Source organism: Schistocerca piceifrons, chromosome 6, assembly GCF_021461385.2.
Source record: "Schistocerca piceifrons isolate TAMUIC-IGC-003096 chromosome 6, iqSchPice1.1, whole genome shotgun sequence".
NCBI lineage: Eukaryota > Metazoa > Arthropoda > Insecta > Orthoptera > Acrididae > Schistocerca > Schistocerca piceifrons.
Window position 1 is genome coordinate 434,514,750 of NC_060143.1, and position 72,089 is coordinate 434,586,838.

Below are 72,089 nucleotides of genomic sequence, written 5' to 3' on the forward strand. Positions count from 1 at the left end.
AGTGAGACTGAAATTTTCAAATTTCTAGCTGGTCAGACAGGTAGTAAGCTGTCGTGCAAAGCCTTTCTTCAGGATCTTTGCTTATTTTCATCGCTTATGACGTATGGTATTATATTCTGGGGTAACTCTTCCCATTCTCAAAGGGTATTTTTGGCTCAGAAGCAGGCGATTTTACTATGCCAATAAGTAGTGTTAAGTTGGCGAACCTCTTGTTGATCTCTGTTCACTAGTCTGGGTATTCTGACTTTGGCCTCTCCATATGCATATTCTTCAATGTTTCTTGTTAACAACATAAGTTAATTCCCAAGAATTAGCAACTTTCACTCAATTAATACCAGGCAGCAATTCAATCTGCATTTGGACAGCACCATCCTGACTCTTCTGCAGAAAGGCGTGCAATATTCCGCTAAGTCCATTTTCAGTAAGTTACCACAAGAACTCAAAAATCTTAGCGTAATCCACGCGCTTTCAAATCCAAACTGAAGAATTTCCTCATGAGTCACTCCTTCTTTCCTGTCGAGGAATTCCTCGAAAAGTTAAGCTGATTCCTGGGTTATATTGCTGACTGCATTTGCATAAACTTGCAGCTTCACGTCTGTTTAGGACTGATAAACATTTTACTTTATCTGTTATTACTTTTCTGTTGTAATTTCATGTACTGACGCGTTCCATGACCATAGAGATTTTCTCCTCAATTTGGTCCTACGGAACTAGACGTATAAAATAAAAAATATAATAAAATCGGCAGTCGTCCTGTCGTTCCTACTACCAAGCATGGATGAAATGAAGTTAAACAGGAAGCGTCACAGGATGACGTGCTGGAGGACTAAACATTACAGCCAGGAAAGAGAATATTGAAGATACGTTTTGATACCTGGGAGGCCCAATAGCAAACGTGAAAGGTCCACGCATAGCACAGTAGCAAAGACAAGGCCAAAAGGGCATTTTTAAGAAGGAGTAGCTGCTAATCTCCGAGAATGTAAGAAGCATTCCTAGTTTGAATGCATTACCGGCTCAATCTTTATGAAATTTGTAAGGAAACGCGTGAAACGAACAACAACCGGATTCAGAAAATACGTATAAAGCACATGGATACGCTCGTAATCAGTTCCTTTCGAACTTAAACCCATCAGGTGACAATGCATTTAGGATTCTGGATGATAATATCATGAATCTGCTATTGTGAGCGGTATACATTACATTTAACGAAGATTTTATTGTTAAATGTTGACACTAACATGAGACAGGACATTAATTGCATTACTTCAATTAAATTTTAAATTCCTATTGGGAAAAAACCACCGTCACCTTTAGTTACTGGGAAATGTTGAAGTATCGGCGTTAAAAATAGAAAGTTCTCAGTTTCTTTCTTCTCTTACTACATCCTCTCCGCTTGGAGCGTTTGCAGCACTTCATCTGTCAAAAGGTTGCATTTTTCTGCTCTGTTGTGTTTCACGATTGTCTGTCGTAGACTGTGGTACTGTTGTTGTCGCGCTGCTATCTATTGCAGAGTTCGAGTCCTGCGCTCATTTGTTTTTCAGGCCCCTCACTCTATTACTCCGTGTAACGCATATTCTCTCAGCGTTTTGCAGCTCTGGTGGAGATGACCGGCGATATTCTCATACAAGCTGATTCTTACAGCGAAGCCACTGTTTATAATGCTGTTTATTATTTAAATAGCGCCGTTACCGGTTTCGAACCGACAAGCTCATCATCAGACGGCTTGTTCACATTAAAATACAACACCATCTGATGATGAAGCTGTCGGTTCTAAACCGGTAACGGTGCTATTTAAATAAATAAATAGCATTAAAAACAGTGGCTGGATGCTATTAACTTCTCTGCAAGAATCAACCTGTATTTTGTACACAGCTACGGGCTCAGAATGTCAGTTTTCGACAAAATAGCGGGATCCGAATAAACAGAATGCCGGATCCCAAGGTTTGTTTAAAATTAAGTGTCCTTACTGGTCTACAAGGTTTTGAAACGTCTTTATCTGGTTATTGCAGGAGCTGGAAAACGCCGAGAGAATGCGAGATTCACAGAACGACAGTGTACTGCCTGAGTGGAGTGCTGACAGCGAGTGCGTGTAATAACGAAGCTCGCAGACCGATGAAATTACCCCCTTCGTTGGTAATTACTCCTCTTCTTGTCGATGATTGTTGTTTCGTCATTAATAAAATTATTATAATCAGATGCGTGGAATTCAATAAACACAATGAATTGAAATGTCACTATGTGTTTATTATTTTCTTTGCCGAAAGCAATTATTGAATTATAGTAACAGAATCGTACAGTGAGATCCGAATAAAACTTCAACTTACATTAACGGTTCAATCTTGGACGACATTCCCTACTTGTGAATTACTGTTCAGTATTCTTCCAACCCACAACTTTAAAATTCAGTCCAGTACTTGGCTTTCTTTCTAATACTCGCCCGACCCGGAGTTCGCGACCAAACCGGCTGCACATTAATTACCGACGCGCTGGCGCGCGGTCAAAGCAAGCAACCGAAAAACTAATTGTTGAGCCCAGAGATGATTATCTGTCTGTTGTAGAAGCTGTTCTCGTATTGATCGAAATGCAGCAACGATGACCTCTCAGTGTAAAGATTACTGGGTCAGTCGTTGAAACATCGAACATAAAAATCTAACAAATGCGAGTAAGGGTCGTGATTCGAGGATTCCGAACAAACTTAATTACATATATAAATAGCTCATCTATCCCGAGAAGCGAAAAAATAGCTCATCTATCCCGAGAAGCGAAAATTTTGACGATTTTGCCCTGTTATCGACGCCGGTACTGTCAATAAATCTGTCCACGTAATTCCAAGACTTTCGAGACCCTATTAATTTTGGGTTTCGAGTTTAAATTTTTTGTGTGATTTCTCATTCGCTTTTGTAGTTTTTCGTTTATTTTATTAATTTTGGAATTACATTAACATGCTTTGCTAACTGGCAATTGCAAATGTTTTGATTTCGTCTGCTCTCGTCCCTCTTGCTATTACTAGTAAGATTTGCGGAAGTCTCCACAGAAGACAATGGTATAGGCGGACGTAGGGCAATTGTTGTTACACAAATGTCGAATTGTTCTGTGGAACACTTCAATGGTTATTTGATTGGATACTGGAACCTCATCGCAAACAGTGGAAGTGTAATCGTGCAGTTTTGAAACATTATATTTGTCGGTAGCTGTTGGTCCCAAGGTGGGGGGGGGGGGGGCGGTAGAGGGGGGGGGGGAGGGAGGAGGGAGCGGATTGCTAACCTAAGGGGCCACGGTTCGATGCCAGACTGGGTCGAAGATTTCTCCGCTCGTGGCTGGGTGTTATGGTAGCCTTACGTTCTTACCGTCGTAGTTGACATTCCACTCTTGAGATGACTGTATGAACACGTCCCTGAAAAAAGAAGGGAGGCACTACAGGCGCTGCATGTGTCGTATCGAGCGGCATTACGCCTGTTGTTGCTATATGGCAAATGCATCGTTTTCACAGCGGCGGGGGAATTCACTTCGTCGTAGCTCAGCCAATTAGGAAAATTGTAAATTATACGCACAAAGCTTCCTTCTACTTACAACTCAAACCAGATCAAAATTCCTATGGTACTTCCTGAGATATTTGACTGACTATGAATGCAGTGTAAGCTTGCAAAAGAAGAAAAAAAAAAACAGAAACAAAAAAGGAAAAAGTGATATACTTACAGATTAACCGTTTTCTGATTTTTTTTATGTCTGTTCTGTGAAAACGTGCATTTTGCCAAATTTCATGATTCTAGGTGAACCTATAAGTTTTACTAAGTGAGTTTGCGAGTATGAGAAATAGCTGTATCTATTTACTGCATTCAGTTATGAGCTTTAATTTTTGACACTGCCAAAGGATCGTAGACCTTAGTAGAAAAAGGGTCTTAACAGTGGGACGGACAGACGGACAAAGAAGTGAAGATACAAACGTTTCGTTTTTACCGTCTGTGGTACGGAACCCTAACAATGGTGTAAACAACTCGCATGAAAGCCCGAAAGCACGCCAGAAATATATCACACTGAAAATATCTGAGAAATGACTTACCGTTCTTCTACTTGCCGATCGAAGCGCCGGACTTGTAAGACAGTAGACACACGTCCGGGAAGACGACGGTTCAAGTCCCCGCTCGGACATACAGACTTACGGTGCTTCTCTTACATCACATAAGGCGAATGCTGGGATGCTTCCTTTGAAAATGACATGCCCGATTTCCTTAATCATCTTCTTCCAGTTCGAGTTTTTAACTGAAAAGGAGTAGGTCTTACGTTTGATAAAAATAATGGATGGTGATTTTGCGCCAACAGAGTGACTTCCGATTACTTTTAATCGAGACGGTACACCGGGATTCTGCTGTAGTGAACTGCCTCTGTCGTACAGAGAAGTAATCGACAGTAACGAAAAATAGCTGATGACTTACAGTGTTTATTATGCGCTAGATTGCACTTACAGCTGCACATAATATTTAATGGAAAAAGCGGCAACTGACCACACAATTGCTTTGAACAACTTGTTTTGAGAAACAGCAGTCCCATGATGTTCGTTTTCGATAAATTAGTATTGTTATTAGTTTTCGAATTGTATTACAGACCTTTTTAAAATCAAGGATTAAAATCTATCCCTTCAGTCAGTGCCATGGTTCTTGCACCCAAAACACCCTTGGGTGGGCTGTGACGCAGTAAATAGTGTTGATCGTACAAGCCATTTCAGAGAGACTCAAGGGTCTGTCGAATGTTATCAGATTCAGCTTTGACCAGGCGGGATTGAAGCAAGAATAAAATAAATAGTACGACATTGACATTGTGACGCCGAAAACAAATGTTAATGTTATAAGCCAAATTGAACCACAACACAAAGCTACAATCTCTTTTTACGTTTGTACCATTTCCCCTTCAGCCTCAGTCTGAATCTGACTATAGCAGCTCGCTAGACGATAACAGAGCAGGCCACTGGCGCCAGCAAAATGTTAGAGAATGAAAAGCACACATGTTGCAGTAAAACCTCAAAAATTACCCTGCGGATAGTATGTCGTTAATACGCGATAGAATGGTAATATTCGAGACGGAAGCTGGCGATGATTCTGCTAAAGGAGACGCTATGATGGTTGGTGAAATGCCTTGGATCTTATTGCATGCAAAGGTGATGAAAACTATGAGATCGTAATACAACATAAATGACGGAAGCCCTCTCTTTAGCGGTTTAGATAGATGAGAGTGATGTCAGACTGAGGTCTCCAGAGATTATAACGTGTACGAGTTATGTAAATAACGTAAGTTTCCAAGAAGATCTGAAAGGAAATGCACAAGATCTTGCGCACAGAGAATGCAGACACTCGTTCACAAGGGTGGAGGGACAGCGAAATGAAACCTTTAGGCGATATCTACGAAATGGGTGTAAGTTTTAGAAAACAGTTTTTTTCAGGGTTCCCCAGTCCATCATTCATTAACGTGTAACGCTGAGCTCCAGGCATATATTCTTATAAATCTCTCCATCAAATTAAGGCCTGTTTGATACTAGCAGAATTCTTATGCCCAGGAATGCCTTCTCTACCTGTGCTAGTCTGCTTTTTATGGCATTTTTGCTTCGTTCGTCATCTGTATTTCTGCTTCCAAGCTAGCGGAATTCCTTAACTTCGGCCACATCGTGCTGACCAATGTTGATGAGTTTACCGTCAACCTCATTTCTCCTATATCTCATTAGTTTCTTTTCTCGATTTGTCCTCAAGCCATATTCTGTACCCATTTGACTACGCGTACCATTCGTCCTATAATTCTTCCTCACTTTCGCTGAGAATTCCAATGTCATCGGGAATCTTATAGTAGATTTTCTTTAAGTCTGAACTTTAATCCCACTGTTTTTTATTTCCGACTTTGCTTCTTCATGTAGAGATTGAACAGTGGGAACGAAAGATTTCCTACCTATCTTACATCCTTTTTAATCCGAGCACTTCTTACTCGATCTTCCGTTCTTACTGTTCTCAATTGATTCTTGTACGAATTTTACATTACCTGTGTTCTCTTATAGCTCACTCCTATTTTTCTCAGAATTTTGGAACTCTTGCACCATTTTATGTTTTCTATGCTTTTCTATGTCAGCGACTCTAATGAACATGTCTTTATTTTTCTTAACTCTGGCTTCCCTTACCAAGTGCAACGCCTGAACTGCCTCCCTTGGTACCTTTCTGAAAGTCAAACTGATTGTCACCTGTCTGATCCTCGATTTTTCCATTTTTCAACGAAGTACTCTTGTTAGTTATTTTAATGCATCAGACTTTAAGCTGATTGTGTGATACTTTTCGCATTATCTGCCCTTGCTATCTTCGGAGTTCTGTGGATGATATTTAATCAGTGGTGGAATGTTTCCACCCCAGGGCCCGCACACCAACTTGAAATGTCGATGGTTGACACTTTCCCCCAACGATCTGAGAAATTCCCTTCCACCCTAACTGATCGCAAATCTTCAAATGCTCTGCTAAACTCTCATACTGGACAATATTTTTTGCATCTCGACTCCCATTTCTTCTGTTACGTCACCAGACAAGTTCTCTACCTCGCAATGGCCTCCAGTTTACTCTGTCCATCTATCCGCTCTGTCCTTTGCGTTTAATAGTGGAATTCTCATTACACGATTCGTGTTGACGCCCTTGATTTTAATTTCAGTTATAAGAAGATTACAGAACGTGGGAATATATTGTAAGATCCCTGCCAGTTTTTTACATTATTTTCAGGCGAGCAGACAGGATAGCCGTTCATGGAATGAGAAATCCCATAGAACCATTTGCAGAGTTGGTGAGGTTGTGTTATTGATGCCTACGATATGGGCAGCTTAGCAAACAATGGAAGAGTGAACTCTACTGTCCAGGTCCGTACTATATCTAAACATGCGCGATTGTTGGTCCGTCGAGGTGTGTATACCTCTCAGTACTATGTATGATTGCTTGCAAATGATGCCCGGCGTTTCTGAAGTACCTTGACTGGAAGTTTAAACAAGTTTTGAACAAGTTCCACTCTGATTTTCACACCAAATTTTCGGATACGGAACCATGGATAAACCGATTCGCATCGCAAAATTGATTACTCACATGATAGAGCCTCGCAAGCCCAACAGGGGTTTTTGTAAAACATTTTTATCTAGCACAGATTGAAAATTTCCTATACAAGCTACCTACACAAAGACCAGATATGTAATGAACTCAGCCTTATAGATCAGTGTGTTCTGGCCATTTGTGGTTGTCATTAGCTTACAACGGCGTATCAGTATTTCTTCTTATGCTAGTAATGTTTCTTTTACCAAATACAATGAATTAATTATGCTCTGAGGCATTAATAACAAAGAAATGGGTCTCTCTTACAAAATATGAATCAATTGTGTTTCAAACTCTGGAGGAAGGGGGATAAATTAAAATACCTTTGTGACGTGGTTTCTAACTTTTTTCTGTCTTTCTTCGTTGCCTTTCCTCGCCCTGACATAGATATTTTAGGATATATGTATCGTTTAAACTCATATAAGTGCAAATAATTATTTATTTTGTTTAAATAATGACTCTTGTTTTATTTGTTCTTAACATCAATCTGCTTAATGTGTTTTTGACAGGATCCCAAGGGGAAACGTGAGGAAGTTATGTTGCATGAGCGCGAATAACCGGCTTGGGCGATATCTGTTTAGCTGTCACTGCGGCCATCAAACCGAGATAAATTGGTTAGAACCTCCACATCATTTGATTAAAAAAGGTCCGAATGCCCAGCTCCTACCAAATTAATGAACTTGAGATAATCCGTATAACCACGGTCAGGAAAATACGAAGCCAAGCCAGTTATTCCGAGAGAATAATATTTTGTGTCTCACAAATTTTAATCCGTAAATCTTTCGCCAATTTAAACTCGCCTGGTCCTAATTATGATGAATTAAAAGATGTCTCTTATAGTTATCACTTGAAAAATTACTAAACTCTGAGCTGTGGTGGCTCTGAAAATTATCATATTACCACTCCAAAGAACTAAGTCACTGCATCCTTAACTGCTTGCTGGCTAATGGTACCAAAGACAATGCAAGCCATTTATGTTCACAGATGGAATAGTTATAACTAAATACCGCCAAACACTTGTGTACGTGGATTCGAACGGATCACAAAAGGATAACGAATTCCAGATGCAGATGGTCAAATACGGTGTACGAGAAGTTATTCTGATTAAAGGTTGTTTGAAGATATTTCTAAAATACAATAATGGTGAACGGAGACGTAAGGATAGTGAACGGTGCGCTAATGAATTACACTGCTAGAACCTACAACAGGCAGCAATCTGCCCAGTGGATCCATATAACAAGCCGAAACACCGAGACACCGCCATATTTCTCCACATCGTCTAAAGCAGGCCTGTTCGCCGATGCAAGTAAAGGGAGAGGAGCAATCGCAGCAAGGCAGCTCGACACATGAGACTAGTCCGCACTACGGCTGCTAACAGTTCTATGGAGATGTATCGCTTTACGGTGGCTAATTAATGCCTTTCGTGACAAACTTGTTCCCTAAAACTGTTGCACTGATGAAAAATGACAATGAAATGAAACATACGTCTATTTAAATTGATGAGGCAAAGAACATAGGTCATCTAAGTACGAAACATAATATTTATTACGATTCATGCAATCTTGTAATGAATGTCGTTTTCGGACGTAGTTCAAATTGTCACCAACATATATTTCGCAACTATTTTATTCACAGGTTGAAATTGAAGTACTTCATGTCACTGAATACTAATTGTTCAAAAAATGTATGTGGGAATTCCAGAGGGACCAAACTGCTTAGATCATCGGTCCCTAGACTTACACACTACTTAAACTAAGTTATACTATAAACAACACACACATCCGTGACCGAGAAAGGACTCGAACCTCCGACGGGAGGGGCCGCGCAATCCGTGACATGACGCCTCTAACCGTGCGGCCACTCCGTGCGGCCGAATACTAATTATTTTGCTTTTCACTAAAGCTCAAATGTCCTGTATCACTTTCTAATCACTGCATATTCATGATAAGCTTTTAAATTGAAGTTTTTCAGTGAGGTTCTGCCGGTAGATTTCGTTCTCTTCACTGCGGAAAAAGTTGTTCTCAGGAATATGCAGGTTCACACATATCGACATAATTGTGGCTGCAAACGGGTGAAGTTCTGGAAATTAATGTTGAAGAAAATTTTTATACGAGTCCACAAGACTGATTTTATTATGAAACTTATCACTCAGGTGCCTATCACGTGTCTATAAGTTCTAACTGTAGCTAGTCATCCTGCACTGACGTGTTATAAAATGATGACGGTGTGTCTGACCATCGCTTTAAAGTCATTAGGCCACTTTTCGTCGATTTAAGCACTGTACCATTAAGTATATTCGCTTACATTTAAAACTACGGTGAAAATTACATATTGTCACTCCTCTCAAGATAGTGTACAGTTTGAACTTCCCCTGCGCTACCGAGGCTCACGAAAATTGCAGCCCCTCCCCCCCCCCCCCCTCCCCCGCAACGAACTTGTGACGTCACACCAGTTGGCTTGTCCGCCACGTAACGCGAAGTCTCGGCTCTGTGGAAGGTCCACTGGAAATCAGTATGAAATTGAAAAGGTACCCACCAAAGGTCCTGTCGTGCGCTATCGGGAGCTTGCATATATTTAAATGTGCAGTCAGCAGTTATTAAATTCTCTGAAATAGTTACTCGCTCCCCGCCGGTGACGGCTGCTGGCACTCGTAAAGCCTGTAGTGACACGTGCTGCACACCACCGTTTGTCTTTCTCGTGGGCCTAGCTCCACTACATAACGACGTCTGACAGTCACATTTTACCGCGAGAACTCACTACCCAGGCGGCGAGCGAGCGTGAACGATCGTGCTTCCCTAGTGCGCTTCTGAACAGGCCCGGCCTAAACCACACCAAAGCACGACCCAGAAGCAAGTGTAAAAGCTTTCTCGTTCAGGCCACGTCAATACAACTCAATTTTCGTTGCCTGCGTTCTCACTGGCTCGTGGTGGTCAGAGTTCATCTGTACATTTACACTCTGCAAACCACTGTGAAGTGCATGGCAGAGGTTACGTCCCACTGTACCAGTTGTTAAGGCTTCTTCACGTATGGAAGAAGGATTGCTTAAATGATTCTGTGTGTGCTGGAATTAATCTAATATTGTCCTCACGATTCCTAAGGGAGCGGTATGTAGAGGGTAGTTTCTAAACTCATCAATTAAGGCCGGTTCTTGAAACTTGTTGGTCGGGATAGTTTCTATCTATCTTCAATAGCCTGCTAGTTCAGTTCTTTAAACATCTCTGTGACACTCTCCCGCAAGTCGTACAAACTTGTGACCGTTCGTACTACCCGTACTAATGAACGTAGGTTCGTTAGGGCGGGGCTCACATACTTGAGAAACATTCTAGGATGGCTCTCACAAGTGATTTCTAAGCAGTTTCCTTTGTGGATTGATTGTATTTTTCTAATGATCTATCAGAGATATGACACACGAAGCAAAAGGTATTTGCTTTGGCTTATCGACTCATTAGGCATGTGAGACTTGCTGACAAATGTCTCGTGCTGGGCACCTTTGCGCGGGATATGGGAAATTATGAAACAGAATGGAGCACACGGTGCCGACATATTTCGCCATGTGTCGGAGAAAGAACACACAAGACAGAATTTCTAAACATAATTTTTCCGTAACACAAATATGTCCACTTGGTACCGGAAGCGAACAGGATACCACTACTGTTGTTAAAACCACCGCCCGTAGTCTGCAACAGAACTTCCGATCACTTTCATTGACCAGCGACCTCTACAATCTGAACCTACTGATGCATCAGCAATCAATGAGAAAGACCGAATTTGCTAATCAATGCTTAGCTGAAAATGTATACGGCTTTGCTATGGGGATTTCGAAAGCAATATCACAAAACCCTCCCGTGAGAACAACTATGTTGCCTGATATAGTGAATGTTGTGAATGCTATGACTACTGTACCCTCCTCCTACAATGACAGTCAGTAGTATATTACAGTAGAATGTAAGCGCTATATAATCTAGCCAACCGGTGTGGCCGTGCGGTTCTAGGCGCTTCAGTATGGAACCGCGTGACCGCTACGGTCGCAGGTTCGAATCCTGCCTCGGGCATGGATGTGTGTGATGTCCTTAGGTTAGTTAGGTTTAAGTAGTTCTAAGTTCTAGGGGACTGATGACAATAGAGGTTAAGTTCCATAGTGCTCAGAGCCTATATCTAATAAGAAGAGTTTTATTTACCTTACTTATTCAAAGCATTTTTCAGTGGATGGAGTTAATGAAGCATGGTTACAGCCCACACATGTGTTCACGAAAGAGGGGGAGAAAGGATATGGTGGCGCAGCAACGTTTCTAAAGCATGGAATGAAACATAATAATGGAAACATAATAACCTCATGCACCTCACTCAGGCAGTGGCATCATCAACGTAACGAAACAGAGATGCCTATACTGAACATATATCGTCAACGAAATGTAAATGTAAAGAAAGACACTGCCTGCACGCCTCCAGATACCGTCTCGTCAAAGGAAGCCACAAAATGGTCGCCTTGCTGGGAGTCCATGGTGCCACAGACCTCGTTGTGCTGCCTGCGTTGATACGGGAGGTGAACAAAAATATCGAAACGACAGAAACTGTAGCTATTCAAAACAGCATCCAGTCGTCTTGGAGTGGATAAATACCAGGGAATCTTATACAGTAGTGTCACGTTTATGTTACAATAATGGAGGTGGATATCGATCACGCAACGTTCTTTCCAAAGTATACCACAAAGGCTTGGTAATCTTGAGATCTGGTGATTGTGGTGGCCAGTTCATCCTCGCGCTCGTATAAAATTCATCTTGGACGGTGTGAGCTGCGGGAACAGGACCCTTGCCGTCTTGTAACGCAGCATCAGTGGTCGCGAACAGTGTGCCATGGGATGGATCCGATAAGCCGAAATGGTCACACAATTATTGGCAGTATGCGATCTTGCAGAGTTACCACGGGGCCCCTGGAATATCACGATGTCTGCTCAAAACATAAAGTTACACTTCTGGGACGTAAACGTGGCCAGAAGTTGGAAAAAATACTCAACAAGAATATGACCAAATGACTCTCGTCTATTGCTTCAAACTCCTGGTTTTATGGCTACAGCATCATGTTTTCCTGTTACCGGCTTTTGAATCAATGATGAGTGGTTTTGGAATTCCGTTTTGTCCTACAATTCCTTGCTTCTGGAGCTCCCTCCGTGTTGTTTTAGTATTGACAGGGTTTACGAGTACGAAATTCGTTTCTGCAATGACTTTTTCAGCTGTCGTCATATTGTTTTTCGTCACAATCGTCTTACTGACCGTTTGTCACGATAACTCAATACACACCTTCGTCCGCGTTGTGACTCAGTGGATGTTCTTCCGCTTTCCCTGTATACGGTGTAATAACACTAACACAATGCACTCACACCTACTCAGAACACTGTTCTGACCACGAGTGATACTTGCAACGTACTGAGAACACTGCACAAGTGACGTCCGTGGTTAAATACGAGGGCTATTTGGAAAGTAAGGTCTGATAGGTCGACAAATGGAAGCCACTGTGAAAATAAAAAATGTTTTATTTGTATCAGCTAGCTAACCTTCCATCCACTTCTCTACATAATCACCTCTCCAACTTAGATATCTGTCGTAGCGTTGCGCCAACTTTCCAATACCTTCGTCATAGAAGGCAGCCGCATGTGCTCGCCGCCAATTCTCTACGCTGGTCAGTATCTCGCTATCTGTATACAGTCTTGTTTCCGTAGCCAACGGTTCATGTGAGCAGAGATGAAACGCAACGGGAGTCAGCTACGGGCTACATTGTTGGTGATCAAATGTATCCTATCTAAAACGCTTCAAGAGCATCTTCATTGCCCCAGCAGTGTGTGGCCGAGATATGTCATGGAGAAGGAAACGCATGACAGCTGTGTTATGTGGGCTGCATAAAATGAGGCGAAATATCTCACCTTGCCCTTGTACTTGGCGGGAGACACTATTTATCCAGGCATCTTCACGTGCTCGCTATGCACTCAGAACTGAAAAGAGTGATGTGATTCAATCGATGGGCGTACTTGAGACACTGCCCAACACATCTGTGTAAAAGTGTCATCTGATTTTCACTGTGGTTTCCATTTCGCGAACGATCGAACATTTTCCGAATAGCTATCGTACGACAGTGCAACTTACGTGCTTGGCTTCTAGCATGTGCAGTTATATTCAAGCATGCACTTCTCGTGGTGTTTCCACGTTTTTGCCCAACCCCTCCGATTGTCTTGCTGTACACAGGACCATTTCTTGACAAATGAACGTTATATCTGAACATTCCGCAAGTCCTAGCGAATAATATTGTCTGTCCTCAGGCGCATTAGACGTTTGGGGCTGCTGAGATCCTGCATGGCGTTTAATATGGCACTCCTGAACCCTTCAGTTCCGGTCTCACTGTTGTCTTGGGATCCCGGCCATCGCGAGCAGCAATCTCACGGTCGATAAACCGTGGTCCTGACTGGCGACCATCCTGCCACAATCGAGTGGCGAGACGCTGGTAGGCTTTCCCACATCACAGATATTTATGGAAATGGAAATGCCGTGTGGCTAGGGCCTCCCGTCGGGTAGACCATTCGCCTGGTGCAAGTCTTTCGAGTGGACGCACTTCGGAGAATTGCGAGTCGGTGAGGATGAAATGATAATGATAAGGACAACACAACAGCCAGTTCCTGAGCGGAGAAAATCTCCGACTCACCCGGGAATCGAACCCGGGCCGTTAGGTATGACAATCCGTCGCGCTGACCACTCAGGGGCGGACACAGATCTTAATGCAACAAAGCAACATTCATATAAGATGTATGTGTGGGATCCCCGCGACTTAATCTTATATAAAGATTATAAATTGTTTTACTCCCATCTACTTAATGCGGTTAAGCTGGAATGCTAATCATCTGGATATGCATGAATGTGGTACACTTCATGCTGATTTAATGTTTGTCACAGGCAAAGTTCATTACACAGTTTTAATGGCCTGCCGTATAAATTTATACGTTTACATGATTATTCTGCTGTTCATAATTAACTGCTTGTCAGAGGGTTCATCGAACCACCTTCAAGCTATTTCTCTACCGGTCCACTCTCGAACAGCGCACGGGGAAAACGAACACTCAAAATCTTTCTCTGTTAGCTCAGTTCCCTCTTATGGTATTATGATGAGCTTTCTTTCCTACGTAGGTGGGCACCAAAAACAGATTTTCACGCTCTGAGACGAAAGTTGGTGACTAATGACTAATATGCAGATTCACGTATCATAATACGTGGCACTCTCTCCCATATTTCGTGATAATACAAAACGAGCTGCCCCTCTCTGGACTTTTTCGATGCCCACCGTCAGTCCCATCTGATGCGTATACCACACCGCACAGCAGTACTCCAGAAGAGGGTGGATAAGTGTCGTGTAAGCAGTCTCTTTAGTAGACCTGTTGCAGTTTCTAAGTGTTCTACCAATAAATCGTAGTATTTGGTGTAGTATCCCCATAAAATTATCTATGTGATCTTTCCAAAAAAGGCTATTCGAAACAGTAATCCCTAAGTATTCAGTTGAGTTTACAGCCTTTAGATTTGTGTAATTTATTGTGTAACTGAAATTCAGCGGATTTCTTTTAGTACTGATGTGAATGACTTCACAGGATTTGCACTCTACAGATACCTTGTCTAAATCGTTTTTCAAACTCGTTTTCATCTCCTGATGACTTTACAATACAGCACATGACAGCATCCTCAGCAAACAATCTAAAAGACTTCTTAATTTGTCTCCTAAATCGTGTATGTAGATCAGGAAGAGCAGAGGGCTTATAATACTTCCCCGCGGAAAGCTGGATATCGTTTCTGTTTACTCGATGACTTTCCGTCCATAACTACGTACTATGACTTTTCTGACAGGGAATCACGCATCCTGTCGTACAATTGACACGGTACTCCATAGCCACGCAGTTTGATCAAAAGTCGCTTGTGAGGATCGATGTCAATAGCCTTCTAGAAATCTAAAAGTATGGAATCAAGTTGACATCCCCATCTACAGCACTCATCCGTGTTGGCTGTTAGTCGATAGTTTTCTTCGAGGTAACTCATAATGTTCGAACGCAGTGTATGTTCCAAAATTCTAGTGCAAATCGACGTTAGTGATATGAGTCTGTAATTCAGCAGATTACTCATATTCCCTTTCTTGGGTATTGGTATGATTTGTACAACTTTCCAGTGTTCAGGTACTGATCTTTCCACGAGCGAGCGGTTATAAATGGCTGCTAAATATGGAGCTATTATATTAGCATATTTTGAACAGATCCTGTTTGGTATACGATCTGGACAGTAGGCCTTGCCATTATTAAGTGATTTGAGCTGCTTCGCTGCACAGAGGGTATCTATTTCAAAATTACTCCGATTAGCAATTATTCCAGATACAAATTCTGGAATATCTACTTCATCTCCTTTGGTGAAGGAATTTCGGAAACTGTTTAGTAACTCTGTTTTAGTGACACTGTCATCTGTGACATTACCATAGCTATTGCGCAGTGAAGCTATTTAAATACTCTAACAAGGACATTTCAAACTTCATCTCAAAAAATAACTTTAAAGTGACTAAAAGGCGTGTTTCTCTCGTATAGTCTTACATAACTGCTGATGTTACTAACTAGGCAGTATCTGATGCATCGCTAACAGTCAGAATCATACTAAAAGTGCGTAAGATGTATCCGAAGAAGCTTTCAATGTTGAAGATAACACCCGACAAATAACAACTTTACATCGGTTTGCTTCTTAAAAACTTCAATTAAATGTATCATGTAGGAACACTACATATGTTTCACATTTTAGCAGCAACTAATGACAGTGATACACGGCAGAACATCTGTCCTGCTACTCTTGACGCAAAGTGTTGATCTTCTCATCTCATGTGTGAGAAACAGTTGCTACGTCACATATTCGGTGTAGAACCTAACAGACACTTCCAGATCCGATGATTTCCTCCTTTAGAGCAATTTTGGTTCTCTTCTGGTTGCCCATTGAGATGTCACTATATTCGTTATTTTTACTTTCATGAGACGAATTTTAGGTAAAAATGTAACGCTGTGCTCTTGACTGAAATGACTTCAAAACGCAAAATATATTATTTTGGCCAGTTTTCTGTCGATGCTAAAAGAAGAAACGATCTACTGAATACATCGCCAGGTCTTTGCCAAGTGAATTCGGGAAGTACACTCAGGAATATTGAAAGTAGCCAACCAGAGGGAAGAAAGAAAAAAACTCGAAACTTCGCAAATACAGGGTGGGACAAATGGAACGCATGGATGTGAGTTGCGCAGTAGAAGTGGAGAAGAGCGGTCACTTACCTCGAATATCTGTTACTCTGTCGGGTAGAGTGTCCAGTTTCAGTAACAATAGCGCATTGGACCGTTTAGCATTGTGTTTTCACAGTTTACTATAATTTCAAAAGTAATGAATCTGTTATCACCGTTGAACTGCTTTCCCGTGCACAGTTCAGTTTTAAGCGTAATGGTTTGATACCTGATCGCAACGCAGTGCTTCGTTGGTTTCACTCTTTTCGCACAACTGTATTCATTATGAAGAAAAAGTTGACTGGTCGTCCTCGTACGGGGCGAATTCCAGAGGGTGTCGACAGAGTAAGAGCCTCTCTTCCTCGAAGTCATCGTTGCTCCACTAAGCGACATGCTCCGACCTTTTTTGGATATGTCTCGTCGCTCGTTACGGCGCAGCTTGAACTGTGAGTTACAATTCCATCCTTATGATTTATGATCATTCAGAAGCTTCACGAATTGATTATTTCACAACCAAGACTGGTCTGTGACAGGGTGCTTCATATTCCTGCCTCTAATGATGTTTTGTTAATAATGAGTGGTGAAGGTCACTTTCACTGGACTGTTTGGTAAATAAGCAAAACTGTATCATAAATCACTGTACAGTAGGGTAAAGTGACCGTGTGGTGTCGAGTTTCCAAAGTGGGGATAGTTAGGTCTTATTTATTTATTGCTTAGTTTATTTAAGGACGCAACGCTAGTGTAACAATAAGTCCTGGGCTTTAAGTTACAACGATGCGCAATTTTTTGCTGGCACACTGAGAGACTTTGGAAATCAATACACCCCACACGACCAATACATCCCTGGAAGTTGTTCGTGAAATGTTGCCTCAACACTTGAGTTCACATTTCTTGTATCTCCAATAGACTAAACGATCGCCAGACTCCTTCTCATGGGATGGATTGAAATGTAATTCAACGATATGAATGTTGCTGCTCTTTCACAGGATGCTTTGGCAACAGTTATGCAGAAGGACTTTTCATGTGTGCGCACGAGGAAGTACGCCATCTTATCTTGAATACATGTTTGCAATTCTTAAAGTGGGTTACTTACAGGTTGTGCTGATGCAAATACACTGGTGTCCAAAATTAAAGCAACAAAGTGCTATTTCTCACTCCTGTGTCTAATTCACGATATAATCGTATGGATTGTTAACAGAAGTCCGCACCATCGTATTCTGCACTGAAGATGGCATTCCAGTCCACGGAAAACCACGTCAACGATGACGTCTGGGCACCAATCGAACGGGAAAGTGTTTGCCGGGTAGTCCTATATCCACAAACTCTGTGTGTACAGTCATAGACGGTGCAGTATGGCACAGAGAAGACGCCTACGAGAGGGCCATAGCAATAATGGAAGCAGGACACTTGGAAACTGATATGGCCCATAGGCTTAAAGTGAATCGTTCTATTATTTCTCGGATGTGGCAACAGCTTAGACAGACCGAAACTGTATGCCGAAGATGAGTGTATGGCCGGCCACATGTGAGATCAGCAAGAGACGACCGTTATTTGGATGTAAGTACATGAGAGTACTGCCTTAGAACTGAACAGCAACTGCCATCTGTCCACTGGACGTTTTGTGTCAAGGCAAACGGTGTACAGAAGAATTCGGCAGAATGGCCTAAATTGTCAGAGATTTGCTGTATTACATATGTGATATGCCTTCACAGAATGTCTAGAGTGGAGTCGTCAACATGCCATCTGGACGGTCGAACAGTGGGCCAATGTTCTTTTCACAAATGAATCCTGATTTGGCCTGGAGAGTGGTCCTCATTGGCTTCGCATCTGGAGCGAACGAGGAACACGATTTTTGGGCCCAAACATTGCGGAAAGAAACGGATATTAAGGAGGATCCCTAATGCTGAGGGCAGAGAATATACATTACTGGCCATTAAAATTGCTACACCAAGAAGAAATGCAGTGATAAACGAGTATTCATTGGACAAATATATTATACTAGAACTCACATGTGATTACATTTTCACGCAATTTGGGTGCATAGAACCTGAGAAATCAGTACCCAGAAAAACCACCTCTGGCCGTAATAACCAGCTTGATACTCCTGGGCATTGAGACAAACAGAGCTTGGATGGCGTGTACAGGTACAGCTGCCCATGCAGCTTCAACACGATACCACAGTTCATCAAGAGTAGTGACTGGCGTATTGTGACGAGCCAGTTGCTCGGCCACCATTGAGCAGACGTTTTGAATTGGTGAGAGATCTGCAGAATGGCTGGCCAGGGCGACAGTCGAACATTTCCTGTATCCACAAAGGCCCGTACAGGACCTGCAACATGCGTTCGTGCAATATCCTGCTGAAATGTAGGGATTCGCAGGGATCGAATGAAGGGTAGAGCCACGGGTCGTAACACATCTGATATGTAACGCCCACTGTTCACAGTGCTGTCAATGCGAACAAGAGATGACCGAGACGTATAACCAACGGCACCCCATACCATCGCGCCGGGTGATACGCCAGTATGGCGATGACTAATACAAGCTTCCAATGTGCGTTGTTGTGGATTGGCAGGAGGCAACCCACGGAGTTTGGAGGAAGCCGAAAGGCACGCGTTTAAGCTCACGCAGGCTGGCGTGAGGTCTGGAACAGGACAAGGAATTCAGACTTCAGAAAAAGGTGGTACTTGGTGGAATACTTAACTTTAATCCATTAATGTTGAACGTAGCTCTTGTCTGTACATTCTTTACAATACCAATAGCAACTGATAATGGCGCCTTGCTAGGTCGTAGCAAATGACGTAGCTGAAGGCTATGCTAACTATCGTCTCGGCAAATGAGAGCGTATTTTGTCAGTGAACCATCGCTAGCAAAGTCGGTTGTACAACTGGGGCGAGTGCTAGGAAGTCTCTCTAGACCTGCCGTGTGGCGGCGCTCGGTCTGCAATCACTGATAGTGGCGACACGTGGGTCCGACGTATACTAACGGACAGCGGCCGATTTAAAGGCTACCACCTAGCAAGTGTGGTGTCTGGCGGTGACACCACATGCGTTCACCGCGATGTCGCCAAACACGGATGCTACCATCATGATGCTGTAAACAGAACCTGGATTCATCCGAAAAAATGACGTTTTGCCATTCGTGCACCCAGGTTCGTCGCTGAGTACACCATCGCAGGCGCTCCTGCCTGTGATGCAGCGTCAAGGGTAACCGCAGCCATGGTCTCCGAGCTGATAGTCCATGCTGCTGCAAACTTCGTCGAACTGTTCGTGCAGATGGTTGTTGTCTTGCAAACGTCCCCATCTGTTGACACAAGGATCGAGACGTGGCTGCACGATCCGTTACAGCCATGCGGATAAGTTGCCTGTCATCTCGACTGCGTGGCCGTTGAGATCCAGCACGGTGTTCCGTATTACCCTCCTGAACCCACCGATTCCATATTCTGCTAACAGTCATTGGATCTCGAATAACGCGAGCAGCAATGTCGCGATACGATAACCGCAATCGCGATAGTCTACAAACTGACCTTTATCAAAGCCGGAAACGTGATGGTATGCATTTATCCTCCTTATACGAGGCATCAGAACAACGTTTCACCAGGCGACGAAGGTTAACTGCTGTTTGTGGATGAGAAATCGGTTGGAAACTTTCCTCATGTCAGCACGTTGTAGGTGTCGCCACCGGCTCCAACCTTGTGTGAACGCTCTGAAAAGTATCTTCTTCCTGTCGGTTAAATTTCGCGTCTGTAGCACGTCATCTTCGTTGTGTAGCAATTTTATTGGCCAGTAGTGTATTTAGTTGAATTTCTCTTAATGAAATTGTACGGGTGAAGCGGCAAGGTTTAACTGCTGTCAGGCATCGTGACAAGATCTTGGGACCTCATGTACTGTGGACCCTGACTTCGTATTGACGGACGATAATACTCGACCTCATAGAGAGTGGGTGGTTGAAGGTTTCTTGGAAATGGAAGATACTGCACGCACGGCGTCGCTGCTCGCTCTCCCGATTTGAATCCAATAGAGCATGTGTGGGATGCACTAGAGAGATGGCTTGCATCACGTCAGCATTCGCCAACCACTCTCCAAGATTTGCGAGTAGCTCTGCCGGAAGAATGGGCGTTATTGTACCAACATGAGATTGGCGACATCATTCACAGCATCCCCGTCGTTGTCAAGCCTGTATTGCTGCCACCTGCTCGTACTGTTTTGTGGAAAAATAAACGCAACGTTGCAAAATTTCTTTTTGTTGCTTTAATTTTGGATACCAATGTACATTTTATATGTGATCTCAATAAAACGAATCATAGTAATTTGAAATTTGTGCTTTCTTTTTCTGCCACTCTGCACATACAGTGAGATTCTATATGCAAATGAGCGAAGTTTGCTGCCAATGCCCATGGCCAGAGACCGTGTGTTGGTGCTGCAGACGGGCAGGCGAGCCTGTCGAAACGGTGCGCAGTGGACGAGTCATACACGTGACGATTCCACCGTTAGCAGGAGCAGAATGCCAGGTAGACGTGTCACACGGTAATTATCACTACGAGGAAGGTTTGAGAGGGGCCTAACCATCGGCATGAAAACCATTGGCTGGTCGAGACGCCATATGACCAGCCAGATCAATCGTTTGAAGTGCTCCGTCAGACGATGTCGGTAACAGTAGACACGAGATGGCATCAACGTGTCACGTACCAGGTCTGGAGCGACCGGGAAGACGACGATGCGAGAGGAACGAAGGATCGTGCGGGGCGGCAGCCGATTGGGAATCCTACAGTGCCTCCCCCCCCCCCCCCCCCCCCCCCCACGAAACAAGGACCTTGCCGTTGGTGGGGAGGCTTGCGTGCCACAATGATACAGATAGCCGTACCGTAGGTGCAACCACAACGGAGGGGTATCTGTAGAGAGGCCAGACAAACGTATGGTTCCTGAAGAGGAGCAGCAGCCTTTTCAGTAGTTGCAGGGGCAACAGTCTGGATGATTGACTGATCTGGCCTTGTAACACTAACCAAAACGGCCTTGCTGTTGTGGTACTGCGGACGGCTGAAAGCAAGGGGAAACTGCAGCCGTAATTTTACCCAAGGGCATGCAGCTTTAATGTATGATTAAATGATGATGGCATCCTCTTGGGTAAAATATTCCGGAGGTTAAATAGTCCCCCATTCGTATCTCCGGGCGGGGATTACTCAAGAGGACGTCGTTATCAGGAGAAAGAAAACTGGCTCTCTACGGATCGGAGCGTAGAATGTCAGATCCCTTAATCGGGCAGGTAGGTTAGAAAATTTAAAAAGGGAAATGGATAGGTTAAAGTTATAGTGGTATTTAGTGAAGTTCGGTGGCAGGAGGAACAAGACTTCTGGTCAGGTGAATACGGGGTTATAAATACAAAATCAAATAGGGGTAATGCAGGAGTAGGTTTAATAATGAATAAAAAAATAGGAGTGCGCGTTGGCTACTACCAACAGCATAGTGAACGCATTATTGTGGCCACGATAGAGACGAAGCCCACGCTTACTAGAGTAGTACAAGTTTATATTCCAACTAGATCTGCAGATGATGAAGAAATTGATGAAATGTATGATGAGATAAAAGAAATTATTCAGGTAGTGAAGGGAGACGAAGATTTAATAGTCACAGGTGACTGGAATTCAACAGAAGGAAAAGGAAGAGAAGGAGACGTAGTAGGAGAACATGGATTACCGCCTGGTAGAATTTTTAACAGAGCATAACTTAATCATAGCTAACACTTGGTTCAAGAATTATGAAAGAAGGTTGTATACATGGAAGAACCCTGGAGATACTAGAAGGTTTCAGATAGATTATATAATGGTATGGCAGAGATTTAGGAACCAGGTTTTAAATTGTAAGACATTTCCAGGGGCAGATGTGGACTCTGACCACGATCTATTGGTTATGAACTGTAGATTAAAACTGAAAAAACTGCAAAAAGGTGGGAATTTAAAGAGATGGGACCTGGAAAAACTGAAAGAACCAGAAGTTGTATACAGTTTCAGGTAGAGTATAAGGGAACGATTGACAGGAATGGGGGGAAGAAATACAGTAGAAGAAGAATGTGTAGCATTCAAAAAATGGCTCTGAGCACTATGCGACTTAACTTCTGAGGTCATCAGTCGCCTAGTACTTAGAACTAATTAAACTTAACTAACTGAAGGACATCACACACATCCATGCCCGAGGCAGGATTCGAACCTGCGACCGGAGCGGTCGCTCTGCTCCAGACCGTAGCGCCTAGAACCGCACGGCCACTCCGGCCGGCAATGGGTAGCTTTGAGGGATGAAATAGTGATGCCAGCAGAGGATCAAGTAGGTAAAAAGACGAGGGCTAGTAGAAATCCTTGGGTAACAGTAGAAATAATGAATTTAATTGATGAAAGGAGAAAATACAAAAATGCAGAAAATGATGCAGGCAAAAAGGAATACAAACGTCTCAAAAATGAGATCGACAGGAAGTGCAAAATGGCTAAGCAGGAATGGCTAGAGGACAAATGTAAGAATGTAAAGGCTTATCTCACGAGGGGTAAGATAGATACTGCCTACAGGAAAATTAAAGAGACCGTTGGAGAAAAGAGAACCACTTGCATGACTATCAAGAGCTCAGATGGAAACCCAGTTCTAAGCAAAGAAGGGAAAGCAGAAAGGTTGAAGGAGTATATAGAGCGTCTATACAGGGGCGATGTTCTTGAGGACAGTATTATGGAAATGGAAGAGGATGTAGATGAAATGGGATATATGATACTGCGTGAAGAGTTCGACAGAGCATTGAAACACCTAAGTCGAAACAAGGCCCCGGCAGTAGACAACATTCCATTAGAACTACTGACAGCCTTAGGAGAGCCAGTCCTGACAAAACTCTACCATCTGGTGAGCAAGATGTATGAGACAGGCGAAATTCCCTCAGACTTCAAGAAGAATATAATAATTCCAAACCCAAAGAAAGTAGGTGTTGACAGATGTGAAAATTACCGAATTATCAGTTTAATAAGTCACAGCTGCAAAATACTAACGCGAATTCTTCACAGACGAATGGAAAAACTGGTAGAAGCCGACCTCGGGGAAGATGAGTTTGGATTCCGTAGAAATGTTGGAACACGTGAGGTAATACTGACCCTACGACTTATCTTAGAAGAAAGATCAAGGAAAGGCAAACCTATTTTTCTAGCATTTGTAGAGAAAGCTTTTGACAATATTGACTGGAATACTCTCTTTCAAATTCTGAAGGTGGCAGGAGTAAAATACAGGGAGAGAAAGGCTATTTACAATTTGTACGGAAACCAGATGGCAGTTATAAGAGTCGAGGGACATGAAAGGGAATCAGTGGTTGGGAAGGGAGTGTGACAGGTTTGTAGCCTCTCCCCGATGCTATTCAATCTGTATATTGAGGAAGCAGTAAAGGAAACAAAAGAAAAATTCGGAGTAGGTATTAAAATCCATGGAGAAGAAATAAAAACTTCGCCGGTGACATTGTAATTCTGACAGAGACAGCAAAGGACTTGCAAGAGCAGTTGAACGGAATGGACAGTGTCTTGGAAGGAGGGTATAAGATGAACATCAACAAAAGCAAAACGAGGATAATGGAATGTAGTCGAATTAAATCGGGTGACGCTGAGGGAATTGGATTAGGTAATGAGACACTTAAAGTAGTAAATGAGTTTTGCTATTTGGGGAGCAAAATAACTGGCGATGGTCGAAGTAGAGAGGATATAAAATGTAGACTGGCAATGGCAAGGAAAGCGTTTCTGAAGAAGAGAAATTTGTTAACATCGGGTATTGATTAAAGTGTCAGGAAGGCATTTCTGGAAGTATTTGTATGGAGTGTAGACACGTACGGAAGTGAAACATGGATGATAAATAGTTTAGACAAGAAGAGTATAGAAACTTTCGAAATGTGGTGCTACACAAGAATGCTGAAGATTAGATGGGTAGTTCACATAACTAATGAGGTATTGAATAGAATTGGGGAGAAGAGGAGTTTGTGGCACAACTTGACTAGAAGAAGGGATCGGTTGGTAGAACATGTTCTGAGGCAGCAAGGGATCACCAATTTAGTACTGGAGGGCAGCGTGGAGGGTAAAAACCGTAGAGTGAGACCAAGAGATGAATACACTAAGCAGATTCAGAAGGATGTAGGCTGAAGTACGTACTGGGATATGAAGCAGCCTGCACAGGATAGAGTAGTATGGAGAGCTGCGTCAAGACAGTCTCAGGACTGAAGACCATAACAACAACAGTGCCTCTCTCCAGCATACGAGCAGACCTTCGGATGGAAGTTATTCCACAAAACATTTGCAGATGCAGATTTGCAACCAAGGAGCCCTTGTCGTGCATTGCCGTTAACACCGAGATTTCGTAGACAACGTCTACTGTGGCACCAAGTCAGAAGTAAGTGGACTGCCACAGATTGTCGAACCGCGGTGTTTAGTAATGAATCCCCATTCGTTTTGGGGTGGATATTAGCTGCATACTGGTGTGGAGGCAGATTGGCGAATGGTACAGTTCCATCCCTGTTTGTCGCGCACGACACTGTCCGTACACCCGGTGTAACGGTCTGCAAGGCCATAGCCTACGACAGCCGGTCCCCTTTAATTGTGATACGTGGAACCTTAACGAACCAGCATTATGCTGATTAGATCCTGTGACCCTGTATGGCATCTTACTTACATCGTCTACCAAGGGTACTTTTACAGCAATATAATGCTTGTACACATACAGTTAGAGTTGCTCGAGACTTAATACATCATGATCCGAAGCTTCCATGGCCGAAATGCTATGCGGACCTCTCCCCTGTAGTCATGTGTGGGACCGGCTGAAACGACAGGTGCAGCCCTGTTACTCTGTACATGATTTAGAGGTGGCTATTCTAGATTTGTGGGTCAGTCTGTTTCAGAACAACATCAAACGTCTAATGAACTCGATGCCTGACCATGCTGCGGCGTATTTGGCAACAAAACGTGCTCCATTGCATTGTTGATGGACACTGAATTTTTCTACTTGTACTCACTGTATTTTTTACTTGTCTTGACTTTTGGATCAAGTGATTCTGTCATCTGTATGATTACGTCCAATAAATTTAATTTCGATCCAATGATCCCCTCTTGGTGCGCCATTTTCAGTGTCCCTGAGTGTATCTTCAGATAAGCAAAACAGACAATATAAAATACGAAATTTCTTTTGTTTTCAGTTGAAACTTTCTTGCACAGTTTCCTTCACGGTCATTCAGAGCTTCCATAAACGAATAACAACTTGTTTCCTAATAGCTTATATCCCTCTGCACGTACTTATGCGATTTCGTAGAAAGAAAATTACGTGCCATTATCAAGTATGTAAATTCTCTTAACAACATTTATTTCAAAACTCCGACGTCAGAATGTCATTTGGTTTTTCCTTCAACGTGACGGCCTTGAATATACTTGCTCATTTACACCGTCACATTCTCCACACGTAGAGCACATTTGTTCACTCATAATGCCGCCTTTGTGAGATAAAGGACGCAGTGAAACATTTGCAAGTTTCCCCATCCTGGCAAATTCCACCAGCAGCCTTGGCTTAGGAATGTCACAGGAGCGGTACACTAGTCTACCACCCGTCGAATACAAACTCGTCTGTCATCTCCTTGCAGGGTGCCTTATAATTTTACATCACAGTGGCGTATAAAATATAGTTTCTTCCAAACATAAAAAAATATAAGCAGTGAAATCCCAAATCCATTAGTATGAATATCGCCCTGTGTATTTGTGGTCCTAAAGAAATGCTTTATGAAAAATTGTAACGTCTTCGAATTCTGAGATTACGTTTTGACTTTTGCAGTCGTCATTATCTATCAAATGATGACATCCGTCCGTGTAATTAACTCTTTTTGTGTGCTAGTGACACTAAGATTTTTCGCTTGATCCGCGACATGTTTCGACAGTTACGGACTCATATTAGCTTCCGTAACTTGTATGTTAATAGGCGCACAAAGGGGCGACCGCATTGTTAGTGTATTACTTAGAATCAATTTTTAACAACAGATGAGCTGTGCGTCAGCTGCTTTACAATTAAAGTCTTAAATTTTCATGTTTGTAAGAGGGTATAGAGGTGCAAAATGATTACTTTGCACTTTTAGTTCGTCCGTCAGGCATGCGCGAATAACTCAGTGGTAACATAATGAGCGTGAAATCAGGATCCACGTTTCGAATTGTGCCCCGTACGCAGCATATACAATCGAACGTTTCCAAATGAAGGGTTGCTTGTGGAATTCCCAGACACTAAATGCTTGACCAAAGTCCACAGAAATATCGAAAAATTTACGGACGATAACGTAAAAATCGTTGTTGTTTGTAAATAGTGGAATCCCACATAAAAAACATTTTTGTATGTAAATGGTGGAATCCCGTAGTGAATAAAACCATCCTAATACTTATTGCATTATTCAAGGGGGAAGGAAGGGGGCGGGGTGTACGCTGTTTATAGGGACAGATACACATGTCACTTTAAAATAAAAATTATAGCAATGTTACGGTGACGGCAGTATAGGTTATTTTCCTATGTTAAAAACTCAATTCGGATTGTTATTATTTTGAGTGATTATAAATTGAAATAGCGCTTACGGTCAAAATTCTCACAAAATATCTGTTATTTTTATGTAATTAAAGCTTAAAAATTATTAAATATCAAGACTTGGTCACGTGATGAAAAACGCTCTGTTATTGCGGTGACGTCACAGACTAGGAGTAAGACGAAGCTGTACGTGTGTTATAGGACTGTTAGCCAAGGTTACTAGGTTTTCACGTACTTTTTCAGCAAACAGATTAACTGTCTAGTGATGGGAAACGCAATTACAAGTTGTAAGCAACAGTGGAAAGGAATTATGTGAACGCTGGTAGTAGAAACCTTCCGAAAATTGGTGTGTTTATGCTACGCCCATTTAGAGCGAGATATGTGCAATTACGAACATTCTTTTCCCTGCTCCCTGCAACATCATTAAACCCGCACACCACTGTAGAACTTTTGCAAATGGATCCGTATATTATAACTAGAGTGTCACTGTCCACTATCAGTCATCAACTACGAGCATTAAAATTATTCTTGGAAAACCTTAGTACTGATTTCCTATATACAAGACACTCAGCAAAGTCATTACTTCCAGAACCCGTTCTGTGGGGCAACGGATATGGCATCTGACGGATGACAAATAGGATCCAGGTTCAAATCCACAAAGTTTCATATATTTTTAAAAGTTTTACACGAAATACGAAATCAGCGATAGGAAGAACTGATTGTAGCAGTTGTTTCGATATAGCTGGCAATTATTCTGAGCAATGGACATCTGAAGAGAAATGCATTTAATTACCGTACGTACAATTTACATTTCTGGAAAGCATCACTAGTAGTGAAGATATCACCATACACCCACGGTAGAACGAGATGTAGGACGATGGGGTTTTGTATACCGAGACATATAAAGCGTGTTCAACATGCTGGTAACATAAACGTAAGGGCTGTAATGTTTGTGAGTGTGAACTAACGTCAGTGTCTCAAGCAGACGTACCTCATATTTACGTAAAACGATGAAACTTCAAAAATTTAAACAGTAAGGATCCCAGCTGGACAGTACGAAGATAGCAATAACATTGTTTCTAATTAAGTAAAAAAATGTGTGGCCACATTAATTATAAAATATCTTTTTGAAAGTGGCGTGTGTGAAGAGCGACTGGAAATTTAAGTGTATGTAAAGGTCAAGGAAAACACAATTATACTCTGTTTATGATTGATGTGATGATGTTTCGCAACTGTGATTTTGTTTTCATGTGGGAGGAGTGTCGAGTCCCGAATTCGAACAAGCGATCTATGGATATCATCATATATCATTCGATACTCTACCGATCTAACAACTGAGCTGCCGAATGATGTGTTGGGCAAAACGACAATTTTCAATATGAATTTAATTTCGTTGAATGACGCTACCCTTCCTTTTAGCAATGAGAAAGCATGTCTCGCACATAATGTTTTACTGCAAAGTGCGAGACTTTTTAATTAAGTTAGGGAACTTGGGTGTCGATGTGGTGGCATTTTGCCGGAACAGCGCAATCACATTTTACGCAACTTCTCATTCCTTAGAGGAATGAAAAACAATTTTTCAGGAATTTTTAAAGATGTATTTCTACAGTGTGGCATTACACACCATTTGTAACGCATTTTCCAAAACGTAAATTCCGAAACCGGACATAACTGTGAGAGAGCTTCATGTCAGTAGGAGCCAGCTAGCCAGTGACGTCACAGACATCACATGACTCGAATGGAGAGTTTTTGTGGGCTTTCAAATTATTTGAATTTCATTTCCCATTCTATTAAAAAATACTGAAATCCAAGAGGAACAAAAGCATGTTATTAGAATTAAATTGCATGATTAACCAATTAAGACGATGTCCACAAAACAGTCAAACACTTTATTACGGTTATTATAGGATAATAGAGCAAATTTTTAATGCAAGTAAATACTGATAGATATACTGTTCTAAGTTTTCTCTCATAAATTCTGTAATTACAAACGATAGAAGACAAGAGTTTTATATTCTTCGAAGAAGTGGTCGTTGGAGATCGAACAACGAACTTTAGAAGGGAAAGTAACTGCGGGGTAGCGGTACCGACGTTTGTCTGAAGAAGTGTGATATCTGATCGAAAGCTCCCTACATATTATTTCAAATGCTTTTGTGTTACATATCACCACAGCCGGAGCAGAAAGCGTAATGGTGGCCAATTGTTGGCAGAGACTGAAAAAATGCTAAATAACTTATTGCAATTATTAATCCAGGAAGAATTGTTTGCATGAGTTCTTTAAGTAACACAATGCACTCACTTTTTGTAAATATATTTCCACTAAGCACAGAAGAATTATTCGCTACGTACGAGAACAAATAGAAGAAAAGCTACCGCTTTACAATAGCAAGCGTACCTTACATACAGCAGAAGAAATGATCTGACTCGAAGTGATTTTAAATATCTTTTTTCTCTTATGTCAAATGACAAAGATAATAATGTTAGTTTCGAGAACGTTATGCACTACGATCTCGTCTAATATAAATAATGTCTTTTTATTACATTGCAGTCGATATAGTCTTTCTTTGAAGCTAATTCTACACATTTTCATAATTAATTTGTCGCTTGTGTTCATATATTATTCTGAGTCCTTTTACTATTTACTTCAAATGTATCGGCTTGAATATTTCACAAGGGACACTATACCTGCTGAGGACACATTCATTGAGGTGTCTGAATGTCTGGAGGAATGGCAGCCGGAGGAATGGCAGCCGAAACCTGACAATGGGTCCGGAGCGAGGTCGACGTTACAGTTCATCCCAAAGGTGTTCCATTGGGTCCAAGACGAGACTGGACAGGCCAGTCCATTTCAAGGATGCTATTGTCCACACATGATTGTCCCACAGATCTTTATGACAGCGCGGCAGCGTCATGCTGACACAATCATCGTGACCGAACTGTTCTTCTGCTGCAGGTAGTACGTAATGGTGTAAAGTGTGTAGAAATCCTTCTGCATTTAGTGTTTCCTTAAGCGCAATAAGAGTACGAAACCTTAACCACAAAAAATACTCCCATAGTGTAACTGCATCCCACTTTTGTTCACTGTTGGCGCAACACATAATGGCAGGTAAAGCTCTCCAAGCATTAACCAAACATAATCACTTCCACTGCTTTACCACGGAGTATAACATGATTCATCACTCCATATCGCTGGTTTTCGGCCATCCACTGTTCAGCGGCGTCGCTCTTTCTCACGCCTCACTTAGCGCCGACTACAAAATTGTGTGGCTTCTGAGGCTCTGCTCGACCATTGTAAGCTAGTCTCGACACTTGCAGAATCGTATACAAACAGACGTACACACTCCCCTATACGCACACACACACACACACACACACACACACACACACACACACACACACACACACACACATATTTTCACTAGCACAATTATTATTGCTCTTCACGAAGCTCACTTCAACAAGTATCAGGATGTCCGACTTCCCGTAACGATCAACACAAATAATCTGAATCAAAAACATTCTTTATGTGAAAGATATAATAAAATGCATCACGCATTCTTGAACAATACAGCTCGTCTGTGTTTATTTGAATCATGTATGTGTTTCTCTGTGCTATAAAGTTTTCAGCGTATTTTTGATGTTTGTATATTCCTTATGTCTGCAGCCAGTGCTTTCAAGAGTATTCCAGGTTTACATAGTATACTTTTCCTGTACAGGCATTTGCCGTGTACTACTCTATGAAAATCATTCGTACTTCTGATTGTGATCTTTGCTGTTTATTGCTGCAAATTCCCTGTGTGGTTAAAGGTATCACACACTTTTTTACTTACACATTCATGGACGAAGCAAAATTTTAAATTCTTCAAAAACGACAATTTATGATCCTCTATTAGTAACTCCTATAATAATTCTATTTTTTAAAACTGTAAGTAATTGTTTCATAAAACTTGCACTTATTAAGGACAATGAGTATGTCTAATGTTACCTTCGGCTATGATCATACGATGGAGACATTAATTGCAAGAACGACAGGAAAAGCGCTGTAACTCCGACTTGTGGACTTGATAAGAAAGAGGTAACATTATTTTCTTAAAACTAAAATATTGTGTGAAGTGTTGCATTTAATTAGTTTCACTAAAACTCTACTTTAGCAAGTGCTATGAAAGGAGAGAGTCAGAAAATTACTTCCTTTATTAACACAAAAGAGACAACTGCTCCTGGAACTGGGTGCTCCGGTACTAAACTAAATAACAGCATTTAAAAGAAGTTCAACATGAAACTAATCGTATACCAATTACAAATACAACCCTACAGCGAACACAGTGTAAAAAAAAAAAACAAAAAAAAAAAAAAGGTGAAGAGTGTTGTACAAAAAAGTGTGCTGTGTAAACTAAGAAATGCATAGTTCTACAGAGCTACAAAAAATTAGACTAGAAGTATCAGTGTCTAATGACGAAAGACACCAAAGACGTGCTAGCAGACGGCATTTCCTGATACACGCGAGACACCAAGCAGAAATTACCGTAAGTGAAAGCCAACAAACTGTTAAAGAATTGTTTTTCGATCTTTAAAACATACCAAATGGTAAATATTTTTTATTACAGACCACTGATGACGCTTTACCTCAATAAAGAGAAATGCACCTTAAAAAAAAAACGCATTTTCTTGTAGTTCTAACGACGGAACGAAAATAAGCTTAGGAATTAAAGTAAAGGCTTTAGCACTTCATTATAATAGCCACAAGGGCCTGCATGAGACTTGCACAAGATACTCGTTTGTCAACGTTCTAGTAATAGCACAGAATGCAAGCTTCATTAGTGAAGTTCGATGAAAAAATCGAATTTTTGTATTTTCCCCTGTTTGATATGCTATTTAATTCTCCACTGGAAAATTTTTTGTTTTCGGCAATTGGCGCAATTAAGTCTTCATTCTAACGTTTAAAGATTAGGTGGCAGGTTTGTTTGAGGTGGCCTGTTTATCAAAATAAACAGAAACATCTGGTATCTGCAGTTGCTGCCTGTAGTACTGTGTTCGTGAAACTCGTACAAACTGGACACCTGCTGAAAATAATGAGCGCAAGTTTCCGATAACCCAAGATGGACACAAAGGACACATATTATTGCTTGACAAGAGACAGATCTCGCACATACTGAGAAACAGTTGCTCCCGAGTTAGTAAAGTATGACAAAACGGAGAAGAGCGGTGTGGGAAGCATTTTTTTAACTCCCAACAGTCATTAAATCAAAGTGTGCACTTTGCCCGAAAGGTTCCTAGACATAATGTACGTCTCCAGAGAGCTTATCAACGGGAAAATTTACATCCATAAACAGTCATGAGTACAAGTAAATCTTCATCTAAAATGAAAATATACCTCTTCAGTAAGGGATGATTAATCAAATTCTTTATGATAAAAATAATCTAAAAATGGGCGCAGAATAATTGTTAACTCTGTATGTAATTATTAAACTGCGATTATATAAACGTGTTCGTACAGCCTAACATTTAAAGCATATATTTATAACATCACATACATACAAGTTATATATACTAAGTCATGGGGTAACATTAGGTAGTTCCACTTCTACCCATTGCTTCTAGCAGGTTTTATCACATTTGTTTTACCCCACTGCTTCTACCCGGCTGTACACCAAATTGTACCTTTTCTGTAAAATTTCTTCTAATAAGGAAGAAGCTGATGAAACGTTTAACATGGTGTGTGTTCATAAAGCCTGTTAAAATATTACTCATTATATTAGTAGTTTCAAGTTGTCATAAGATGATGTAAGTTCCTTATTGAACACAAAATATCACAAAGTAAGATACACAACCACAAAAATCTAGCAAATTATTTTGCTCATCAACAACTCGGCCGACACTACCAAGCCTCATGACAGTACTGAGGGTCCCGGCTGTCTTAATGGGCTAACGGCCAAAAAACAATGTTACCAACTCGTAACGAGAACTATGAGGTTTGCCGATTTCACGCCCATACGCGCTGTAACCCAACTTGTCCTACAGTAAAATCCTCATTTGAAACAGCTGCTCAGCTTCTACACGAGAGTGGGTAGAAAGTAGGCTACACCCAGATGCAGGTGGGAGAGAGTTGTCTATCAGCCAAGATTAGGACGAGCAAGTAGCAAAGTAGGAAATTCCAAGAGAAATGTAAATGTGAGAAAACTTTGGACTTTACAGAAAGCTAAATCATTAAACGTCCTGGAAGGTATAAATATGTATTTTTGGGCAAATACAAATATTTTGTTTACAGAGATGCAAAATAGCCAATGTTACTCAAGAGAAAAAAAAGTCAATAGAGAAGTGTTTAACCATTTTACGAAAAGTTACATCAGTAAAAGTTCTCAGTGTATGTAGACGATGTATTTGTGCGCAAAACTAAATGCTATTTTTACAGACCAGTTTGAGGGTGAATATGTAACGAATTAATAATGTATGCAGCACAGTAAAATACTTAGTAGAAGTATAATTGTATAGAAATTTATGTCTCCGGTTGAAAGATAGAACTTGTGCACAACAGAAAAACTGTTAGGGTAAAAGAGCAGTTTTTTTGATAATGCTCTCAGTCGTCGACTTTTATTTCATATTTTTAAACGTTGTCGGACTTTCCTTGAGGCTATTTTTTGCATGAGGAATATTTACATGTATTTGAAGTAGTTTAGGGTAGTTTTACAATGATCTCTTTGCTGTTTAGATTACGTTGTCACGTGACGCTGAATACAGTTTCCTGACAGCGTTATTTTTGACTCTCTGCTAAAGGCTGAATTTTTATTTGTTTATAACAAACAAGCCGAATATCGAAAAGAAACGATGATATAGATTTCATTCAGTATGTCTTCCTTGTTTTTCCTCAATCCATTACTTTATTGACTTTTTCAATTTGTGAAGCTCTCTCTCTTGAATAAATCATCTAATTTTTCTGAAGCTGTAATCATCTGTTTGTGTGAACATGAACATCACATTGACCGATTTCCGTCCTTCGTGGTGCATTCTTTTGTGTGTGTGTGTGTGTGTGTGTGTGTGTGTGTGTGTGTCTGTGTGTGTGTGTGTGTGTGTGTGTGTGTGTGTGTGCTTGCAAATATTGTATCTGAGCAATATTCCACAATCCCCTTAACTTCATAATGGTACGCAACAGACAAATGCATTTTGTAGGTAGAAGCGTTGGTATGCGATCATTTATTGTAACACTTAGTCACTGTTCGCTCTACTGGATTCACTACACTGCAGACATTATTGTTTCCATGGCGCGGATGCGTGAAGTAACATGTTCGAGGACATTCAGTGAGCTGGGTGTCATCTCAAACTGTTTTCCACGGAACTGAGTCTTCAGTTGTGCAGTCAGAGGAAAATCGAATTGCTTTATGTTGGAGCAGAATGGCGCATTTGGTACGACTGTCCTCCTTAGTCGCAAAGTCTTCTGAACTGTCATGTGGCACTGAGCTGTGTTGCAACTTCATGTCCTTCTCTTGTGACTGGATTGTTTGTTCGTAAGATATTTTAAAGAGTGCCCACAAATGAACATTATCACTGCTTCATACTGATCATCCCACATTTCAGAAAATGTTTGATGAAACTTTTGTGACACCAAAAGGATGTCGCCATCAGTTTGTTATGTGACCTGGTTAGCGACAACTTGCTCTGACCTGGAGATTCTAAGTTCGTCCATGTCATCGACTACGTTTTTGTCTTCGGGTCGAAATGAAACAGATTGCTTCGCACCTGATGACTCATGAAAACGCTGTCAACAATATCCGCGGAAACTTTGTAGATAATTTTCTCACACGTTCATCCTGATCGCCATCAACTTCCTTGTTAAGAGTCGTGGCACCCACGGAGTAATTTATTTGGCCCCAGCCATGATCTCTGTGAACGTCTCGTAAGTTCATCACTGACTAATGCATTTTCATCAAATGACAGCCTGCCAGAACACTAATACTCCTTTCATTTTCATGGAGTCCATGGTGGGTAGGAGTTTATCAGCTGTTGCACTGTTTATCCCAGTATGTCTCATTTTCGCCATACAGCTGTGCCACAAATTTGATTTACTGTTCAGTTTACGTTCAACAGATTGCAGGAATAATCATGTATCAAACGCGTCACATAAATAGAACTTTCTGCTGGTGTTGTTGATATACGTTGTAAGCACGCTGAACTCGACGCTTTGTCTGATTCCCTAATCTGGACAAACACTTGTGGCACCCATGTCATATCGGATTTGAGATGCATTTGGTGGCCGAAGATTTGACTGTATAGGAGGAGTAGCCACTAATCTTACTTCGAGAAGTGCAAACTTACGGAACTGATTCAAAGCGAGCAGCATTGTTTAGCCCACATCTACATCTATATCTACATGACTACTCTGCAGTTCACAGTTAAGTGTCTGGCAGAAGGTTCGTCGGACCACCTTCAAGCTATTTATTTACCGTTCCATTCCTAGAGGCGATCGGGAGAAACCAGCACTTAACTCTATCTGTGGGTACTCTGATTTCTCTTATAGTGTTACGATGATAATTTTTCCCTACGAAGGTGGACACCAACAAAATATTTTTGCTATTGGAGGAAAAAGCTTGCGTTTGAAATTTCACAAGAAGATCGTGCCGCAACGAAAAACGCCTTTGTTTTGATGACTGCCACACCACTTTGTGTGTGTCATGTCGTTGCAGTCTGTCCCACATTTTCCGATAATATGAAACGAGCTGCCCTTCTTTGAAGTTTTTCAGTGTCCTTTGCCAGTCCCATCCGATGAGGATCGCACACCGCAAAGCAATACTCCGGAAGAGGGCGGACAAGCGCGGTGTAAGCAATCTCTTAAGTAGACCCGTTGTAATTTCTGAGTGTCCTACCAATAAATAACAGTCTTTTTTTTGCATTCCTCACAACATTATCTATGTGATCGTCCCAGTTTATGATATTAGTGCTTGCTATCCTAGGTATTTAGTTGAATTTACAACCTCTAGTGTGATTTATGACGTCACACTTTTCATTATTTAGAGTCAGTTGCCACTTTTCGCACCATATAGTAATCTTGTCTAATTCATTTTCCAGTTGGTATTGATCACCTGATGATTTTACTAGACGGTAAAAGACAGTATCATCTGCAGACAGGCTAAGAGGGCTGTCAAGAATGTCTCCTATGTCGTTTATGTAGATCAGGAAGAGTAGAGGGTCTATAACATACTTGGGGAACGCCAGATATTACTTCTGTTTTACTTGATGACAGTGGTTGACAATTACTACGAACAGTGAAATTTCTGACAGGAACTCACGAATCATGTCACACAACTGAGGCTATATTCCACAGGCACTCAATTTGATTAGAAACCGCTTGTGAGGAACAGTTTCAAAAGCATTTTGGAAATCTAAAAATGTGGAATCAATTTGACATCCCCTTATTACATCCTGAGCATAAAGGGCTAGTTGTCTTACAGAAAAACTATATTCTCTGAATCCGTTTTAGCAGTTTGTCAATAAATAGTTTTCTTCGAGGTAAACTGAAATGTTCGAACATAGCATCTTCCAAAATCCTCCTGAAAATCTGTTAGTGGTACGGGCCTGTAATTAAGCTGATTACTCCTACTTCGTTTCTTGGGTACTGATATGACTTGTGCAACTTTCCAGTCTTGACCCACAGATCTTCGACGAGCGAGCGGTTGTGCATGATTGCTAAATATGGAGCTATTGTTTCAGGATACTCTAAAAGGAACCTGACTGGTATAAAATAACGGCTGGAGGCCTTGCCTTTATTAAGGGATTCAAGCTTCTTCACTACATCTCTATCTACTTCCAAGTTACTCAAGTTGGCAGTTGTTCTAGTTTCGAATTCTGGAATATCTGCTTCGTCTTATTTGGTGAAGGAGTTTCGGAAGTCTGTGTTTAGTAAATCTGCTTAAGTTACACTGTCATTGGTGACAGCACCATTGCTATAGCGCAGTGAAGGTATTGACTGCGTCTTGCTGTTGATGCACTGTACATGTGACCAGAATCTCTTAAGGTTTTCTGCCAGATTTCGAGACAGAGTCTTATTGTGGAAACTATTAAAAGCATCTCGAATTCGGAGAGTGATAGCAATAATGAAGAACCAATTTCCTTAAATAATGAAGTGTCCTGAAATAACTGAATCTGCCATTTAGTTCGTCAGCAAGGTCAGAGGTTTACATAAATAATCTACTATTTACACATGAACTTCAAGTAGGCTTTCAGTAATTTTTTCAGGCAGTTGAAATGAGCAAAGATTTTAGTGTAAAAGTCTCTGCGAAATAGTCTTAATTTGTCAACAAAGCTAAACACACCCTTGCTAAATTGTAATTGAGTTTTCCGCTCCTTCGAAATGGTACGTTTAGCTCTTATAAATGCTGAACAAAATTTTACAAAAATGTCATATCTAACAGCCATTCTGAGAAAATTGAGGGAAGAATTTTCTTTTGACGGCAGAAATTGTTTGATATGATCCAGTAATATTAAGCTCACCAAGAACATTGCCTACTGATAGCTATCATCTTCTTCTTCTTCGGCACTACAGCCCTTGGTGGTCCTTGGCCTCCTCAACAATCTTCCTCCATCTCTCTCTGTTCTCATCTTTTTTCTTCCATCCACGGATCCTCATCTTGGCAAAGTCAGCCAGCACATTGTCCATCCATCTAGCTCTTGGTCTGCCCTTCCTTCTGGTGGAATACAGTCTGGGATTGATTATTTATTTGGGCTTGCTGTCTTCCGTCATCCTCTCACCTGTCCTAACCAACGTATTCTTTGAGATTTGAAAAATTTCACTATATCTTTCCGTTGTATAATCTCCTGTATTTCATGGTTGTACCTCACTCTTCAACCTTCTGTCTCTCTCACAGACCCATTGATTTTTCGTAAGATTTTCCTTCCAAATGCCCTTTGGCTGTTACTGTCTGCTTCTGTCACTGTCCACGTTTCTGATCCATATGTGGCAACAGGTCACACACGCGAATAGTATACTCTCAATTTAGTTGTTCTTGTAACTAGAGAGTTCTTGAGTATCTTTAAGTTTGCATAATAGGCTTTGTTTCCTACTTGTATCCTTTGTTTAATACATGTGCTCAAACTATTATCCGATAGTTATCTCACTAAGCAATATCAGCCCTACTCTGACCAAGAAATTGTTCCTTCCTCTTCCCTGTCTTTAAAATATTCTATTCTTTTATTCATTTTTACGCTTCTTAGACAACATCCTAGCTTACTTAATAAAAATCCGCATTATTATTTGGTGGCACATGAAGATGAAGCTTTAAGCTTCATAGTCAGTAGTGGAATAAATTGAGAAAATTTGTGAGTGGTAACAAGAACGGATTTTTGTTCTATATATACGCCCCTCAGTTGCCGATGTTCACCTGATCAAATATTTTGCAACATGGTAAGTGTTGGGACACAAGCAATAATTACAATGAACTTAAACAATATAACTTCGAGAAGGACATTACTTAGTTATGAGAGTGAGTGACTACTAGCAGGCCGCTGTGGCCGAGTGGTTCTAGGCGCTTTAGACCGGAACCACGCGGCTGCTACGGTTGCAGGTTCGAATCCTGCCTCGGGCATAGAAGTTTGTGATGTCCTTAGTTTGGTTAGGTTTACGTAGTTCTTAGGGGACTGATCACTTCAGATGTTAGGTCCCATAGTGTTTAGAGCCAGTGACTACTAGGTGCCATATACAAAACTATCCATGCGATAAGAATGTAGCTAGTCTACAGTGTTCCGAAATCGACAAGAGCCACACTAGGTTGAGGCAAGAGCTTCGTTGTGGCGCCAACACCGTCATGTTGTCTTGAAATCGTTAGTACATATATAGAAGATTGATAGAGCTGCATGCAGAAGTTGTTATTGTTACTGTTCCTTGTTGCCGCAAACATCATACCGAAAACCCCTAAAGCTATCGAAATACAGTACTTCAATGCGTTTTTTCACAGACACTGGGTGAGCTGGCAGGGTGATTAACACCCTGGACTCGTATTGGGGAGGACGATGGTTCAAATTCCCGTCCGCCCATCAAGATCTACGTTTCCCGTGTTTTCCCTAAATCGCTCCACGTAGATCCTGGTATGTTTCCTTTGAAAGGGAATGGCCGATTTTCTTCCCCATCCTTGAAACAGTTCGAGCTTCTTCTCCGTCTCTGATGAGTTCGATGTCGACGAGACGTTAATCTCTAATCTTCCTTCTTCCTCGTACACTCTCGATGATTATCCACGACGGATTGCGTGGCACAGCATGAAAGCAGAAACAAAGTTTCCACCTGCGAATTTTATTTCAATTGGTATTACCTGTTCTTCTTGCAGATTACTTCCTGAGCGCCGTTCGCTCTTTTCCTTCGCAGAACGGCCGGCCGGCGCCTGGAGTTTCTTGCAGAGTGCGGCCCGCATTCCGCCCCGCGCCCGGGTGCATTCCGTCCCGTGGGCAGAGCGAGCATCGCATAGGAAAATCTCCAGCCACATCACTGCAGCCGCACACTTTCATCTCTACCGCTGGCCGGTGAAAGACTGTCAGGCGTCGATTCCTGTTTCAGGTAATGGAGAGGGACAGAGAGCCTCGCGGCAGTGACATCGAATAAAATGACTTCCGGCCGCATCAAGTAGTTAAAATACCATGAGCTTTTTGCGAAGTTCTCATTGGTCATTGTCAAGCGGACTGACTGATGGGCTGCTAGTACGGTCATATATTAACTATAGATTTGGGATGTGACGTCGCCAGTGCATCCGGTATCGCCCAATTTCGCTGGGAAACTTATGAACTAGCCAAAGTTTCTGCATTACCACATTCGCTGCGGTTGTTATGTGGTCTCGCACTTCACCCTCAGCTGATGGCAGGGGAGAAAGCTAGACGGAGAATTCCATAAAACTAGACAACGTTGGAGGCCAATGGTGCAATGTGAAATTGGTATGCCCCATACGCCTGATCCGCTGTTGAGACAGCTCGCTGATAAGAAATGCTCTAACCTGCATGTGCCAGTGCAGTGGTGCTACGTAATGTTCAAAAGTGAAAATTTAAGCATGTTATCACCTGCTACGTGACCGCTGTAACTGCTTTTTCTGTAAAAAAGCTTTTTGCTTGGGAGACGGCGCAAAGCATATGAAGGTGTGTATGTGTCTGTGCAGTGCTCGAATATGGTAATGACTGTTGTTTTCTCCATGTTCTTAGGTTGCTGCGGCTAAGTTTTACCCTTAAATGGAATGTAGCCACTTGAGCTTAGACTTCGTGCTTGGGTCAAGCAATTGCCTTTAGCGACAGACGTCCAGCCAGACTTAGAATGATCCAAATGTTCATCACGACGAGGGAGCAAGTTGTTGTGTTGGCAGAAGAGCCAACACCGTGTTACTAGAGGAGGCCGAAATGCACGAGTTTTAGCTCACGCAGGCTGGCGTGAGGAGGGAAGGACTATACTGACGTGAGGTCTGGAACATGACTAGGAATTAGAATTCAGACAGCGGACGTAGCTAGTTTGATACTTAACTTTAATCCATTAATGATGAACGTCGCTCTTGACGGTACATGATTCACAATATTATCTGTTCAGATTATAGTAACTGAATATGGCGCCTTGCTAGGTCGTAGCAAATGACGTAGCTGAAGGCTATGCAAAACTGTCGTCTCTGCAAATGAGAACGTATGTAGACAGTGAACCATCGCTAGCAAAGCCGGCTGTACCACTGGAGCGAGTGCTAGGGAGTCTCTCTAGACTAGACCTGCCGTGTGGCGGCGGTCGGTGTGCAATCACTGATAGTGGCGACACGCGGGTCCGACGTATACTAACGGACCGCGGCCGATTTAAAGGCTACCACCTAGCAAGTGTGGTGTCTGGCGGTGACACCAGACAAGTAACTTCAGTGACATAGTTTTCTCCTGAATACTTGTTCAGAAACACTGCATTTTGTGAGTCCTTCAGGCTTATAATAAACTGCGTCCCTATTTACATTAATTTGTGTATTAGCTGACTACCTAGCATTGCACAGGTCTGTATTTATTCGTATCATCTATTAGTCTACATCCTCCTGTCGTGTCTCTATGTCCATCTCCTTCACCCCGCTCTGTCAGTTCACCTCTTCCACCCCGACTCTCTATTTCCTGCAGCCCCTCTGTCTGCCCTTGTGCTTCTTCCCCCTCTGTTAGTTTCCTCCTTCCCCCTCTAAGTCGAGCCCCTCCTTTCCTCTCTCTTTCTCACACCCGTAGGTTCATCCCTACTTCACCGTGTCTTTGTCCATTTCCTCCCCCCCCCCCCCAAACTCCGTACATCTGCTCCACCTCTTCTCTCTGACCATCTTTTTCCCCCCTCTCCCTCTCCATCTCCTCCCACTCCCTTCCCTCTCCATGTTGTGGCCGAGCGTTTCTCTGCGCTTCGGTCTGGAAACGCGCTACGGTCGCAGGTTCGAATCCTGCCTCGGGCATGGATGTGTGTGATGTCCTTAGGTTGGTTAGGTTTAAGTAGTTCCAAGTTCTAGGGGACTGATGACCTCAGATGTTAAGTCCCATAGTGCTCAGAGCCAGCCCAGTGTTCATGACGCCACATATCCTGAACTACAGTGACATAATGTTGCTGTTACTTTCTGTGGTATGCGTGAATACTGTCTGCAAAAAGCACTGCATGAACAGCGAAAATTTAGTAAGCGATAAACATTTTTCCTTTCATTATTTTGTCGAGGTTGTCTGCGATGGAAAGTTTCCTATAGGTTTGAAACAACGTGTAAAATTTTCTGGATGTCACTAAGTGCTCTCATTCTCAAACACTGAATGAATAAAGTCTGTGTATTCGCGGGTCGTGAACTTCGCTACTTTTTTAACCGCTCCCTCTCCCTCTTGATAAGCAGGTGGGTTCTAATCCCAAAGCTAGTGCTTCCGGATAGTAAGTGACGTGTGTACCAAGTTTGTTTGAAATCGGTTTATTGGTTTTGGAGGGTATGTTGAACATATATACATGGATATATACGTACATCCGTTTTTAAACAATTCTGTTTTCTCTGTTGGAAACAAAGCGTTTATTGTACATCTGGTAATCATTGTTAGCACGTAAAGTCACACTCTGGTCACCATAATTTTAGAACTTCAGCATTTTATGTATTTTCGAAGATTACACCCAGCAGGGTTCTCCTCAGTTCTATGTCAATACCTAATACCAGAAGAGCCTGTTTATTGACGACATACTTCTTTGTCTGCGACTGTCTGTTTCTGGTGTCTTGCCTCAGCCGCTTTCTCTCTCTCTCTCTCTCTCTCTCTCTCTCTGTGTGTGTGTGTGTGTGTGTAATTTCACTTAATGGGCGAAGACCTGTTCCAAATCTTCCACGACTGTGACGTGCCCAATTTTGATGGTAGGCAAGTCGCTCTACTCTTCATCGTGGAGAAATCGCACGGCCCAATATAGTAGGTTATACGAAATTTCATTCTGAGTGCGATTAGTTTCAGTACACGTACTATTTGTATCACCCACCATATTTTGGTTAAGAGAGCGTACGTTTAAAGATGAGTCGGGTAACATATTACGTTGTGCCACGTTGGACTCGCGAAATGATCACGACGAGAAAAACAGATGAAGTTGAGCTGATACGGAAGTTTATTGACGGTCGTTCCTCCGACGCAGCATTTACGAATGGGAGAGAGAAGGTGGAGAGTGACTATTGTACCAGAGGTAGACTACATCACGTGCAGTGAAAGCCTACCGTCATTTTGGGAAACGTTACTAAACTTTCAATTGAATTTTGGAAGCTACTTTCACACCGATTTTTAACCAGTTTTAGTGCATGGTTCCCTGATAACTCAATCTGAATCGTAAATTCCAACGGTGACGATTGTGCTTTGTCAAGCTCAATGGAGAGTTTCATCGAAAAATATTCCTATGTAAGCATATCAGTAGGTCTGTTACTGTAGGTTATCCGTCTTGAGCTGACTGCAATCTATTTAAAAAGAATTACACTAGACGCGTTTCGCTCTTATTTACAAATCGTCTTCCGTAATTATTGTGTAATTGGATACGTACGTTGTAATATTTTTAATGGTTTAGGTTAAAAACAGCGTTTTTTTTTTAAAGTTGGTCTGCAAGCTACGTATGATGTTTGTTTACAAAATCTACACCTGCCCTCCTTGCTAGCAGTATTGTTGTCGATAGGCTTCATTTCGCATCAGGCCTTGCCAGTTTTTTGCATTCTGCACTATTTATAATTGACTTTCTTAAACTGTTTTTCATTCTGCACTGCTACAGTGTTTATGTCTGTTCGTTTGTTTTCGTTCACGTTGTGAGTAGAAACGTATTAAACAAAAGTATCATATTGATAGGATATTAGAATGAATGCTGTTGACTAATGCTTGTGTAATGAGTTTCAGCCTGCAGCAAAAACGTTTGCTCTAGAATGTATTTGCCATGTGTATAACTACGAAAATGTCGGCCTCCTTAGCTGAGTGTTAAGCTTGTCTGACTGCCATGCAGAAGAACCGGATTCGCTTCCCGGCACTGCCAGGGATCTTTCATGAGTGGGAGAACTGGAAAGGTTTGCATCCACACTTGTAAGACCAACTGAGGAGCTACCCGACAGATTAGTCGCTGTTCCAATGTCAAGGAACTCGACAACGGCAGGCAGAGCCGTGTGCGAAGCACAAGCCCCTTGAGGCGGCACCGAGTGGGCTAGAGAAGTGGTTAGCACACAGCAATCGCAGTCGGCAGGACAGCGGTTCAAATCCGTGTCCGGCCATCCTTATTCAAGTTTTCCGTGATTTCTCTAAGACGATTTGGGGCAAATGCCGGGATGTTTCTTTCGAAAGAGCTCTGCCGCTTTCCTTCCCCGTCCTTTCCTAATCCGAGCTTGTGCTCTGTCCCCAATGACCCCATTGTAAGCACTAACCTTCATCTCCAGACTGCTTCCAAGCCGGCCGCGGTGATCTCGCGGTTCTAGGCGCTCAGTCCGGAACCGCGCGACTGCTACGGTCGCAGGTTCGAATCCTGCCTCGGGCATGGATGTGTGTGATGTCCTTAGGTTAGTTAGGTTTAAGTAGTTCTAAGTTCTAGGGGACTGATGACCAGAGATGTTAAGTCCCATAGTGCTCAGAGCCATTTGAACCATTTGAACTGCTTCCAATGAATCAAACGGCACAGAACGACACGGCGGTCGGTTGGGGCCGATTGGCCCTTCTAAGTCCTAAAGGTGAAACTTCACTTTTATTTTTATACTATGAAAATAAGCACTCAGAATAAGAAATATAACACCCTAACAAACAGCGACGAAATTTATGCCGAAGAGACCGATCCGATGATGACGTTGATCCAAACCGAACATTCCAGCAAAAAATTCTGCGGTTCTCCTACTTACCATAGCTGTAAATACCACGAAAGGCAGCAGAATGGTGAAGTTAAGCAACAGCATTTCTGAGTGGGGAGTGAAACGTCCCCTTAGAAAAATTATACATGACTGTGCTTAAACTGACAGACAATATTTTTTGGCGCAACGCAATCTGACTTTCAAAAATCCCTACAAAAGAATGGCCCTGACTAACATTAAGCTATACCTTTCACAAATCACTTACCTCACAAAAATCTTCGTTACTCGAACTACTGCAATACAGCGAGCGCCACTACTGCCAGCTAAATAAAAGATTCAAACTCCTGAAGGCACTAACTACTGATAGGCATAGTTAGCAAATGAAAGATTTTGAAAGAGAACAAACAATGTATTTACCTTAATAGTCATCAAAAGTCATTATATATATATATATATATATATATATATATATATATATATATATATATATATATATATATATCAGTTCATGGCATCCAGTCTTACAAACTTACTGTCTCTGTCCAAAATTCCGCCATCTCATTCCCCACATCCACCACTGCTGGCGGCTCACCTCCAACTGCGCAACGCTACGCACTGTTAACAGTCAACAGCCCAACACTACAATAGCGAATATTACAACAATGTCACCCAGCCACAGACTGGACACAGCACAGCCAGTGATTTTCATACAGCGCGCTACGTGGCGTTACCAATATAAAAACCTAGACAGCCTACTTACAGGAGGAGCAATAAAATGTTGCTACGGGAACTCAGTACTGGTTCAAGCGTGTAATGACGCTTCGTTGCAAGTGTGGACAAGAGAAACCAAAAGCCTCTGCCCAATGTTGTTCAATCTGTATATTGAGCAAGCAGTAAAGGAAACAAAAGAAAAATTCGGAGTAGGTATTAAAATCCATGGAGAAGAAATAAAAACTTTGAGATTCGCCGATGGCATTGTAATTCTGTCAGAGACAGGAAAGGACTTGGAAGAGCAGTTGAAGGGAATGGACAGTGTCTTGAAAGGAGGGTATAAGATGAACATCAACAAAAGCAAAACGAGGATAATGGAATGTAGTCGAATTAAATCGGGTGATGCTGAGGGAATTAGATTAGGAGATGAGACACTTAAAGTAGTTAAGGAGTTTTGCTATTTGGGGAGCAAAATAACTGATGATGGTCGAAGTAGAGAGAATACAAAATGTAGACTGGCAATGGCAAGGAAAGCGTTTCTGAAGAAGAGAAATTTGTTAACGTCGAGTATAGATGTAAGAGTCAGGAAGTCGTTTCTGAAAGTATTTGTATGGAGTGTAGCCATGTATGGAAGTGAAACATGGACGATAAATAGTTTGGACAAGAAGAGAATAGAAGCTTTCGAAATGTGGTGCTACAGAAGAATGCTGAAGATTAGATGGGTAGATCCCATAACTAATGAGGAGGTATTGAATAGAATTGGGGAGAAAAGGACTTTGTGGCACAACTTGACTAGAAGAAGGGATCGGTTAGTAGGACATGTTCTGAGGCATCAAGGGATCACCAATTTAGTACTGGAGGGCAGCGTGGAGGGTAAAAATCGTAGAGGGAGACCTAGAGATGAATACCACAAACAGATTCAGAAGAATGTAGGCTGCAGTAGGTATTAGGAGATGAAGCAGCTTGCACAGGATAGAGTAGCATGGAGAGTAGCATCAAACCAGTCTCAGGACTGAAGACCACAACAACAACTAGTGTCTTAGAAAGGTACTCTATGGTCAAAGATTCTATGCACGATAGATACCTTTATCTGGATGAAAACAACTGGTTTCGGACACCACACGAAATCGTAAATAATGTCTATCGACAGCATGACCAGAAAATAATACAATAATATCATTTTGTTGTCTATAGTTGAAAGAAGAGAGAGTTTAATCCCACTGGTGTTGACGGATGTGATAATAGCAAATGGATATTGCCACCTACTTGGTCACATAATTCCCATTTCATCAGAAAGCAAAACTGGTTTTCGTTACGATTTGAGCAAATACATCGCGAGAATTTGTATAAAAATGACTCAAAAGTAACTCGCTATGTAAGAATCAAAGGCGATAAGCGGGAAATGCACTGATTAAGCCAAAACATGCAGCGGCATAACTCAGGCACGTGAAACAGTATACTGCAACCGCAGATTAGCGTTGGTCCTTCTAATGTAATAAAATATAAATTATTTGTGACTCTTTTGCTTTGCTATCAGTGTAATGTAATAAAATGAATATGAGCCGTGAATTATATAAAAAAGAAACACACATTAATGCAATGGCTCAGCATAAAAGAGAAGTAACTAATGTAGGAATGTTATTAACAGTGTAGTATGTTGTTTAATTTAGCCCGACGTGTATAAGCACTCAGTAAACTAGCTCAGTTCTCAGAGTAGTTACGTAATCGTCGATAATTATTTGTCCTTTTCGTATTTACTCAATACTACAGATATTATTCCAGGCTCGTGAGAAGTCGTGTGCTTATTGCACCAGAGAATATTTGCCAAGTCTGTTCGATGTACACTACTGCAATACGTAACTTAACATCGTGGTTTCGTCTCGATTCCCCAATATAAGATAACAAGAGTAGCATCTACAGATGAAATCCTATAATGGAACTGTAATCCTGTGAGCAGACCTTTTCTGCCTGGGATGTTATCTCGTTATATAAAGAGAATCTGTAAGTGAAATTGTTAAATTATTAGTAGCTGCCTCCGGTCTCGTGGGATCTGGAATAAAGTTAATCGTCCTAACCGACGGCACGTCTCGTAGATGAGCTAAAAGAAAAATGTTAAGGATTTTTCTAAGATGGCGCCTAATAATGAAAATTGTTTGTTAAGGTCCATTTGTACTTAAGACAATCGAGGTATCAATTGACTGACCACAAACACAAATTCTTTTGACAAAATAAGCATTATATTTTTCGGGTTTTAAGTACAACTTACACTATCAGCTGGTACAGCAAGATGAGCTTTGCACAAGAACGTCCTCTTAGGTCCGAATCCAAGCACATAAGTGAAAGACAAAGAAAAGATCGATCATGCATATAAGCCCAAGAATCCATGGAATAGCATGTCCATTGTAGTTCTATCTGTTCTTCTTTGGCGCACTTGTCGATTAATTATAAAATTTTTCCCAATATTTAGTTTAAATATTTTTAAACCCAGGTCGACCCAGGAGAAACAGTACATCTTCCTGAAACTATGAACAGAACGTCCAGTCCTAACAAAAGTCGGCTAAGCGTTCTTTCCTGCTCAGTCACATTGCCTCAACGCGAATTTTTAGCAGCACGGCCTCTGACTGACTCACGCAGCTGGTTTGCAGAGTATACATATAGATGAAGGTATCAATTACGCTTGTGGTACCAGTAGCCGCGATTCACTTTAAAACAAACGAGGAGTCCAAATATTCAAATGTAATGTGTGTGGGACGCTGTAAGGTAATACAGGATTATACACCGGTTTGTAAAACTTAAGAACGAAAGTAACATATACATGATATGTCACCACTAACATAGCTCGATGGAACTGCTACAGTATAGTACAACAGGTAAGGGAGCGAAATACACAATGAGACGAACGGAAATGACATTTTTATTGCAAAACTGTAATTACGTTGAAGTCATAGCAATTTTTGTTGGTCTCCTGGACAATACAAGAGGTGGGACATGGTTCTCAATAGGTTGTATGATGACCACCGACGGCAATACAGTCTTTGCGATGTACTTCCGTCCTTGCCACAAGGTTGGTGGGAAGTTCCTGCGGTACGGCGTTCCACCAAGCGTGGTTAACAACTGCTGGACGGGTGTGGGTGGATGTGCAGGTGCTGCACTGTATCTCTCTAACGTCTCGCACACGTGCTCGATGGGAGCTGAGTACGGGGGGACGGGCAGGCCAGTCCGTTCGCTGTTGGTCCTTTTAAGAGCTCCTCCAGCTGCGCTATTCGATGCGAACTTGCGATAGTCCTTTGTCTTCCACAAAATGAAGCGAACGGAGAATAGACGCTGAAAAGAGGAAGGTAAATAGGGTCATGATAACGACGACGGTTCAGTGTACCATGTTCAAAGAATTTTTTTTGGAAATTTGTGGTAAGGTCTTACGGGACCAGGTCATGCGTCCCTAAGCTTACACACTACTTGATCTAACTTAAACTAACTTACGCTACGGACGACACACACACCCACACCCACCCACCCACCCACACACACACACACACACACACACACACACACACACACACACACACACACATATCCATGTCCGAGGGAGGACTCGAAGCTCCGACGGGGGGAGCCGCGCGTACCGTGACAAGACGTCTGAGACCGCGCGCTACCCCGCGTGGCATTTTCAAAGGTATAAAAAATCAGTATGCCCATGGAACATTATGCCTCCCCACAACGTAGCACCTTGACCATCTAAACGAAAGTGTTCGACAGTACTTCATATAGCAAGAAGTGAGAGCGCTTAATGTGTCCAGGGACATTGCCGAATATGATAGTTTTGGTGGTCCAGGTGTTGTGGTGTGGAAAGGCATAACGTTGCATGGGCGTACATTGACTTCCCACTGTGAAACTGTGCCCTTTCCGCATGTTGTCCTTTCCAGGGATTTATCCGGCAGTGATTTCACTTTTACGGACAAGCATTCCGAAAAGGGCGGATGGAGGAGCTCTTAAAGCGGGGACTGACCCACCCGTTCGGTGAATTAAATTCCACGTTAGGTATCGCAGCACGACCATATGCAGCAATTGCCGTTCAGCAGTTGTCTACCGCAATGGGGGAGGAGTGAAACGCCCTGCCAGAAGAACTCCTTACCAAACCTGTGGCCGGCATGTGAGTGCGCTGTTGTCCGTGGTGCTCACACACAGAATAATCTCCAGGATTTTTTATTGTCTCATGGTGACTGCAGTGTAACTACTGTCTTTGAATAGTATTGTAATTTCTAGACGTCTCACTGCATATTTCTTTCGGTTACCTTCTGTGATATACTGTAGCAGTTTTTTCTTCAAAAAATGGTTCAAATGGCTCCAAGCACTATGGGACTTAACATCTCAAGTCACCAGTCCCCTAGTTTTATTTCTATGTGTGGTTTAAGTTCCATCCAGCTATTATTCTCAGCAGAGACACATCAAGTGAAAGTTACTCGTACTTTCGTCCTTAAATTTTGCACATTAGTGTATTTGTGGACCATTGTAGCACAAATAAAAGAAACTGTAACTTTAGTCAGGATTTGCTTTATTGCAACTGCAGTCAGGATTTGCATTATTTATGGTGGGATAAATGTAGTGCATTGAGCAAATAGACCGTCTGCCGCCCAGATGCAGAGAGGAAACTGATTTCGCCCCACAATACTACTACAAACACATGTGTCCAATTCACCGGTAGTCATCAGGAGTTTGGAGACAGACCTTTTAAGCTACCACAGGTGTGCCTCGAAGATCCATTATCTGACAAAAAGGATTGTTACTCATGCTTCCCGGCATTTGACCAGCTGTAGGGATGCTGATAATCTGCAGAATAAAGGCGATCTTTGAAGACGGAGGTGGCAAATCGACTCGACCACCAGACAATGAAGTTGCGTGTAAGAAAGAAATAATGGAACGCTTTCGTAGCATAATTTCTTGGCCACTGTATGTGTGCTTTTTTCATTGTGGGAAAAGAGAGTTGCAAAATTCAGGACAACGTGAACTGGCCAGTCAGTTGCGTGCACATGCCCATTGAAAACTGCAGATTTCTAGGAGGGAGACAGTGAGTATTTTACTGAGATATTTCGATGCTAGAATAGCACAAAGCGCATCTCGCACACGTAAACAATGAGCGTCAGCAAGAGTCTTTTTCCGGTAGCCACCTGACCACTCGCGCAGCTGGAGGAGATTACCTCTACTGTGGCCACTAGTTTCACAACTCCCCACCACTCGTTGCACTCACGTAATCCTGCAATAGACCGTCTGCCAATATTCGCCAAAAATGTTCTAGAAAAGGCCCCGAGAGGTTTTCATCACTAAAATACCAACTGTAATCTTTGTGAAGGAAACGCATTGTTTTATAATGGGGAACCTAAAGTAACCAGCACTGGCCCTAGGCAGAGCATTTTATGAAATTACGACGATTATATTACGCTCTATTTGCATTCTTGCAGCTGGCACACACAATTCCGTAATACCACACTACTAATTATAAATAAATTTAATCAACTTCTCCCGGCGTAATAAATTTCGGTCATACAGCCTCGCAAATACTACTACTTCCACTTCTTCAACTAGCTGAAGAACCAGTATTTACGGGGCTGCTTGCTCGAAATTTAATGGATTAAATTTAATCAGTTTTAATTAATCCATCAAGGTGGAGTTTTAACTCAGCAAAAATTTATTATTGCACAACTTGCACTAAACGTGGGGTAGGAACAGTTATTACTTGCCCGCGCCTAGATTTGTTACTGTAATGGGCTGTCAGATGAGACTGACGTATAAAAGCAAGTAAACTTTTTGGTGCACCTATTTGTGCGAAGCAGATTGACGGAAACATTTGTTTCTTCGGGGCTCCAAAAATATGGAAATCGCATGGAGAGAGATCGAGATTCTATGGAGGTGTGTAAGGGCTTCACAGCGAAATTTCTGCAACTTAGACGGAACAGTAGGCACGCCAGCTTCGGAAAAGTCATGACAACCTTTTTCTGTGTGTGCAAGTCTCAATGACGCACAGCAGTACGCGGACACGTTGCAAAAATTGAAGCGCGCCATCAGAGCACGCCATCAGCTCCGAACGCCTAGGAAGGTTAACGGATGGAATCTCTCAGTTGCAGGACAATGCTCGTCCATAAATTGCCGAGGTTGTTTCGACTACGTTGTACTGTTGTCGCTCTTACCCACCCTCAGTACAGTCCCGACCTCTCCATGCGTTTCCCATATTTTTGGAGGACTGAAGAAACTTTTGTCGTCGATTTGCTTCATACGAAGATGTGCACGCCTGGATACAGTCATGTTCGATGGGCAACCGCAAACTTTTTTCCATGAAGGTACTGACCGTCTTACCACACAGTGGGATAAACACCTGAACAATGGCGATTGCTTTTGAAATAATAAATAGTTTTCTTACCTCTTTTACGTCTGTCTCCGTTTCATTTGACTGCCCCTTATAAACAGCTCGATTTGTTACTAAATATCCGCATTTTATATGCCATGTTACATCATTACAAAAATTGTTGACTCTGATTCACCTGTCAAAGCTAAGGTCTACAGTATTCTGATATATTGAGGAGAAATACAGACATACACACAGTGTTTCACATTTTTGTCTTTACAGCTGATAGTAAATAATTAGCAAACTTTTCCCTTCTGGAATAAAGGAAGGTTTTCGTAGATATTTTCTTACAGCCTCCCTCTGACAACGTGTGACATATCTTAACTGCGTTCAGGCATATTTTGAGACTTATTAGGCATGGCTGTATCAAATATTTCATGTATATTCGTTTTATGAAATGTATGACTACATTAAACATCTAGCGGTGCGCATCAAACTGAGTGCTCTTTTGGCCACCAAAATGCGTAAACATTACTGCTCCTACTTGAGGCGATATGCCGTTGCATTTTTCATCCTGTAATGCAACTCACTCAGCCACTACAGGAGATATCGAACTGACGTGCAATGTGGCGAGTCTCATATGCCAGTAGTCTTGTAGAAGGTTGAAGTCAGGTTCCAGGAAAGAAGAAAAATAAATCATAAGGCTATTCAGAAGGCGTAGGTCGAAGATTCGGATTTTTAGTTAGACACGAAGCCGCTGTATATCTGTACATAAGAAAAGACGCAATCAATTTTGTTCGTCAGTGATGCAAATATAACTGACCAGTAGTTGTCTCAGAAATTAATAAGGAAAAACTTGGAGAATAGAATATGTAATTGTAACAGATTAATATAATGTAATAAATGGGGAAGAAATCGACCGTGTACTTTTCAAAGAAACCTTTCCGCCATTTACCTCAAGCGAATTAGGGAAACTACAAGAATCAAAGGTCCCCGTGGCCGGACAGAGATTTGAATCACTGTTCTTCCGTATACAAGGCCACCTCCCGATGTACTGGACCTTACATGTTAGATTGGGCTAGTGTCAAAAAATATGGTACAGTTATACTGTGTTGCTAAAGATTGATGACCAATTTCCCAACCGATAACGGCCGAGCTAAATGAGACGTTGGAGTCTTTTAAAATGACATTAACTTTCAAAATACGTAAAAGTTGGATTAGATAAACTCGGAATAATAATAACGGTATCACCAACTATGTTTTACGGAAGCAATAACTGGGCATTTATGAAAACAGATGGAGAACAACAGCCAGAAAAACCAGACGATCGTGAACTGTAGACGAATGCAGTTTAAAAGCTTGGACAAGAAACGAAGAAGTCATACAGAATTTAAAATTAAAGAAATGATGGAAGTAAAGTAATGGCATAAATGGAAATCGAATGGAAAACATGAACTAAAACCGTCAGTCAGTTTGTACGAGAAGGGAAACGAGCCTTGGGAGGACATAAGAATATGTGGGGATGGTATCAGGTGCATTCGCTCATTACTTTCCCAGAAGATTTCGTTTTGTGTACTTTCTGTCACAATTTCACATTTTACTTCTTCGTTACTGTATGCTGAAACCATTGTTTCGTTCCACCATAAGAGTTCTTTTAGTACAGATTAACTTTATTCTATGGTATATTACATCGATGGCTTGTTTCGGCCTATGGGTAGTTTCAAATGCACTTCCGTCGGTGAAATACGTGTCGTATTGAAAAGCTATTTAGTTTCATCGACGCAGTTGTGTCTGAAAATGGACAGAGGCTGAGTCTGGGCGGTGATGTATTACATGTGGGATAAAGTTAAGTCCGACAGCCTACGCTGGACATAAAAATGTATTTAGCCTTCGGAAATCGTATCGAGTTTGTGGACACGCGCATGAAGAAACTAATGGTACTTTTTAACTTTTTCTCGAATTAATGTCAGTTCCATAATATGCTTTTTAAATCTAAAGTGCCTCTTAGCGCATAGCTGTAGAGTGATTCTGATTTATGTGTTGTTTATCTCGTCGACCGTATCCAAAAATTTCCCTATACGTTCCTCCTTATTACCCAAGATATAACCTGTTTTGTCACAACCGTTTTCTAAAATCCTCATTTATTCGAGATTGCTGTCAGTACTGTTTTTCACCTTAATGTTACGGCGACATTCTCCCAGAGGCAGTTCCGTTTCGCTTTCTCCTATTTAGATACGATTGTGTCATCGCAGTCGCACAGCATAACCTCAGTGCAACATGTCCTGTCTCCCTGTACTTCACTGCCCTCCATACCCGCAGCTATATCTTACTCCAGTACTCCAATCCTCGCAACAGTCATATGAAAAATTAGTTTTTTCAGCCCAAATTCCTACGCCAGCTGCCCACCAAAGTCTTATTTCATTTTCCGTTTTCACACTCTCATTTCATCCACGTTTTTAATCCGAGCTTGTCATCAAACTACAGATGATGACCTCCAATGGAAGCAGAGCTGTCGCAACATGAACGTTCCCAGCAGCATTACAACACAAATTTCATCGAGAAATCAAGTCACCCATTTTAAGTATGAAGTTCGCATTTCTTTTATCACAATTTAGTACTTTTATTGACAACTTTGTTATTGTTATTCATAAACTGTACGACTGTAGAGTAGATACTTAGTTGCTCGATGCCCGACCCAAAACAAGAGTGAAAAATCAGTAAAGAGAAAAAAGGATGAGCAGCTGGATCATAAAATAAATGCAAAACAATAAGAAAGATGTTAAACCCAGAAACAACTGTGAAAACAGAAGGATGTGGGAAAATGTAACCCTTAAAATTAAACTAGGAATGGCCTATGCGACTCCTAAGACCTCCTAGTCAATCACATACAGTAAGCGTGTGTTACGCGGTGAGGTACCTCTGTCTCCTCTTATACATCCCATGTGTGACATTTTGTTTTTAGAACGATGGTGAATGGAAATGACTTACAGACAACATTTATATGGTGATATTCGACAGTATAAGGAAAGAACAAGAAAAAAAGGAGCAAGTCATTCCACGTTGTAAAAGAAATTACGTTTGCAAAATGCGTCATGGGACTATGATACAGGGCGATGATGTGTTATGGCCGTCGGTTATAAGGTGTGATAGGCGGTGGCGCATTATTATGTGTAAGCCGCAGGCGTCTGCCTACAGTGGTTCAAAAATGGTTCAAATGGCTCTGAGCACTATGGTACTTAACATTGGAGGTCATCAGTCCCCTAGAACTTAGAACTACTTAAACCTAACTAACCTAAGGACAGCACACAACACCCAGTCTGCCTACAGTGGAATGAGATTACACATATCGAGCTTCGCAGGAGATAGTATTTATCAAAACGCATCTCAAATGGGTTATGTAAGAGGGTCCTTTCTCAAATTCTCTGTAAAAAGGTCGCGAAGATCACAAATATAGAAGAGACTAAGGTTATTTTAGTAAGGCTGTAACCAAGAAGAAAGCAAGTATTTTAGCATAATGCTCCTTTACAGAGTACTTAAGCTTTAGAGATGGTATACCTTTGCTTTATCCAGTCTGATCACTGAGGCACACAGTCAGTAGGGAAACCTACTCCTGGCCATTGTATTGAATCTGATGTGGCTATCCCCTAAAAAAATTCATCACTGAAACTCACATCGCCATACTCGATACGTATGACATACGCGTAGCACAGCTAACAGTAAGTGGCACAACTTCACAGCGAGGCGGAGCTATTCTCACACCGTGAGACATTAGGTTGCTGCCCTAAGAAGGATCAGTAACATTTTAAAATAACTGTTCCCAGCGACAATATAAATTACACAAAACATGCGAAGGAGTGGTGTGTTCGAAGACTGTTAACGATGCATTATCTGACCCGTAGTGCCACCGCTACACGGGATGGGCAAAACTCGAAGTATTTGCCACAGCGTTAATAAATTTATGGCGAGGGCAGTTTGACAGCACCGCGGTATACGATCAGGAAGCATAACGGCGCGAAAGCCGTCCAACCCGTCAGTCCTAGCGGTCAGACGCTTCGCGGCAGCGTCCGTCAACTGGCTTCGCTTCCCGTGTAATTTAGATGCTCCCGGCCGCGAGTTATTGCGCTGGGAACGCGAGAGAAATCGCATTACAAGAAACTCCAGGCCGCTAAGCCAGCAGGGCTCTGCTAAGACTGAATCACCGAAGACAATCCATATTTAGTACCTAGAACGTTACGGACTGTGAAACAAAGCAGGCAGCCCGACTCTTATCGTACGAAATACGGGAACCGACGTCATTCCTACACAAGGTGAATTTCAAGAAAGGGGACAAAGTTCACAAGATGGGGAGAAAAGGGTCATACCAGCATATGTTCGGAAATGTGTGTCGACCTCAACAACGAGAAGTTAACTTCATTTTCTCAGTTAGTTGTCAATATCAACGAAATTCTCCAAGAGCCCTGTGACTAAGATGTTACTTTATTTTAGTTTGACGAGAACCAGTTTCGGCATTCTACTATGCCATCTTCAGGCCCCATATCATCCATGAAGATTGCATAGTGGAATGCCGAAACTGGTAGTCGTCAAAATAAAATAAAATAACATCTTAATTACATTGCTGCTCGAGAATTTAATTGATACTGACAATTACTTAACCAGCTGATGTACCCTATCCAGGCCGGCCGATGTGGCCGAGCGGTTCTAGGTGCTTCAGTCTGGAACCGCGCGACCGCTACGGTCGCAGGTTCGAATCCTGCCTCAGGCATGAGTGTGCGTGATGTCCTTAGGTTAGTTGGGTTTAGTAGTTCTAAGTTCTAGGGGGCTGATGACCTCAGATGTTAAGTCGTATAGTGCCCAGAGCCATTTGAACCATACCCTGTCCATTATGGACCAACAGAGATTTAATGTTCCTTAATTAGAGTTCTGTGCCTTACGGAACCCTTAGAATCGCTTTCTTGTCCGTCTAACTCCCCGATATTTAAAAACCCTCAAGAAAGACTAGACATTGACATACCAAGTTCAAATTTATGTCACATATTAGGTTCTGTGCTCCCTTGGCAGTGTAAAAAAGTTAAGCGTCTACGTCAGTTCAGTCATAAGATACTGCCATTTACGTCACATATTTTGATACTGGGAAACTTATTTATCAAAACCTACAGGGTACCTCACGTTGACCTGGTATCATGAAATTTGACAAGAAACGAAGTTTCACATTACAAGTAAATGAAAAAATCTGAAACATGTTAATTTGTAGCTTCGTAACACGAAAAAATACTTTTCTCATTTTTCATCCTTTCGCCTGTTTTATAAGAAATATATTCGCAGTTGTGAACACGGGCAACCATTAGCTGTACTGTGGAATGACGGCAATGAAAATTTGTGCTGGACCGGTACTCGAACCCGGATTTCCCGCCTATCGCGAGCGGTCGCTTTACCATTTGGGTACCTGCACACGACTCATTGACAGACTCAGATTTCCACATGTCGTCAACCATATGCATACAACGTATACTGGTACAACAATTCTGTATATTCCCATTAGAAAAGACATTTTACCTGAGAGTCACTTGCCCGTTGTCGTCAGTTAAATACGATAATGCATTGCCTGTCTTATTCCAAATTACAATGCAAGATTTCTACGGACTTGCATGCATGGAATAACACAAGCACTGTAATATCGTGTTTGTCTGTCCGTCTGTTAAGGCCCCCTTTTGTCTAGAAAAGATTGTGATATAAATTTCAAATTTATGTCACGTAATAAGGTCTGTGGTCTTTTGGCGGTGAAAAAATTTAAGCTTCTAACTCAGTGCAGTCAAAAGAGACGGCCGTTTATGTTACATATTTTGATACCCAAAAACTCACTCATCAAGATCTATAGTGTACTTGTTGTTGACCTAGAATCATAAAATTTGCAAAGGCGTACAGTTTCACGCTACAAATAAAGACGAAATTCGAAAGTTTTTATTTTGTAGTTATATCACACTGAAAAATATTTTTTTACCATTTTTATCTGTCTGTCTCTCCGTCTGCTAACACCCAATTTTCGCTCGGACAGGTTGGCGTATCAAGTTCAGATTTATGCCACAAACTAAAGTTTACGATCTCTTGGCAGTGCAAAACGTTTAAATTCTTAAGTTAATTCAGTCAAAAATTTCGGCTGTTTATCTCACTTATTTTGAAACTTGAGATCTCACTCATCGAACCCTGTAGGGTACTTCCCGTTGATCTGGAATCATGAAATTCGACAAGAAGCCAGATTTCACAGTACAAGTAAAAAAATCCGAAAATCGTTAGTTTGTAATTATATAACAGGAACTCTTATTTTGTCAATTTTTATACGTCTGTGTATTTTTCTGTCCGTCTGTTGAGACTCCTTTTTCTCGTGAACACATTGAGTACGAAATTCAAAATTATGTCACTTACCAAGGTGTAAGAATTTAAGCTTCTAAGTCATGAGTCATGTCCCTCCTCATACCAAGTTGATACTGGATATGCCGTCACAATAAGAATATTTAATGCCTTGATCAAATAATCAAATAAAATGCAGAACAATTAAACAAATATGTTTTTCAGCCAGAACAGAATGAGACGTTCGCCAAATACAAAAGAAATTAGCAAATGTCAATCATTTAAGCCCTGTCTCAGTATTCATTAAAAGCAGAAAAAAACTAAACTCAGCATCATGGATCGTAAACAACACGTATTACACAGTGCCAAACCGAAACAAATCAACACAGTTAACGCTCATGGCCAAAGAATGCCATTCATATAATCAATAATAAAAACCACTTCAGAGCCCACAACTCTGCAAAACTTCACAACAAGAGCTAAAATTACTAAATATCATTAATCGCAATCTCTTTAACAACCACAAAATATCCGAACTCGTGGATGTACTTCAATGTGTTGAAGAGTCAGAACTGACCCTTAGGGAGCCGGCCGAGGTGGCCGAGCGGTTCTAGGCGCTGCAGTCTGGAACCGAGCGACCGCTACGGTTCGAATCCTGCCTTGGGCATTGATGTGTGTGATGTCCTTAGGTTAGTTAGGTTTACGTAGTTCTAAGTTCTAGGGGACTGATGACCTCAGAAGTTAAGTTCCATAGTGCTCAGAGCCATTTTTTGACCCTTGTGGATTTGTGTCTTAAAATTTTTCTATTATAGATTCCACCACCTTCCCTGGCAACACTAATGACGTTTGTGAACCAGCTTCCCTTTACACACACAAAATACAGTCTGTTGATAAAGGCCACGGAAACATCAGGAAGACAGTAGACAAAATACTTCTAGCCTACTTGCTACTAACTCATCAGGAAAAATCTAGCAGATACGCACTGACGCACAGAATCGACAGAACAATTCGCAGTGAAATATAAGACGAAGTAACGTTAAAGAAATCCAACAGAAATATTTAGAGTGACCACTGAATTTTAATCCCATTCAGGAACATTACAGGAATCCGAAGCAAAAACTATAGAAAACATGGTCAGCAGAAAATATGTGTTTCACAGTAGCGAATACGAACAAGTGTTCATAGCTCTTCATATATGCATTTTAGAGAATATGTTTACTGCAATCTTTTGCTTCCCTGAGTATTGACTCTTCCTCCTTGTGCCTCCTCTGTTTTTCAAACAAAAAAAATTATATTTATAAACCTCAACATCAAATAATTTTCATGTAATAATCTATAGAGATTCCACACAAAATCCTATCCAGTTGAAAGTTAATTTACATACAGATATGAAATGAAAATCTGCTTGCAGAGAAACCACAAGAGAAAACTGTGATGCTGCTTACACTAATCCACTTCCACGATCTAATAACCTTAAGAAATTCGACGTCTAACAGCACTTATTACGCACATAGTCCTCACAAACGTATTAGTGCTCATCAGTAAACAAAAGTAAACGGCAGAATTTTGGTATCATTTTAGTAATCACCGTGCCTCCCATCAAAAATACTCTGCCCGACTCTAGTCCACAACATGAAGTTGGTTGCAGACTGAAACCACTCACAGCACACGCTAGACGTAAATAAGCCTAGCTGCATTCTCCAAAGACGTTGAACAATATTCACACAATAAGTACTACCCGCCTAAAACGTGTGCAATTTTCTAATACCAAAGGAAACAAATTTCATCAGAACTGATATAACACTAAAGCACAAGCATCTGATTTCAGCAAAAAGAAAAAGAAATTATTGAAATCTCAAGCACATTGGAATAGTTTTTGTAAGAGCACATGACATCAATAAAAAACATACAACTGTAATTTTCAACACCACAAACAATTGATGATTTCATAAGTAAAGAACTACACAAAAATTGATCTCAACTAAGTTACTCTTCATCAGATAAGAAAAGTCCACAAATTATGGAAAAAGATTCTGGCTATGTTAAGCAATGCACCCCTCACTTTATAATGTATTCTACAGAATTTTTTCATACAGTCTATACTAGTTTCAAACCAACCTCTACTTAATTGCCAGAATGAAATAATACGATTATAGAACACCAAATGCATCATGTGAAGATGGATAATATGCATGTAAGTAATTTAAAAAACTCCCATGAAGCTAATCCTGGAAGTATAAGGTATTTTAAAGCTAATTAATAAATATTCTAAGATTTATAATCGCTAACTGAGCCAGTGTAAGCCATTTAAAATATAATACTGGCAAAGTGAACCTAATGACTAGTCCTGGCAAAGTTGGCCCAATGAAAGCTAAATGTTGTAATTCATGGCAAGATACCCAACTAAAAATTGATTCATGCAAGGTCGCCAGTTCAAAGGTAACTGTCATCTTCTTCATGTTACAGTTTCGACTAAAATTTGAAGAATTGAAACATCCCCTTAGTACAATTTATACACGACTGTGCTTAACCTGACACACAATATTTTGTTAGCGCAACGCAATCTGACTTTCAAAAATCCCTACAAAAGAATGGCCCTGACTAACATTAAACTATACCTTTCACAAATAACTTACCTCACAAAAATCTTCGCTGCTCAAGCTACTGCAATACAGTGAGCGCCACTACTGCCAGCTAAATAAAAGATTCAAACTATGGAAGGCACTAACTACTGATAGGGATAGTTAGCAAATGAAAGATATTAGTAGAGAACAAACAATGTATTTACCTTGATATCATCATATATAAATATAGCAGTTCATGACAAATTACAAATCTCCGCCATCTCTCTTCCCACATCCACCACTGCTGGCGGCTCACCTCCAACTGCGCAACGCTACGCGCTGTTCACAGCCAGCTGCCTAACACTACAATGGCAGACAACAATGCAAACTAGCCACAGACTGCACACAGCACAGCCAGTGATTTTCATATTGAGCGCTACGTAACGTTGCCAATAAGAAAACATAAACAGCCTACTTACATAGAGAAAACATAAACAGCCTACTTACATAGCCCCCATGCTCCCCACAAAAAATTTTACAAATTTTTTTTGGGCAGTGGCCAATAATGATTTGATAAAATTTTTCATAATTACAATAACAAAGAAATCAAATGCACACACTTATTGATACAATGTTGGTCAAAAGCTAAAAATTTCTCACAGTCCATAAAGACAGTCCAGATTGTTCATCACAGTAAAAATGCAGAGTTTTTCTCAAAGTCTGAGCAGTAAAAGAAAATGCACACGGAAGTAGTGGATTTCCATGCAGTCTTGAAGAAGTAGTGTTGTCCTTCCAACGGAAAGACAGTGCTGACTCTCGACATGCTGACAGGTAATGGGCCACAACAGAGCAAACCCACTGCAGAGTCGTTCGAAGTTTTGAATAATATTGGTAGGCAGGTCATCACAGAGAAGACCCACCGTAGTCCTGGTAGAGATTACGGTATTGATGGGCCACCAGAGGTGCAGAACTGCAGTCCTTGTAGAAATTACGGTACTGGTGGGCCACCAGAGGTGCAGACCCACTGCAGTCCTTGTAGCAATTGGTGGGCCATCAAAGATGCAGACCCACTGTAGTCCTTGTAGAGATTGCCTGCAGCCATCTGTTGCGATCTGTTGCGACTGTGCAGGTGCACAATCACCATCGAAGAGTCTTGCGAATAATATAGCAAGTCCATAACCACCACTTGTGCATTCACAAAGTTTTTGGAATTGTCCTTAGAACCAGCAATGCTGTTATCCAGTCCCTTGCTGAATTATTAACACACGTGCAAACACTAACAGTCCCTACTTCTCACATATTGTCCATATACTATGACCAACAGAAACGTGTGCAGTGAAATGTAACTTACAAGTTAATAATATCATGAACTGGTGACAATTACAATTTTATAACATAAGAATACAATAACAAAGGTACAAAATACATCATTAAAAACATAACAATACAGACAACATTTGTAGTACAGGCTTTACAAAAGAATAGAAATAAACAAATACATCAGTGTTACAGGAATTATGACATGAGTACATACATAAAAGATCACAATAACTTTTGAAACATCAACTTCACACATGAGCATTGAACAGAACAGAATTAATAATGTCTAACATCTTTACAAAGTAAATAACATATTATTAATGCCAATTATATTCGAGGATAACAGTATTCCTCATCATAGTGAATGTAGCTTAATATTAAAAGAAGAAAAAATTCTATGAAACTACACAGAGACAGGAAGAAAACAAATACACAAGGGTACACAAACACACAGTGGGATAACACCAATAGGAAAGGACAGGGTTCGTTTTCAGTGTAACATTTGGTACTGCAGTCCAAACCAAAACTTCATATATCTTTCCTCTTATTTCATCCTTTGTTTCCACCAAAAAAATTCTAACTAAGCATGCTTTCTGTTTTTATATGTTCACACATTTCTTACCTCATTTTTATTTTCCATTATCTTACCTCATCATTTATTTCCAAGAAAATCCGACCTAAAATACTCTTTTTTTTTTTTTTTTTTTGCCAAACCATTTTCTTATAGCGTCTAAATGCATTTCTTCCAATTCATCATAGTTAGTTTCTTATATAGTCTACCCCTCTTAAGCTAACTTAAATCTACTGAGCTCAGATGCTAAACTAAGGAACGAGGCAATGCAGCAGCACATAAAACAATTAATATAAACAGCAATAAAAAAAATGGAAAATCGCAAAGCAAGCTACAGTAAATCTAAATTACCAAGCAATTCAACATTACAACTAATATGAGGCAATGCAGCAAACAAAAAATAAATCTGGCTTAGCAGAGTAACACAAATTAAAGTTCAGTAGCACTATGCCTGGCAAACAGCAGCTTATATCTAAACATGACATAGCTCAAGCAGAAAAAATAGTACACTAAAGATAACAATGCAGATAAGGGAAATGTATATTCACATCTTAATGTCTATGTAATTAAAGTGGTGCACCACTACAACTGATTGTAAAAGAAATATTACCATGTACTTGAAAAGAAAATTATGTGTTACTGTTACTAGTTCCTTCTTATTGTTCTTTCCTTTCCAAGTGCTCCTTTTTTAAAGAATGTGGATTATAAAATAATTATTTAATAGATCTGTTGACAGAAAGTGTTCACATTAGCAAATGCATTTCATTTTATAAAAGCAATGCTGCAACACAGCTGGAAACCAGATATCAAATGAAATAAGCAATTACGCAAACCAAAGCATAAAAACATCATTCAATAGCTATGTGGCATTTCGTAAGTCAGTAGCTCTCAATTCTCGTAGAAAGACACTTGTCATTATCAGGTTTGCAGATGTAACAATATTTCCAAGGATAATGGCCTCCCCTTTTTTTTTGTTCTACCTGTGCCGCTGAAAAGGGCTCGCAATAATGGCTTTTTCTCCAGGCGTCTGACACAGCTGGGTGCCCGCGACGCATTACGTGCAGGTGGTCACTTAACTTTCGTACGGAAATATTTACGACAGCAGTTTCTGCTACCGTGGCAGTCTCATATAAAAATATTTCACAGGTCAAGAATTAGCGTTGCAAATCTGTAGAAACAAAATCCTATAAATATAAGTGTCCAAAAAAAATATTGGTCAGCATTGTGATACAGTCACACATTTCATAACTCTTAAAGTACGTTTCTTGGTTTCCAACATCCTTTTTCACAAGTCAAGAGTCCCTACCCACTATTCATTACTCCTTACCTTATTACACATATACGTATCCATCGACACTCGTCAATATTTCGTCATTATAAATATGAAGCATAATCAAATAACTCATATAGCCTCAGCCTATTAATCGTAAACATACCTCAGCAGCATAATACACATCGTCGTCGTAAAAATAACATCATAACACCTCAGTCAAATCTCAAAATCGTCGTAGCTTCCTCCAATAATTAAAAAAATTCTCTGCTCATGTCAAAAGTGTCATCTGCCTCAAACGTACTTTAAAAATCATGAATCCATACCAAATACATCATTCAAAGCTCTCATAGTATCACAATGGTTCCGAAAAAATATGAGCATTTCACAAAGTACAGACAAAATACAATTTCATAAGTGTGAAGTTATCCAACTGTGTAATTGCGTAAACATCTGTCACTGATGTAATAAAAAAAGTTTATCTCTCCGTTACATGATCAGATAGCTGTGTAATTTGTGTGTTAGAGAAATATGGTACCGATGTGTAAAGTTGTATAAGCAAATACCATATTAGCTAGGGTTCCTTGTGGTTGCCACCCACATGGTACACAAAGTAAGCGTGTACCCCCCTGAGGATTATTGTAATTATACCCTCAGGTGTTACAGATTACAGCAATGGAATGAAATGTATCACGAAAAACTTTCTTTGTAATTCAAAACTCTTTAAAAATAAATGTTTTAAGTACAAAATTAATCACTCAAATACGTGTCCTGTAGCGTTAAATGTGCGTCTTGCTGTAAGATAATCTCTGTGGAAGTGTCGTAGTTATTGTCCTCCGAAAGCTAAGTTCTGCAGAAGTCAATGTACTTACCTCATGATAAACAAAAGTGAAATGCTTTGCGTATAGATTTCTTAGTTATTACGCTTATTGTTGTCATGAAGAAATTACTGTGCTGTAACGTATTGTTGTCCTACGGAAAAGCCCGTCTCCTTGTAGCAATAGCACAAAAGTCACCACTAAAACATGTCTCACTTTATAGAAGAATTCAGAAAAAACTGTGCCGATATAAAACAGATACACCGCAAAAGCAACATTGTAAATTGTCATGCATTAGCAGCGTCGTGATAAAATCGTGTAGCTGTCACATAAACTAACCACTGTGTCATCTGGCATTTCACAGAAAGCACCTCAAATCCAGAATCCACTCTCAAGCAAACCAAAATGTTGCATGAAAATTACATTAGCAGTGCTGGTATGTTCTAAGTATGTGAGCCTTATAGTCGTTACATAATCGTGCAACTAACAAGCAAGAATGTACACACACAATAACACTGTGTCTCCTGTTCACAATAACAATGCATTCGTAATTTCTGTTTAAATAAGTTCTCTTGGTTCTTGGCTGGATATTTAACTTCAAACATTGTTGCATGGTAACAGTTTCTAAAGCATACTAGTAACGTGAAGTGAAACGTTTTATGGCAAAGACAAAGTTAAAAGGCAGATTATCTGTCAATAAATGGTTTTACATGAGAAGTGTGGTGTAAACCTTTACTCTTCCTAGTACGCAGAGTTTCAACTTCAACGCAATTATCATGTGGTATACGTCGGATTCTGTAAGGTCCATTGTAAACTAGAAAGAATTTGTGACTCAAGTGTTTCTTCTTATGTGACAATGAATGAGCTTTAATGAGAACTTTCTGACCAATACATAATTTCTTTGCATTTGCTTTACCGTGTAGTTTTCTCCTTTTGTCTGCTGCAGAGATTATATTTTTAAGAGCCAAATCAATTATGTCTTTGTGTCGAAGTTTACGTGTATTCGGGAAAGGTACAAGCTCTCTGATTCTGTTCGGAGGTTCTACATTCTTCAGTACAAGAGTAGGTGGTAAAGCAGTGGAATCATGAGGCATTTCATTCAGCACATTTTGAAATAAGTGTAAATATCTGTCCCAATGCTGATGCTTTCTGTGACAATAAAGCCTGCAAAGCTTATTGATTTCTTTCATAATCCGTTCAGATGGGTTACAATGTGGTGAATACAATGAAATAAAAACAGGTTTGATTTTATGATTCCGAAGCATGCGTGACCAAACAGCAGATCTGAATTGCGGTCCGTTATCTGAAATGACTTTACTAACGTGTCCAACTTCACGTAAGAAATTTTTAACAAAGGCGTTGGATACAGACCGTCCAGTGGCTTTACGTAACGAAGTGAAAGAAACAAATTTTGAAGTAAGTTCAACAGCGACTAGAACGTACGAAAATCCATTCGATGTTCTGACAAGGGGTCCCAAAAGATCAACAGCAGCAAATTCTTTTAATTTAGAAGGAATAATTGGAAACAACGGAGCACGATGTGAGATAGTAGACGGTTTCGCCTTTTGACAAAGTTTACAAATAGACAAGACTCTTCGAATTCTCTTTTCCATACTGTTAAAATAACAAGTCGTTCGAAGAATATGATAACATTTTCGTGGGCCAAAATGTGCGTAGCTGAAATGAATGTACCAAATGAGCTTATTAACAAAATCGTCTGGAATGCAAAGTACCCATAGCTTGTCATCAACAGTGCAGCGTTTGAAGAGTATGTTGTTCCTAACCAGGTAATAATGCCGAATCTGAGTGTGTGTCTTTTCATGCCATTTACTTTTGATGACTTTCCAGATCGGATCTTTATCTTGTTCATGAGCAATGTCCTTTAAAGATGTGGTGATGAAGTTTTCAAAGGCGACTTTCTGAATGTAAAGAATACTGAAATTTTTCTCGAGGTTGCCTTCTGTGTTACTTTTCTCAAGCCCAGCCGGTGCGCGTGACAGCGCGTCCGCAACAATGTTCTCCTTGCCGGGAATGTAGACTATTGTGAAGCGGAATTCTTGCAGAAACAATGCCCAACGTTTTAACCTGTCATGATTTAACTTTGAAGACATAAGAAATTGTAATGCACGATGATCACTGTATACTTTTACGTGCTTACCAGAAAGAAAGAAACGGAATTTGTTAAATGCCCAAACGATTGCTAAAGCTTCTAATTCAGTAACGGAATAATTTTTTTCAGATTTTGTTAGCACTCGGCTAGCAAAAGCAATGGTTTTCTGAACAGTAATGTCATTTTCTATGGCTTCTTGAAATAAATGGGCACCAAGACCGACTTTAGAAGAATCCGTGCTAAGGCAGAAATCTTGTGATAGATCTGGATGAGCTAATATTGGCGCGTGAAGTAACGCTTCTTTCAAAGAATTGAATTCCAACTGTGCTTGTTCGTCCCAGTTCCAAATAGTATTTTTTCCAGTGAGAGAACAAAGTTTTGGTGTAACTAGAATATGCATATTCAGAAAACGACGGTAAAAATTTACGAGACCTAGAAAACTACGGACTTGTTTTTTTGTGGATGGAACTGGAATGGCTCTGATTGCTTCTAACTTTTCAGGATCCGGCTGAATGCCTTCAGAAGAAATAATATGTCCCAAAAACTTCACCTTTGTCTTACCGAATTCAGACTTTTCCAAGTTAACTGTAATTCCAGATTCTGCAAAAATACGTAACAAACTGTTGAGGATGCCGTTATGTTGTTCCCATGAAGCTTCTGCTATTAGAATATCGTCCACATATAAGGTGATGTGACGTTTTAAGAACTCAGGTAATATGGAATTTAACCCACGAATGAATGCTGCCGAAGAAATGTTCAAACCAAAAGGAAGTTTCCGAAACTGATAACAAACGCCGAAACAAAGGAAAGCTGTGTATTTTCTGCATTCTGGATGAAGTTCGATCTGATAAAAGCTGGATCTGAGATCAATGGAAGACAACACTTTTACACCATTAAAATTTTGAAGAAGTTCTTCCATCGTCTGCGGCCTGTCTGTTTCAGGAATAATGATAGTATTGATTTGTCTCGAATCTAAGACAAGTCTGATCGATCCATTTTTCTTCTCAACAACATGTAATGGGTTGTTGTATGAGCTTACTGCAGGCTCAATAATGCCCTCATTAAGCATAGATTGTATTTCTGTTCTAACACGGTCCCTATAATGTGCTGGAATTACGTATGGTCTAACACAAAATTTAGTATGCTCACGAACACGAAATTGGTATTGAAATCCCTTGATTGTTCCTGTTTTGTGAGTAAAAACAGTGGAATGTGCTTGTAAAATCTCAAAAAGGTCCTGCCTATCAGTGTTATTACAATTCTCAATTGTTTGAATTTTATTCTGAATTAACTTATTAGTGTCAAATGCGCCGTCGATATCATCCCTGTCAGTACTTGCAGAGTGATTGTTAGTGTCTAGTTCCGTAGAAAAGTCAGAACTGTTGTCTAATAGAAGGTAAAGCCGATTAATTTCCTCGTCATGGTTTGAGAGCCAATCTTCAAATTTCAAAGCTATTGACTTACCTTCTTTCTCTAAACTTATTTCAGCATCGTGAAAGCTTAAGATTGCTTTGTATTCATTCAAAAAGTCTACTCCCAGTATAATTTCCGTCGACAATAATGGAACAATAAGAAAGTTCATAGAGAAGCTGTGGCTTTGGCAAAAGAATTCTAAGTTGGTTTGTTGGCGTACATCTACACTTTTTCCAAAGATTGCACCTTGTAATTTAATCTTACGTAACGGAAGTGTGGGGCAATCGTTCGATTTGTTGCATTTGCTAAAAGCTGTTTCACTAATTACTGAAATGGGACTGCCAGAGTCAAGTACTGCCGTAAATTTTACGTCATTTACAGTAATGTGAATCACAGGATATGCAATGTTGTTATGTTTTACGTCGTGTTCCTGGAGTAAGATGTCCCTAATGTCTTCCATTTTTACGTAATTACTAGCTACGGCAGCTGCGTCGTCAGTTTCATAAGTACGTATTGTGGCTGCCAGCGGAGTGAGTCATTGCCTATTGTCTCTTTGTTGGCGCGCGTCGTTATTGGGATTTGGAGACCTAACTTCTACAAATTCACCGTGACGAGAAGGCCCTGCTCTGTTTGAATCCCGCCAGTTCTGATGCAATTCAGGTCTGTCATTACGATCATATCGTCTGTTGTCATGTCGGTAGATTTGATAGTTTCTTTCTTGTCGGTCACGTGGTGGAGAATTTCTCCCTGAATCGTAACTGCGCGCTGGACCGTTGCGTCTAAAGTTATTCTGTCTCCCTTGATAATAGTTATTTTGGTTCCCATATTGTCTGTTTCTCTGATTGTCTCTGTGATAGTCATTACTGCGGAGAGGTGATCTTTCCCTGTAATTATGACTACTCTGCCAACGGTTGTCATACGGGTGGTGTCTATTTTGGTCACGATTTGTGTGGTGAGAATAGCCTTGTCGCGTCCAGTTATCGTTTCTGTCGTCACGGAATTGTGACGGATGTGACCTGTAGTGACTGTTTTCCTGTTTTCGCATCCCGCGACTGTCTGTGTCAATTTCTAATTCTTGTAACAGTCCCTGAAAAGCTTCAATGTCGTCTTTGCAACGTCCTGCTAAAATGATATGTCTCAAATGTTCGGGCAGTTTGATTAAGCAAATGCGGATGAGTTCTGAGGGGCTGTATGGGTTTGACAGGTACTGATTCTTGTGCAACATGTCTTCAAAATATTTGACAAGACTGGAAAATTCAGATTGTTCGAAATGTTTCATCATTATGATGTTATGTTTTACGCGGTCTTGTGTGGCTCGAGACCAATATGCTGAGAGGAAGGCATGATAAAATTCTCCTTCACTGTGGCAATCGTGAATGACCGATCGCATTCTTACAGCTGGTTCATTCTCTAAGTAGCCACACATAAATTCTAACCTGTGCTCCAATGACCAGTTGGGAGGGAAACAATGAGAGAATTGATGGAGCCACGCTTGTGGATGAATGTCGTTGGCAGAATTCTTAAACGTTTTGAATTTACGTGTAGTAATGAACAGCTTATAGTCAAAATCATCGTGTCGGCGAGTAGCATATCGGTCATTGTTACGTCGTGTCGGCGGTTCCATCTCAAAATTCGGTGTACCTTGCCAATTTCTTTCATAATTACCGAAATGCCCTGTGTTATTATTTTGTGGCTTTTGCGTATTTCTAAGTTCCTCTTCCCGTGTTGGAGCGCGAGTGTCCTCTGAAATACGTAATTCTTGTATTAACTATGTCAGCTGTTCTTGTACTTCCCGGATTTCTCTTTGGTGTTGCGTATTAATTTGATTCAGATTTTGTTTCAGTTTCCTAATTTGTTCGCACTCTTCTGTGTCATTAAAGACTACCGGTTTTGTGTCATTCAGATTATCATCTACCTTTGTAGATAAGTTAGTGACCTGATCCGAAAGTTCGGCTACTTTCTCCGATAGTGAACACATTTCCTCAGTGTGTTTTTCTGAACCAAGTTTCAGAGTGTCCATTTGTGTTGAAATCGAATCTACTGTGTTCTTTAAGTTTTCCTGAGTTTTTGCCAGTTGCGTAACCGAATCGGTAGATGCAACTGAGTCAATTTTAGCTTGCAAGGTCTCATGATTTTCATGAACAGTAGTCTGCAGTTCTTTTATGGCTGTTTCGTGATTCTGTAGCGCATTCTCATGACGCGTAAAAATAGGTTGGAAATGCTCACAAATTTGTGTTTTTACGTCATTACAGACCTTTTGACATTTCGATTCGATGTTATGTAACTCAGTAGTTAAATCTTCACGTGTTTGTTCAAGTGTGGTGTCTAACTTCTGAAGCTTTTGCTGTGTTTGTCTCTGATTTTGTTCCATTGTGTCTAACTTCTGAAGATTTTGTTCCATTGTGTCTAACTTTTGAAGATTTTGTCCCATTTGTTTCTGATTTTGTTCAAGTGTTGTGTCTAACTTTTGTAGCCTTTGTCCCATTTGTTGCATTAACTGTAATAACAATGCACTGGTGTCTGAAACATGTTCCTCAGTGCTTTTCGGCAGTGAATTTGCACCGGCAACATTCACATTTTGACAAGCGGAAAATGTGTCTTGACTCATTTGAGAAAACGTTGAGGACGCAAAACCTGAATCTACAGTATTTGCAAAATTGTGTCCTATCATTTCGGATTCCTGAGGCGAGCTGTTGCCGACCGATCGATCGATAATGCTTCCCTGTTCACTACCTGTTTCACTGCCTACGCCATTGTTTGACGCCCGCTCCATTTCCCTATGCACAGTTACCAAATTACTACTTTGAACATTAGTTAATTCATTACACGGTGGGGCCAACACACTGCTTTCGTCTTCACTGTCATTTCTCAGTTTACTTTGGAGCCGAGTGTTACGTTTTTCACACGCCATTATTGTCACAACATTTCACACGATAACACAGAAAATCACAATTTGAATAGCAACAATAAGAGAACACATTAATATAGCACTGAAAATAATATCTAGTTAATTGCAGCTGCGAAATACTTGGTGCAAATCTACATGCATGCCACGACTGTTTTACAGTACAACAATGAAAGACTGCAACTACAAAGGAGATTCTCTCTACAATTACGCGCTAGCAATAAACAAAAGCTACACTAAATACACAAACTACAAGAAAAAATCAGAAGATTCCAGTGAGGTATCCTAGGCTAAGGGTCGACATATGAAACATCCCCTTAGTACAATTTATACACGACTGTGCTTAACCTGACACACAATATTTTGTTAGCGCAACGCAATCTGACTTTCAAAAATCCCTACAAAAGAATGGCCCTGACTAACATTAAACTATACCTTTCACAAATCACTTACCTCACAAAAATCTTCGCTGCTCAAGCTACTGCAATACAGTGAGCGCCACTACTGCCAGCTAAATAAAAGATTCAAACTATGGAAGGCACTAACTACTGATAGGGATAGTTAGCAAATGAAAGATATTAGTAGAGAACAAACAATGTATTTACCTTGATATCATCATATATAAATATAGCAGTTCATGACAAATTACAAATCTTCGCCATCTCTCTTCCCACATCCACCACTGCTGGCGGCTCACCCCCAACTGCGCAACGCTACGCGCTGTTCACAGCCAGCTGCCTAACACTACAATGGCAGACAACAATGCAAACTAGCCACAGACTGCACACAGCACAGCCAGTGATTTTCATATTGAGCGCTACGTAACGTTGCCAATAAGAAAACATAAACAGCCTACTTACATAGAGAAAACATAAACAGCCTACTTACAGAATTTGCAATTCAGATGGTTCAAATGTCTTTGAGCACTATGGGACTTAACTTCTGAGGTCATCAGTCCCCTAGAACTTAGAACTACTTAAACCTAACTAGCCTAAGGACATCACACACATCCATGCCCGAGGCAGGATTCGAACCTGCGACGTAGTGGTCGCGCGGTTCCAGACTGTAGCGCCTAGAACCACTTGGCCACTCCGGCCGGCAATTTGCAATTGCTGACTGCCATTTCTGGCAAGCTCAGCTAAAGACGCATCTATTATTTAACGGGTGTCAACATTTAGCCATCGAATACCAGAAGAAAAAAACTGTACGTGGTAATGGTTGCTCTGTTCTCAGAAAAAATGGAACTATAATGATCGCAGATTATCGACTTCCATTTTCATGGAGAGATCGTTACAGGAAATCATTCGTGCCAGGCATATTTTTGTGTAGTTTGTATAACCTGTAACGACTCAGAACATTACTTAAGTGCAAAGACGATCTTTTATGTGAGCGTTTGCTGAGATCTGACCTGTAGCTGCTGTCTGCTGTGCTGCTGCATTTACCGTTAGACTCTTGCATAATTATTTACCTGAAAATACTGAATGTAACGTAAAATATAATAATACTAACAGTAATGGGTAATTTCCATGATATTTGTGGGTGGTGGTAC